This window comes from Tiliqua scincoides, chromosome 16, assembly GCF_035046505.1.
Source record: "Tiliqua scincoides isolate rTilSci1 chromosome 16, rTilSci1.hap2, whole genome shotgun sequence".
Taxonomy (NCBI): Eukaryota; Metazoa; Chordata; class Lepidosauria; order Squamata; family Scincidae; genus Tiliqua; species Tiliqua scincoides.
The window spans coordinates 4,669,107-4,737,457 of NC_089836.1; the positions used below are offsets into that span (position 1 = coordinate 4,669,107).

Below are 68,351 nucleotides of genomic sequence, written 5' to 3' on the forward strand. Positions count from 1 at the left end.
AGACTTCAATGTTAGGGGCTTTTATAGCTTGGAAAAAAGGTGACTAAGGGGCACATGATGGACCTTTATAAAGTGATACATGATGTCCAGGCTGGCCTTAGTAGCCGTGGGGCCCCATTGGAAACATTTTTTGCAGGTTAGGGATGGGGGGGCAGACTCACAGCCAAGGTTTGTAGAATCTTAGGGCGCAATCCTAACCCCTTATGTCAATGCTTTCCAGCACTGACATAAGGGCAATGCAGCTCTGAGGCAAGGAAACAAACATTCCCTTACTCTGAGGAGGCCTCCGTGAGTGACACCCAACTGCAGGATGCAGCACACGTCCCATTGGCCAATGCTGGAAAGCACTGACATAAGGGGTTAGGATTGTGCCCTTAGAGATATAAATACAAGTTATTATAGGCTGTACATATCAATGATGGTATGGAAAGTCATCCAAATGCGCTCTTCCAAAGTGCATGGGAGTTAATGGACCCAATGGATCCAAGCTAGTGATTTGCAATCTTTTTTTGTCTCATGGCACACTGACAAGGTCCTAAAATTGTCAAGGCACCCCATCGGTTTTAGACAATTGACAAGGCACCCATGCCGTTTGTGGGGAGCTCACATCCCCCCAATGTCCCTACTAATAAATGGCCTCCCCCCAAAATCCTGCGGCACACCTGCAGGCCATTCGTGGCTCGTCAGTGTGCTGTGGCCCAGTGGTTGAAAATGGCTGATCTAAGCACATTTCAAATATAAAACAGCACATGTGTAAGCCTACAAGTAAATTAACAAGATGAGTAGATTACTTTTGAAAAACAAAGAGTTGCAAAACCACTTGCTTTCGTGACTGTAAATTATTGATACCGTTGATACAATTTGTGGACATTTATCTCCCACAGAAAACACGAAGCTGCTTCTTCTTCAAGTTTATCAGCCTTTCTTCAATCTCTGGTTTGCTTTCCTCTTCATTATGCAAGAAATTCTCCTGAAACGCCAAGCTAACGTAAGCCTCTGATTTGCTTGCTTGCTCAAAACTGTTTGTTGAGGGTTAAAGCTTAAGGGAACCAAAATAAGGCTAAGGAGCCCTGGATAATGAGAGACTTTTTTCTCTCCTCTGTGGATAATGCCCACAGTCCTGGGGGTCATCATCTCAGGTATACATTCCACATGGGCAGTGAGGGCCATTCTAGGCACAAGGCCAACAGGGGCACTGGCGACTGGCAAGGAAGCCTGTAATACGCCTGTTTTGTTCTGTCTCTGCCCTGGATTTAAACAGGAGAAGGGGAATGGAGTGGACAAGGAAGTGTTGAGGAGCTAAGGGAGTGAGAGGCGAGAGCAGCATTTCTCAAGCTGTGGGTGGGGACCCACTAGGTGGGTCATGAGCCAATTTCAGGCGGGTCCCCGTTCATTTCAAGGTGTATATTTCATATATTCGACTTAATGCTGCCATGGTACGTGACTGCATTTGGGGAAATGGTTCAGATCTGTACTTTTAACAGGCTACTATGTATATACTTTTAACAATGGTAGTCAGGAGGGTCTGTTCCAGGGCAAGTGTTGATAGGTGTGCTGTCTTTGGGAAGTTCGGGGAATTAATTTAAACGGGTCAGAAATTGCTTGGGAGGGTTCTTTTTTTAAAAAAAAAAAAAAGTTTTAAAACTTATGGTAAACTTTTAATTCACTTATTTAATTTATTTGATTTGATTTTGTCATAAGGGGGTGTTGAAAGTTTTCCTGCTTGGGGATGTCACTTCTGGCCATGACATCACTTCCAGTGGGTCCCAACAGATTGTCATTCTAAAAAGTGGGTCCCAGTGTTAAAAAGTTTGAGACGCACTGGGCTAGAGCGCCTTCACCACCGAAGGAAGAGGAGCGGCAGGTAAAGGGGAGAGCATTTTGCACCTCTGGTGCTGGGAGGCCTGAGGCTTTCTATCAACCTTTGGAGACCCCACCAAAAATCAGGTCATGACCCACCAGTGGGTCCCAATCCCCAGTTTGGGAACCACTGGTCAAAAACTTTTACCTTTTGTGGGCTGTAGTCTGTGCCATCGGAGACATAGCACACAGTTTCCTATGAAGGGCTTACAACAGAACGGAGATGGGGTCCAATCCTGAATATGGAGAGTTGCCATTCAGTGGCTACAGGGATACCTGTGCATGTGTATGATCCGACTGCAAGCCCACAGTTCTTTCTCCCTGCAGAGAGGAGGTTTATTAATTCAGGATAACAACCTTGAATCAACAGCCTTTGAAGCTGGCTCTCCAATCCAGAATCATGTCTGCATATTTTCACAATTCCCCTTGCATGGGATTCTCTGCTACTTTCTCTTGAAGTTTCACCTGTGAGAGGTCAACCCGTCTCAGAGAAGACAGTGTCTTGATGTGAGCATCTCTCCCCCTCTCTAATCCAGTCCCACTTTGTGAATTACAATTAATTTTTATTCAGAGTTGGGCACGGATGGTTCTTTCCCCCTCCTGCTGTGCCGAAGACATGTTTATTTAATCTTCCTGGGGGGAAAAATGAGAGAGAGAGAGGGGGGAAAAAAGAAACTTAAATTAGGGTATAGGCTTCAGAAAATAAATGGATGGAAGCAATTAGTCACATTATTTCTCTTTGACTTAATTATCATTAAATTACGCAGGGAAAAAGAAACTGGTGTGCCACAGAGGGAGACGTATTTCCACGTGGGACTTGCTGGTGGGGAAAGAGAGCAGGAAAAAACAAGACCCCCAAGAAAAAAATGCATAAAGGAATATTTTATGCTTTCATTAGCCTTGTTTCCTCTTACAAGGCTCACAGCGTTGAATGATTTATTTAAGTCTGCCTGTTATGTGTTTGAGAGGGTGTAACGCCCATTAAACGGCAGGGAAAGACGGCCTTGTCCAAAACTGACATCTGCCACTCTTGTCTCCGAGCAGTGGCCAGCGGGTCATTCGAAGAGACGCACATGAGACAGCTGCCCCTACTCGCGTGTCCCGAGCACCTTGTATTTTGTGAGGTATTCACCTCCTGAACACGGAAGTTCCATGTATCAATGTGTTTGCCCGTTCGCTCGTGTAACTTTTTTTTCTTTCTGTCCTGCCTTTTGCAGCGCCCCAAGGCAGCTTGCGCAAGGTTTTGTCACACAGATTGTACCAGGAGTACATGCGGTGAACCAACGTAATGAGAATAAAAATGAAAATCAGCGGAAGGTGTTTAAGATGGCTCAAGAGAGAGCAACCACCGCTAGGACTTAAAAAAAACATACCAGCTAGGAAATCACAGCAGTGTTCAAATGAAGCACCCCATCCCCAAAAACCACAGTGAAAGAGGTAAGCATTTTAAAAACCTTATTAAGAGTTGAAAAGAGGGGAGTATTTTCCCCCACCTCCCCTGTACAGCCATCTGTATCTGGGGACAACACAGAGTGGCATTTATGCCCCTAGGCACACATCTCAGTTTGCCTCCTGGTCAGCCTGTCTCCTCAGCTCAGGTCCTTTGTGCCCAAAAGTTTTAACAGCAGCACCCGAGCTATTGACATGGCCACTCCTATTGCAGAAGATGGCCCCATGGCGCTCTGCCTTGCTCTGACCCTTCTCGACTACACCCCTCGGATTAAAATTACAAGAAGGATATAGGAGATCTGGGGTGGAGGGTGGGGGTAATCCTTTCAAAAGCCTTGCCATTTCTCATACTAGCAGTAGAGGGCGCTGGTTGTTGTATCAGTTTCAGGGAGGCAGATTCAAAGAACTGCTGAATTTAAACTTTTTAAAAAGGCAAAGTTATAACATTATTATTATAAATAGTAGGCACCCATTAGCCCTGGGTGCAATCAGAAGTCTGTTTTCCACTCAGCACAATCTAGCCTCAAGTCTGCATAAGATCTTCCTGCATTCCATCTTAAGACTATTACAAGCTGCAGCCTTTGGGGCATTTCGTCCGTGCCCAGCCTTTTCTCTCTCTCTCCCCCCCTCCTTGTTTTGCTCAACATCCGCCTTGACGAAGAGTTCTGAAGAACTCTGAAGCTTCCTTGCCCCCTTGTGACATTGTTTGAATCGGTCCTAATGAAGCAGGTTGTCCTTCTGTTATCGGTCTATCAGTCAAAAGCAGGGTAGGTTGAGCTGAGCATTTTGTCTGTTTGTGTGCTGGAGAGAAAAAAAATGATCTTCAAGCCACAATCGAGAAATCCTTTTATTAGGAACAAACTGAATAACGGGCTTGGGAGTTCCACAGAACACTACGTGAGAAGAGCCCTGCTGAATCAGGCCAATCTGGTCCAGCTTCCTGCATCTCCCAGTGCCCACCAAATGCCCCAGGGAGAACACAAGAGACCTGCATCCTGGTTTCCTCCCTTGCATCTGGCATTCAGACAGCCTACTTCTAGAACCAGGAGGCTGCACATTCATATCATGGCTTGTCACCTGTGATGGACTCCCCCCCCCCCAATCTGTCCAATCCCCTTTTAAAGGCATCTAGGCCATATGCCATCATTATATCCTGGCAAAGAGTTCCACAGATTAATTACACGCTGGGTAAAGAAATATTTTCTTTTTGTCTGTCTAACTCTCCCAACACTCAATTGTAGTGGATGTCCCCTGGTATTCTGGTGTGGTGTGACAGAGAAAAGAACATCCTTCTAAGCACTCTGTCCATTTCATGCATAATTTTTTTCTTCAGGGTGAGCGTTAAGCAAAATGGCAAAGAATGGTTGGCAGCCTTCATTCTCAACTATGGTATAAGCCTACAGCACCCAGTATTCCCATGCGGTCTCCCATCCAAGTACTAACCAGGCCTGACCCTGCTTAGCTTCCAAGATCAGACGAGATCAGCATCTTATACATCCCCATTGGTCCATCTAGATCAGTGTTGTTGGTAGCAGCTCTTCAGGGTTCCTCCCCGGCCTTCCATCTCCAGGAATGAGCCTTCTACATGCACTGAGCCACAGACCCTCCAAGTAAAAAGTGGCCTTCTGCTGAGTCAGACCCTTGGACCTTGCAGCACAGGCTGGCAGCACAGGCTGGCAGCATCTCCCTGTGTTGAGAAAGCCCCAAAGTGTGTAGCTTGCAACAGTCTTGAAGTTGCAGGAGGTGTGCAGGAGGTTTTAGGCAATCTTAATTCAGCTCTGTTAAGGGTGAGACAGATTTCAGTTTGCTCTGGGAAGGCTCCTGGGGCAAAGAAATTAGAATGACCGCTCCCCCACTTCTTTTCCAAAAAGGAACCAAAATGAGGCAATTATTTGAATCTTTCCCCATCACTAAGGCCCAACTCACATTACCCTGTTACCCTGAATGCATGGCATCACCCAGTTTTGTGTGTGTTTATGTGTGTGTTTAAATAGCAGCCAGGATGGGCTACAGAAGCCAGCGAGCGCCATAGCAAATGGGTTGGAGGACCCTAAGAATGGCCCCTGCTGCAGTTCTACTCCTGATCACACTCTTCCCCTCACTTCATGTGCTAATTATAAAGAGGAAAAAAAAAGCATCAGTTGTCTTTCAATGGAAGCCTTGATCAGGAGCAGAGCTGTGCCAGGGGACAAATCCTTTTCAAATCCTGGATGCCGAAGGAGGAGGGACAGCGGAGGTGGGTAAGCATCCCTGCCAATCCACTTGCTTACGGATCTCATCCCAGCGCTTCCTATGCCCAGCATTTTTACTGCTAAATTCCCAACTTGCACAGCTCTCCCCCATCCCGGAGTCAGCCCATCCAGGTCAGCCCTCTGGTGGCCAACCCCTGGGGTCAACCCTAATTATTATAACCAATGTAATTCCATTTCCATGACATTGTAATGCGATGCAATGTATTGTAATGCAAGAGGTCCCTGCCCCAGTAGGTTTACAAGCTAGGCCTTGCCCTGAGATTCCTGCCTTCAGGAGTTTATAATCCAGACCCCTTTGCACAGTGGGATTTACAGTCTGGGTTCCTGCCTTGAAGTCCCTGCCCTGAGGGGTTTACAATCTCTAGACAAAGGAAGCAAGAGAGGAAAGGGAAGGAAAAAGAAGCAGGGCAATGGGGTGAGATGATGAGGAGTAACATTTAGATTGTTGAGACTGCTTTATATACATGAACTCAGTAATCCCTACAAGGTCACTGTTTCTGTTCCCCTATAAGATTTGGGGGTGGGGGTGCTGAAGTTGAGAGGGGGTGTCTTTCCAAAGCCACTAAGCGCATCCATGACTCAGATGAGATTTGAGAATTAAGGACATAACCACACAAAGCACACATTTTGTTTCCCTAAGATATAGAGTCGGCTGCATTATATTTCCTTTCGCTATGTATTTTTGGGGAGTTGGGGGGCATATCTCTAAAGAACACTCCACTGGAGGAGAAAAAAGATACCAACCGTCTGCGAAAGGGTGTCACTGGTGGGGCTTGGCAATTGGGCAACATGAAATTCTCTTCAAGTTTTCGAAGTCTGGGAAGTTTTGATAAGCAAATACTGTCAAGGGCTTTGCTTCCTCATTGGCTGTCCGTTCACCGCCAGATTTTGACACAAATAATCTGATTGAAAAATCAGGGAGGGGAATGGGGGCAAAGAAGGGGGGGGAAAAACAAGAGAAAGACACACACACACACACAAAGAGAGAGAGAGAGAGAGAGAGAGAGAGAGAGAGAGAGAGAGAGAGAGAAATGTGAAGCTAACATCTAACTTCAGCAGGCAGCAAGAGTGACAAGTTTGTCCAGAAAAAAAGCCGAAGGCAGAAGGAAAAAAAACGTGCCAGGGAAATTTCACAATTAGGACAACTCTACTATTGTTCTGCAGTCCTGTAAACAGGTGATTTCTTTTCCTTATCTTTCAAAAGATATATCCATTTAATTGCAAAAGGTGTCTCTTTGATATAGCAAAGGTGCTAGACTTCATGCAGGGGCAAGAAAGGCGGATTGAAAAGAGATCACTTGGGAATCACTTAGTTGGAATGGGATTTTTTTTTCCCCTTCCTTTGGAAGTTTTCAAGAAAAAAAAGGTTCAACAGGCATCCCTCGTGGATGGTTTTGGTCTGAGGATAAGTTGGCATAGGGGGACGCAATGGGGCTCTTCTGGATACCCACAAATTATCATTCTATCAGCCTGGAAAAGTTCGGTTTGATTCTCCCATCCCTGGTGCTACAAACTCAATGAAATGGAACCTGGTCTAGCCAGACAGCGATTTCTAAGGCTGATGGAAACAGTTTTGAGAAAAAGCATCACTCCCTGTGGTGTGTAGACACAGGCTGGGGACAAGATCCTCCCTTTCTGAGAGCCAAAGGTGATTGGGAAGAGGGTCTACAGCTCAAACTGTGTACACTCCACTTTTGCCTCCAGTAGTGCGCTTTGTAAACGTTTCCCAAGGAGCTGGCAAACCTGTTTGACCAGAGGAGATAGTGGGACAAGAAAAATGTGCATGTCCAACACGGAAAGGAAACCTCTCTCAAAACTGGGATGAGCGTTCATGCCTCAAGCAGCAAAGCCCTCCTTCCAATCACCTTCTGCTCTCTGAAAAAGCATCGGTCTCCCAGCTTAAATAAGGTGAAGTCCCATTTGCTTCCATGGGAGAGCTGAACGCATGCTTCAGTCTTTCAAGTCCCTTGAAATCAGTATGGACTTAAAAGTATCCAACTTGGATCATGCCCAGACATGCTGTCTATTCAACTGATCCAGGTATAGAGAAGCTGGCATTTTTGAAGTTGAAATTTGGAGGAAATAACTTGATGCTGAAGTCTCTCTTGCTGAAAAATGCGCTGGGCTTAGGAGAGCCTTGCAGTCTAGGTTTCTGGTTGATCACAACATTTACAATGGCGGTGGCTGTCTAGGCCAAATGTTGCATTTTTAAAAATCAGGTTTTGGCCAAAAGTCATTCTGGAAGGAAGCCAATGAGTGAGTAAACTAGGAGTTGGCAGGCAGCGGGGAGAGCTGTGCAACTAACCGGCAGTTTGAGGCTCCACTGGTCTTTATCATTACTCACAGTGATGGAATCTGCAACTGGGAACCTCTGTGGATTTTGACCTTCATTTTGCAGAAGCGGGAACTGAGGCCCAGATTGGACCACTGGTGGGATGAGTCTTAAAGGACATTCTAAATATTTGAGTGAAATACCCTAATGAAATACCCAGCCATAGCAGTTCCAGTGTCCATTCACTGGTTGCTAGACTTGGTGACCAAAATTCCTTGATCCCTCGACCACAAGCAGGGGCAGAGGAGAGAAGAGAAAGGGAAGGAAATGAATCAGGTAAAGGGAAAGCAATTACAGAACCATATGACTAAGGAATGATGGGGTCCGTATCCATGCCAACTACCGCTCCTCAATCAATATTCTTTTTTATTAACAATAAGTAATAAATAATAATTAGTGAGTGTCAAGCGAGCATTAGAAAAAAATAACTAAATACTTTAACCCAGCAGTAATGTAAAGGTACTGACAGTGTTATTAGATAATTTGCAATTGTATAGGGGAAATGTGCGGCGAACTGGTTGTAGTTTTCAGGGGTAAGGGAAAGACGCTTTTCACATGCTCAAATTGATTTATCAGCACACATGCCCCAAGAATAAAGGTTTGCACTGAAGGCAGAACCAGGGGCTCAGTCATGGTATGCTCTTGGTCTCATTCCTTCCAATTTCTGGTGACCTTCTGGTCTCAGACCTGGAGTATGAATAACCTCAGCTTTGCTTGTTCTGAACTATATCTGAACCATTTTTACAGAGTGGAGAAAAGTTCTGTCAATATATGCTGTAGGCCCGAACAGGCGCAATTAGACCCATCAACTAAGGCTGGGGTTTAATTTGGACCCAGCACCTATTTTCAATACCATGGCTCAACCCTGGGGTAGCCGAAGCGGGGGAGGGAGGGCACAAAATACCACCTCGTCTTGATTATAATATGGCATTCTTTATTCCCCCCACCCCATTTCATCACCATTGTCATCACCACTCCCCACTGCCTTGGACAGTAACACAATCAAGGGAAAATGCTTACACCACTGGGTAATCTGTTGGAAAGCAATCAAGCTGGCCCTTGTTTGCATGATAATTTGAATATGCTCTGTCCATTGTTCCGTGCGGTAACAGTGAAAAGGAATTCCGGTATGTGACCCTGGGAGGTGTGTTGTGGCCCTGACAACATTCACAATTTTGTTTCTCCCTCTGTTTAACTGCAGCGCATGTATTTCAACAGCTTTTGGGTCCGTTCACACAACTTAGCTTTGGCACATGAGCAAAAGGGAGACTTTAGTCTTGGGTGCACCAGAGCTGGTAGAGGGGATTTTTTTTTTTTACCAGAAAAACTTCACTGGGGTGAATGTTAAATGTCTCCTCCCCAGTACTTGTGCACCAGTGATACTGGGAAGCCCCCCCACCATGGCGACATAACACGCCCATGAGAACGGCTCCATTGGAACTCCTTTTTCACATTACATGCTACAGTTCTAGCAACCAGGCATAAAAGTTCTGGGTGTGCTGGTAAAATTCTGGCTGGGTGACATCCGTACCCGAGTGTAAGAAAGACCAGGAACAGAAATTATGTGTGTGTGTGAGAAAAAAATATTATCACAACACTGCATGGGGGAGAGGGTTATCAGTGACAGGCGGTCATTCACTAAACGATAAGCGATGAGATGAGCCTTAAGAACCTCACCCCATTAGATACGAGGCCACAGAACTGACTGAGGTGGTTCTTAGATGGGCATGGGGTGCTCATCTCCATCCATCTGCCCACCTTGTCACTGTTCCTGTTCCTTCTCCTCCTGCTTCCTGGATTTGAAAAGGAAGGAGCAGAAGAGGAACGGTGGAGGGGGGTGGGCTAGAGTGTCTTTGATGCTCAGGGCAATGTGGACTGTCTGGGCTTCTTCCTCCTCTCCTCTCTGTGACTCATGGCCTGTCTTTCTGCCTCTCTGCCCACCAGGTGGATGGAAAATGCCGCGGTCATTCTTGGTGAAAAGTAAAAAGGCCCACTCGTACCACCAGCGCCGGGCTGTGGATGACAGCATCCTTGTGCTGAAATGGGGTCCAGCTCCAGCAGTGCCCTGTTCTGATGGTAGGTCAGTGGGTGTCACGGGGGGGGGGGTGATTGACATCATTGACACTCTCTAGATTTGTGAAGGAAGAGAGGAACAGACCAGAAGAGGAAGTGTGGAGGAGAAGAGAAGGGTGGGTTGGAGTATGTCTCATTTTCCTTCACACTTCCTCTTTACTCCGTTCCCCTCTTCCTTTGTGATTCCGTGGAGTGAGGGAAGAGGTGTGGCAGAGGCAGGGGTTGCCAGGTGTGCTGCCAGGTATGCAGTCAGGAAAGGGGGTGTCATTTGGTGACGTACCTCAGACACCAGAAGGTCTTAGGCTGGCCTGGCTTACGATCTTCCCAGAGGCACCTCATTGGCCATTGCTGCACATTCTTAAGACCAAAGTGATTTCACTGGTCCAAAGTGCGCCCAGTTCTACGTGAGATTATAGCCTTTGACACAGTCAGCCATCATTCTCTCTTGGTCACAGCTATCTACAGCAGCAGCACCCCGGAGGAGAGCAAGTCCTTCACCTCAGACTACGCAGAACGCCCTGCTGCAAAAGAAGATGATGATTCTGGTGGGGTCAAAGAAGAACACATCTTTGCCCAGGGAATGACCAGGACCGTGTTAACCCCAGGTGAGCAACATCTGCTGGACTTGAGTTGGCTCACCTGAATCTGTTTCAGGGCTGGGTGGGCATCAAGAATGTTCTGTGGAGCTGGATGGACACATTTCAGTTGGAAAGGAGCAGACCTATATCACAGCCACGGTGGCCTTTTAAGAACTTGCACCAAGTGATATGAACGCTCAAAGGGCAATCAGAAAGATACAGCATAAGCAGCTTGATTGTCTTGTTTTCTTTATCAGATCCTGCCTCCAAGATGATGCCTGCCCCACCTCTGAAACCCAAAGACTGCAACCTTGGAGTGACGACTGCCACTTTCTCTAAGCCGGGTTTCTCCACATGGGATGCTTTCCGTTCCCCTCCTTATGGCTACCGACCAATGCCTTCTGCCCTTCTGGAGCGATCCATTAGCCTCTACCGGAGCCACCTCCTTCCAGCCTCGGAGCTGCCTCTCGATTACAGCATGCGGTATTCAGCGGACATGGAAACCTATCACTGTGTGATTTGTCACAAAGTGAGTCACTCAGGTTGACCCGGCAATCCGGTGATAATCTGTTTCCCGATTTCCTGGTACCTGTGCTGGGCAAATCACTATGACACTTTCAGGGATTGTGTCCGCTTCCTGGGTTAGAACAATGGAATGGAAGAATAGAATGGAATGAGAAGATAAAGTATGGAGAAGCAGAGAACTGTGGGCCAGGAGCAAAAGAGGACGTGTAAAGGAGAGTAGTAGGCTAGAGTTTCTATGCTTCCCCTTCAAAGAGAGACATTCTAGCCCACTAATCTCCTTCACACATCCTCTTTTTGCTCCTAGCCCGCTCTTCTCTGCTTCTCCACACTTGCTCTTTCATTCTAATTTTCTAATTAAGAGAGCATCAGGTGGAGTGGCAAAAGGCAAAAGGAAAGGATGGAGTGCTTACTCAGATATAAGTCCCACTGTGTTCAGTGGGGCTTACTCTCAGGAAGTGTGTATACGATTGCAGCCTAATATGTCTTTTATATTTATTTGGGATTTTAAAAATCCCATTCTTATACGTTTGTTTTGCATCATTTTCCACTCCTACCAGGAGCTTGAGATGACAAAACTAGGTATTTCAATACAGTACAGTGGGCCCTCAGTAGCTGTGGGGGATCCATTCCTGGACCCCCCCCCCCAATGGATACCAATTTCTGTGGATAATGAAATCCACAGTAAGTCCAAAAAGGACCTCCTGGGTGCGACTGGAAGGCTTCAGGATGCCTTCTGAGGCTGTGTGCTTCCCGTACCTCAGAAGTCCTCCCAGTCAAAAACTGGATGGAAGTGCCTCCTGGATGCCTCTGAGGGCTTCTGAGGACATCAGGCTTCCTGGACACCTCTGGGCTTTCTGAGGCCCAGGGAGGCCAAGCGCAGCCTCCCCATGCCACAAACATCTTCACCTGGAACATCTCTGGGAAAAGTCATCTCTCAGAAGATTCTTCCAGTCGCTCCTGGGAGGTCCTTGAGGCCTTTCAGACGTGGGTTGGACATCTGCGTTGAGTCAGATCCACAGGGGCTGAACCCACAGATGAGTAGGACACACTGCATAAGGCATTGCAAAGTAAGGAATGAGTGGCAGGAGAAGAAAACCCTGTACTGAAGATATTTAAAGTTGTTTGTTCTGTTGCATAGTCTTAGTGGGAAAGGGCTATGGAGCTGGGGTCACTGTGAGTCCCTTTCTGCCAGGACGGACCGTTCCACCACTGCCTTGGACTTTCCAAAGACATCTGGCCAATCGAGCTTCCTTCCAACATCAGGAACTCTGCAGGGGACAAGGAAGGAATGAGCACAAAAGGCTCGAGTAGATGCCCTCATTCCCCGATTATCACTGTTACTTTTCAGATATTTTCCACCTCCCACGGTCTGGAGGTCCACGTCCGGAGATCGCACAGCGGCACGCGGCCTTTCGCTTGCGAGGTCTGCGGCAAAACTTTTGGTCACGCCGTCAGCTTGGAGCAGCACACCAATGTCCACTCTCAGGTGAGAGAGGCAGTGGTGGGCTAGAGCGTCTGGACTAGAGTGTTCTAGTGTACTTCAGTAGCGTCCTCTCCTCCAGGCTCCTGTTCCACGCTTCCTTCCCACTCTAGACAGAGGGGAGAGTGGCGAGGCAGTACTTGGGGCACTGCCAGATAAATGGGGTGGCATTTGGCAGGGCAAGGAATGCCACGCGGGGGTGGGCAGTGTCTGGCACACTGTTGCAGGTGCTGGGAGGTCTTGAACTGGTCCTGTGGCCTCCTCCCTCTGCATCTCAACATTTCCTCTCACTCAGCCCTAGCTGACCAGCATGCTCTCCCGACTTTGCCTCCTCCGCAGGAGAAAAGCTTCGAGTGCAAAATGTGTGGCAAGTCTTTCAAGCGGTCCTCCACCCTTTCGACTCATCTGCTGATCCACTCGGACACGCGGCCGTACCCCTGCCAGTACTGCGGGAAGCGCTTTCACCAAAAGTCAGACATGAAGAAGCACACCTACATCCACACCGGTGAGGGGAAGAGGAGGGGCCCCCTCCTGGGTGACACCCTTGAAGGGTGTCAGATGGAATGGGGTAGGCTGTTCCAGGCCAGATGGGGCAACAGCATACGCTCAGTTTTGAAAGAAGGAGGGAGAGAAAAGGGAAGGGAGGAAGCAATGAGTCAAGGCAGAGAAAATGCCGCAGAAAGAAGAGCAAACAGGTGGGTGGGAAACCAGAGGAGTCCAGTGAAGATTGGAGGCCTTGGAAGGAGTAACCCTTCCAGAGCCAATGATTTGGGTGTGACTCACCCCATCCTGGATACCTAGCCTTGGCTGTTGTTTAAACTGGTGGTTCTCAAACGTTTTAGCACCAGGACCCACTTGCTAAAGTGACACTCTAACGGGACCACCAAGCTTTACGAGGCTTAAAAAAAAAAGTGATCTAGAAAGAAATTTATCTCCCTATATTTATACAAACTTGCAAACTGAAGGAGCTTAGCTCTTTACAGGGCAGTCAGCAGCTGTCTGATTTTTTTATTGGCCTCAGGGCTTGAGGCAATGAATTATCTGATATTTCCATCACCTGTGTTTTTATTGGCTCTGAGGGACCCATCAGAAATTGAGTCCCACCCCCCAAGTGGGTCCCAACCCACAGTTTGAGAAACACTGGTTTAAACCTGGCCTGGGCCTCAAAACAACTTGTTGCTGCCAGCTCTGCCACGACCCACTTCTGTGTCTTGACCCACCTGCTGAAGACCCCCTAACCTAGTAGACCAGTATGGTTACCCAGATTCTCTCCCCATCTCTTCGCCATCCAGGAGAGAAACCGCACAAGTGTCAAGTCTGCGGCAAAGCCTTCAGCCAGAGCTCCAATCTCATCACGCACAGCCGCAAACACACTGGCTTCAAGCCTTTCAGCTGCGACCTCTGTGGGAAAAGCTTCCAGCGTAAGGTGGATCTGCGGCGTCACCGGGAGAGCCAGCACAGTCTCAAGTGAAGGAGGAGAGCAGCCTTTGAGTTTCAGCTGTGGCAAGGCAGAGAGTGGAGTGACCCTGAGAGAGAGAGAGAGACTTATGGGGAGATGGTAGTTTGCCTGAGAGAGATCTATTTTTCTTGGTAGATCAAAAAGTGTGTGGGGGGGAGCAAGATGACAAGCGTGTTCTGTTCTCCACAGTGAGCCCGCTGCCTCACCTCAGTTGTCCCCCTCTTCAAAGTGAGCAAAACACCCTCTTGTTATTATATCAATTGGATTGTATCCAAGCCCTCTCTTGCACAAGCGTTGAAAAGTTGCCGCAACCCACCCACCCCCCCGCCAAAATGAGGCCTTGCAACTCCATTGGGCGCACAATCCACAGGTTGAAGAACACTTGTTTAAAAGAACAGATGGGTTCTTAGGAAGGGACATGTGTGGAACTGTGGGCAGTGGTAGAAATTGGGTCGAAATGCTGGGATGGGGGGGCAGATTAAAAACCACTCTGAAGGTCAGATTTGCTCCACAGACTGTCAGTGGATCACCTGTTTTGCAAGCAACTCTTGTCAGCTACAATTCTCTTGTACCCCTCCTCGGCAAATCCCGTGCTGCTGGCAAGGCTTCTGTTGAAATAAGTGCCGCGGCTCAAAGGAAAATCTGTAAACCTAGGCACAGAGAGCAAATCAGACACCTGGCATCTCTTCTGTCGAGAGACAAAAACCCCTGTGTCCCAGACATTTCCATTGCTATCAGTGACTATTTACATAGGCAGTGGAGGAAGTCCATGATAACCCTGCTTTTGAATCTATGTTTTGAATCTAAGATTTTCCCCCGCTCCCTCTTTACTGTCCAGGCTCACTTGCAGTTCTGTTCATTTTACACCTTATGTGCAAAATTCTGGTTTTGGCTGCGAGTCGGGATCTCTAGGGACTCCCGGCATCTATTTGAGAACATCCATGTATCTAGTGCTCATGGAGGTGCATTTGAAGTGATGGGAGGACTGGAGTCAAACTGGAAGCGATGGAGGCAGTCAGACTGGTTTATTTGCGTGCCTGCCTCGATCCTGTTTAAAGTGTGGGGGGGGGGCGCAGTGAGGAAGCCTTCATTTGGGGACCACAAACATTTTTTTTAAACCACTAATGCTGAATTTTGAACTGCTGAATTCCCCCCCCCAATCTATTCTATTGAAAGATATAGCCAAATAATCAGAAAAAAAGGGACCACAATTGCCTTATGTAACAAAAAGTGGATTTCTTGAACTCCAAAGTGACCAATGAGACTGCTTGTTCCCAGAGCCAATGAGGTATTATTATGACACAGCAGGGTCTGAGTCCCGCACTCATTTCCATGCATCAGAGCTAATACTAGGACTCTGTTTCAGTTGGGTGAGTGTCATGAAGTTGGCCGCTGGTTTTTTGTTGGGTGACTGATTTGTTGGGTGACCAAGACTGTTCTGTATTAAAATAAATGAATGGGTTAACCCCCATACCTATTGATGCCCCTTGCATTTAGGCTTTGCGCATGATATCGTGATTTATTCTGTATGGTCTGGTATGGAAGGAGGTCCCGTCGTGGGGGTGACGCAGTGAGCTCTGCCCACCCTCCTTTTTCAGATCCTGCAAGCGGGAAGAGGTGTGGCAGAGGTGACCGCTGGTGCACTGCTGAGTAAGGGGGGCGGCACTTGGGGTGCCCTTTCAGGCATCAGCCACCCCTACTTTTCACAACCCTGGAACCTGCACAGTACAACCTGCTGTTTAGACTCATAATTAGCCTTGTTGTCTGAACACACACACACACCCTCCAGCTCCTCCTGACTATGTCCTGCGAGGCTCACTTTGCATGGCCCTCATTTGTTAAGCAAAGCAGCCCAAATATCAGGCTCCTTTTTCTCAAACAGAGGGACGGAGGTGTTTGGGGGGGTAGGGCAGAGGCAGACAATTGGCTTCTCTTTTCTCCAGCACAGTTGAGATTTCAGTGTTGGGTTAGCTCTTGATTGAGTGGCAGCCAGGTTGTTCCTGAAGCTGGGGAGGGGGAGGGAAATGGGGGGAAAGTGTTGCCAGTGGGGGGATTAAATTTGCATGTTGGGAAACAGAGGGAGGGAGAGAGACCAGGTGTGCCCCTGTTGCAGAGAAGAGCTGGCTTCAGACATAAAAACATACCAGGAGCCCTGCTGGATCAGAGCAAAGGGTCAGCTAGCCCAGCAGCCTGTTTTTTTCCCCCAGTGTTGACAATCAGACATTTCCAGGAAGGCATAAGGGCACCATCTCTCCCTACCATTGCTTCCCTACAGCAGATCTTTGGAGGCATACGTGGGTTTCATTTGTCCATCTTGTGGCAGTGAGTTGCGCACGTCCCTGGCACATCAGGGCCACGTTCACACATTATACCTGGGTGTGCTTCCTGGCTGATCCTGGACAGTGGGCAGCCTTAAATAGGCCTGTGTGAATTGGCCACAGAACAAGAATGTGAACGAAAATGCAGGATTATAAAAAGTAGTAAGCCACAGACGATTGCAGGAAAAAAAACCAAGAGCTCAGGGTACTTCAGAGCCTTAGTTAGAAAGCCCGGTAAACAGCAAGGCTTTGCATTTTCTTCTTTGAAAAGACTGCAGAGCGAGGAGGAGGAGGAGGGCAAGAGGAGTGAAGTGGGAGCATGGAAATCTGAGGCTTGAGGAGGAGCGGTCTGTGGAGCTCAGCTTTGGGGTGATAAGTTTATCAGACCCTGCCGGCTGCTAACTGTCAGCCTGTGAAACAGGTCTGTTAGGGAGGGGGCCGCATCTCCCAGGGCGAGATAGGTCTACCCTGGCCTTATCGGAGCCCAGCCTTAGAACACAAAGATCCCAAAAGAGCATTTCATACATGCACAACCCCCCCCCCCCGCCAACCACTTTGTTCAAACAACAGACAGATTGGCGTGGGGGGGGTGGCAGGGAGGGAGGGAGGGGGGCATGACACACCGCTCAAGACGCCTGCCAACTTTCTACGCCAATTGGCGTCTCATGCAAACCAGGCGGGATGCAACGGGAAAGTTGCAAATGGGGACGTAAAAAAAATCTCCAGGAAATGCAAACCTCTGGGCATGAAAAAGATTGAATGGGTTTCTTCATGCATACAGTGCATGTTTCATCTGTGCCAAAAGGGTGTGGATGGGGTGCTCATAGGGGGGGGGGGATGAAATGGCCTTTCAAAAAAAAAAAATGACCCCCATTTTTTTAAGGAAGCTGAAGAGAGGGGATGGCATCAGAATGAGGTCTCCTGGTCAACTGTCGAGGGCCCAGGGCCCTAGGAGGCTCACTGTTGGCTCTTGCCCCAAATCCCTGGGGAAGATTGGGCCCAGCTAGAACCAGGCCACTGCTGGTTGGATCCACCTTCCAGGACCAGGGCCTGGTTGGTGGAGGCTCCAGGTCAAAACCCTGCATTCTGTCCTCCCAGTTTACTGCCACGCAGCAGCAGGTGATAATTCCTCCCACCCCATCAGCATATGGGGGCAAATCTTTGACAGTCTCTTGTCCCCAGAGGGCAGGAGCATGAGAACATAAGAGCCCCACTGGATCAGGCTGAAGATCCACCTAGTCCAGCTTCCTGCATCTCACAGTGGCCCACCAGATGGCTCAGGGGGCACACAAGACCACAAGAGACCTGCATTCTGTTGCCACTCCCTTGCACCTGGCATTCAGAGACAGCCCACTTCTAAAACCAGGAGGTCACACATACCCATCACGGCTTGTCACCTGTGATAGGCTTTTCCTCCAAAAATCTGTCCAATCCCCTTTTCAAGGCATCTAGGCCAGGCCAGACACTGTCACATCATCCTGTGGCAAGGAGCTCCAAAGATTAATAACACGCTGGGTAAAGAAACATTTCCTGTAGTCTGTTCTTACTCTCCCGCCACACAGTTTTAGTGGATGTCCCCTGGTTCTGGTGTTGGGTGAGATGGAAAAGAACATCCCTCTAGCCACTCTTCCCATCCCATGCATAATTTTATACGTCCCCGTCATGTCTCTCCTCAGATGCCGTTCTTTCTAGATTGATGAACCCTGAACGCTGTTGCATGTTGGCGTCCTTCAGTCTCGGAAGACTACGGTATTGCGCTCTGAATGGTAGTTCTGGAACAGAGTGTCCCCTCCTGTGTGCAAAGCCTGGGTAGAGTAGATATGGAGGATAGACTGTTAGCCATGCAGCAAATCCCCCCTCTCCACGTCGCTGAAATGGTCCAACGGAAAGGCAGAAGCCAATACGGTTGGTTCCAGCGGTGTCGCAGGAGTTGCCAGAACGTGACTGTGTTCAGCCATGAACTGCCTCATGGACTCCGGCTCCGGATTTTGCCTCGAGGTTGACTCCTGAAGCCTCTTCCATAACTGGATGTAGCCACAAGGCAGTGGAGGTTTGGGGTCAGAGTTTTCCTTCTCTCTGATGAGCTGCCTTCCCAGGCTAACGAGTCCCATCTGCCCGGTGGCTGTTTAGTCACCTCTTACGACAAGTACAGCCAAACTGAGGGCCTATTTGTAGCTCTTCCACAAAAGGGAGGTGCCCCAGCCCAGTCATCACTTTGGTCTCTCTCTTCTGCACCTTATCCCCTTCCACTAGGGCATACTCAGTTTATCTAGGGCAATAGTGAGACCTGGACAACACCATTCATAAACTGTATTTTATGCAGATGTGCCCAGAACCCTTTGCAACTTGGAGTTTGCACACTGGCCCCTGAAGGTAGGAGATGTGAAAAATATAGTGCTACCCACAGCTTCCTATCTGAGAGCCCAAGCCTGTGCATGTCTACACAGAAGTAAGTCCCATCATAGCCAATGGGGCTTACTCCCAGGCAGGTCTGGATAGAATTGTAGCCTGAATCAGAGTTCAGGGTATACATTAGGGGTGTCAAACATAAAGCCAGTGGCCTGGATTCAGCCCCCGGAAGCAGTTTCTCTACCCACCTACCCCTGTTATAATTGGGATCTCCTGGCATTATAAATGAGCTCTCTCATATCTTGAAAATATGAACAAGATTTGCAAGTTTTCTCTTCTGTCATTTGCAGCTGATGAGTTTCTATGTGAGAACAAAGTGCTTATTTGTGGCCATCATCTGTTTGCAGTGATGACACTTCTTGCTTAATGATGTCACTTCTGGCCCTCAGCAGGCACCTAACTTCAGCCCCTCTGTATGAAACGAGTTTTTCACCTCTGGTCTACACCTTCAGAAACCAGTTAATGTACACCATGAACCTGTCAGACTAACAAGTCTTCCATCCTCTGGGGCTGATTGAAAGACCCACATCTCTTCTCAGCCTGTACATTTCAATCAACCTGTTCCTTTTGTGAAACTCTGCTGGCTGACAACGATAACCTTTTCTGTTCCCCCAAATGATTTTTTTTCTGTTCCTTTTCTGGATCATTTCAATATAGGGTGACTTATCATCTCTCCCAAACTGGAGCTTTGCTGATGCTTTTAGCTGTGGCCGAGAAGCCACCACACTCTTCCCCTCTGTTAAGTCTGAGCTATCTCTTGACTCACCACTTGGAAGCAGGAAACTTGAGGGGGGGGGGAAGACAAAATAAAAAGAGAAGGAAAACCACAGTGGAATATATTTATTTTGGGCCTGTCCCATGGCATTCTGGTGACTCAGCTTGTCAATCACCTGCTGCTCTACCAAAGACACTGGCGTCACTCCCTGCCCTGGGGACAGGGGTCCAACTGAGAAATTGTTCCACAAAAACACAGACCTTAGAGACCTCTGGCAATCTGATGCTCTTTTACTTGGGAGTAAGTCCCATTTACATTGATAAATGAAAAGGGCCAGCTTCAAGCCAATTCCTCCCATTTGGGCACGGTGCCTAAGGGGGGGGGAGTGACCATGCTAGGGTACAAATAACAAATAAAATGAATAGTTTGACTAAATCATTTCACAGTCACTGAAACAAGTGGTTTTGTCACTTTGTATTTTTCAAAGGTAATCTGCACCATTTGTTTACTTGTTTGTTCACTCAGTGCTTCTTCAAGTCTTGTTTTAAAATAATATTGATAAAGTTCATTATACTGGGGTGGGCAGCTTACTCCACAGTCAAGGTCTTGTTTTGCTTCCTCCTTCCTCCAAACCATGTCTTTTTTTGAGGGGCCAGGCTCCTACACAGCCCATTTTGCCCACTGATGCACTGTTGTCCCGGCCACCTCTACTTCCAGCAGAACCGAACCTGGCACAGCAGTGCCACGTGGTCACAGTGGCAGTAGGCCAAAGCCCACCAGCCTATGCTCTGAAGTCCCCTGGGTTGAAAAGCACTGCTCGAAAGCGAGGGTTCAGGGTGGTGTCTCTGAGCCCCGATCCCAAGCCCAATCTCCTTGGTTCTTGTCCTTCAGAAATGGAATATCTCCAAAGACCTCAATCCAAAGTCCCATCACGAGCCGAAACCACGAGGCTCGATGCGGCCACAGCTTTATCGCCTCTTACCACCTGCCTCCGTTGTCGTTTGCCTCCCCGTCCCTGGGTGATTCAGCAAAATCTTCTCGGAGGAGAAAAACAAGCCTTGAAAAGGAACAAATCACAATGTCAGATTACCAAGATGAACAGGAAGAAAATTACAACACAGAATGGCAAGAGAAGGCCAGCCGGGGTGCTAATGTTGTCATGTGGCACCATGACTAGCTAGTCTTAATAGGACTGTTCTGTGCTCCTCCTCCAATCCCCAAGTGGTGGGAAGTTCCAGGGTAGCATCTGCCTGCCTGCCCGCCTGCCTGCCTCTCTCTCTCTCTCTCTCTCTCGGACTGTCTATACCCCTACTTCTTTCTATCTCTCTCTCTCTCTCTCTCTCTCATATGTTTATACCACCCTTCCTCCAAGGAACTCAGGGTAGTGAACATAGTTCTTTCTCTCCTCTTCTCCTTACAACAACCCTTTGAGGTAGATGAGGCTGAGAGAGAGTGACCGGCCCAAGGTCACCCAGGCAGCTTCATATCTGAGCAGGGATTTGAACCAGGATCCTCCCGGTTTAACTCTCGTACCACTACACCATCCTGGATCTCTCTAATAAAAAGAGGGTGGGGGGGAGGGGGGTTAAACACATAAAAACACAAAACACCACATGTTGGTGTTTTAAGATATGATCCAGAAATTAAACTTTTCCAGTTAGAAAAAAGTACAGTGGCTGCATCTGCTGAGACTATATCACCTACGTAGTATAGGAGTGCCCTGGTATCAGCGGATAACCGGGGACGCCCCCCGCCTTCCAGATCCAACCAGATGTTTTTCTTAGGTCTGTCAGCAGCCTCTGTGGGCTTCAGATTGGCCTTTAGGGCTGAAAAAACGTGACTTCTGGTTTCCCAACACCTAACCCTCAGCAGGCACCATGAATGCTAACTTTGACCCTCAGTATGAGAAGAGTTTGACACCCTGTTCTAACCAAGTCCAGGGTTCCACAAAACAGTGTGAGAAACTGCTCTTGCATACAACAGTCAAGCGCGCTGCTGTTTCTCCGATATTTGTCAAACGGCATCTCCTAGTGTACATGAAATGCATAACAATTGCATAGATGAGCGTTTGCAAACAAGGGCATCTGGGATGTTAGATGTTGTGCCCTCCACTGGCAGATCTAGGCATTCATTGGTACAGAGAAGAAGAAAATACTTTCTGTTTCTGCATTTGGTTTCATGATGCCTGGAAATGTAAGAGGTTTAATAGGTCTGTGACAGTTCTGTGCAATGTCAAAATTAAATGTATAGAGTACAGTGTTTCTCAAACTGTGGGTTGGGACCCACTAGGTGGGTTGTGAGCCAATTTCAGGTGAGCACCTGGCACAGCCATCATTTAAATACAAAGCTGAAAAGACAGGGTAAGCTGCTGGGCAGGGCAGGCTCCCAGTGGGAGAGAGGCAAGGTGTTTGACCCTAAATAGGTGGGAGGATGTGATGCTGAAAAGGGTGGAGGGCTGTATGGTTGGAGAAGGATCCAAGTCTGCTGTGACTTCCAAGCTGGAATGTTTGAATTCCAAGCCATGCAAAACAACAGCACGAGCGCTCTGTGTATAATGGGATCTTTGGCTGATTGCAGCTGAAGCCTAATCAATGATGTCACTTCAGGCCATGACAGCACTTCTGGGTGAATGACACCGCTTTTGGTGGGTCCTGACAGATCGTCATTCGAAAAAAGTGGGTCCTGGTGCTAAAAGGTTTGAGAAGCTGTGCCATGGGAACTTTGATGGATCCAGCTGAGGTTTGAAGCCTAAATGGATAACATCGCGTCCGGCCATGACATCATGAAGATCCAGGAGGGTGTAGTGTAGTGGTGGCTCGGGAGTTGGACCTGGGCTATGCGCTGCCTACAGGGGCCTGCTCCCAGGGAAAAGGAGGACACTGAAGTTCTTTTTCCGAAGCTGAAAAAAGAGGATGTGATGTGGGAAAAGAAGACCATGTGAGGAGCTCCAGAAGGATCTCTCCAGACTGACAGAATGGGCAGCAAAATGGCAGATGCGCTTCAATGTAAGTAAGTGTAAAGTCATGCACATTGGGGCAAAAAATCAAAACTTTAGATATAGGCTGATGGGTTCTGAGCTGTCTGTGACAGATCAGGAGAGAGATCTTGGGGTGGTGGTGGACAGGTCGATGAAAGTGTCGACCCAATGTGCGGCGGCAGTGAAGAAGGCCAATTCTATACTTGGGATCATTAGGAAGGGTATTGAGAACAAAACGGCTAGTATTATAATGCCGTTGTACAAATCTATGGTAAGGCCACACCTGGAGTATTGTGTCCAATTCTGGTCGCCGCATCTCAAAAAAGACATAGTGGAAATGGAAAAGGTGCAAAAGAGAGCGATTAAGATGATTACGGGGCTGGGGCACCTTCCTTATGAGGAAAGGCTACGGTGTTTGGGCCTCTTCAGCCTAGAAAAGAGACGCCTGAGGGGGGACATGATTAAGACATACAAAATTATGCAGGGGATGGACAGAGTGGATAGGGAGATGCTCTTTACACTCTCACATAATACCAGAACCAGGGGACATCCACTAAAATTGAGTGTTGGGCGGGTTAGGACAGACAAAAGAAAATATTTCTTTACTCAGCGCGTGGTTGGTCTGTGGAACTCCTTGCCACAGGATGTGGTGATGGCGTCTAGCCTATACGCCTTTAAAAGGGGATTGGACAGGTTTCTGGAGGAAAAATCCATTACGGGGTACAAGCCATGATGTGTATGCGCAACCTCCTGATTTTAGAAATGGGTTATGTCAGAATGCCAGATGCAAGGGAGGGCACCAGGATGAGGTCTCTTGTTATCTGGTGTGCTCCCTGGGGCATTTGGTGGGCCGCTGTGAGATCCAGGAAGCTGGACTAGATGGGCCTATGGCCTGATCCAGTGGGGCTGTTCTTATGTTCTTATGACCGCTTGGGACAGTCAGCCTTGCCCACCTCGCGGGGTTGTTGTGCGACCAGAAGGAGGAGGAGAACTATGCACACCAGCCTGAGCCCCTAGAGGTATAAAAGTGTGCAAAATAAGAATAAAATAAATGAAAGGCCCAGGGGAGGGTGGTGGCCAGGCCATGGTTGTGCCCCTCCTCCAGTGAGGATGTCCCACTGCTCTGGTTCCAGGCTCTACTGTAAAGCCTGGCTCCGTAGGAACCTTTCTTCCCCGGAACCTTGGTGCCGCGGAACTAGTTGCCGCGTGGGAGACCGCTTTGAGGGACGGACCGGGGAAGGTTTTTAAGGACGGACCAGCGCTATTCCCCACCCCCGTTTCTAAGCGGGCAAGATGGCGGCCCGCAGGAGCCTTGCTGGTGTCGCCACGCCGGAGCTGAGTCGCGAGCGGCGGCTGGTGTCCGTGGAGTACCCCGGCGTGGTGCGGGACGTGGGGAGGATGCTGCTGACTCTGGGAGGCGAGGAGGGCGTGTCTCGGGTGAGGAGGGGGAGGGAGCGGGCTGCGCTCTGCGCTCTGCACATGCTCAGGGGCACTCTTGTCTCGCCCCCTCCACAGCCTCAGCTGCGGTGGGGGGGGCCCAGCCGCTCCCCCCCGGCCTCAGCTGCGGTGGGGGGGCCCAGCCGCTCCCCCCCGGCCTCAGCTGCGGTGGGGGGGCCCAGCCGCTCCCCCCCGGCCTCAGCTGCGGTGGGGGGGCCCAGCCGCTCCCCCCCCGGCCTCAGCTGCGGTGGGGGGGCCCAGCCGCTCCCCCCCCGGCCTCAGCTGCGGTGGGGGGGCCCAGCCGCTCCCCCCCCGGCCTCAGCTGCGGTGGGGGGGCCCAGCCGCTCCCCCCCCGGCCTCAGCTGCGGTGGGGGGGCCCAGCCGCTCCCCCCCCGGCCTCAGCTGCGGTGGGGGGGCCCAGCCGCTCCCCCCCCGGCCTCAGCTGCGGTGGGGGGGCCCAGCCGCTCCCCCCCGGCCTCAGCTGCGGTGGGGGGGCCCAGCCGCTCCCCCCCGGCCTCAGCTGCGGTGGGGGGGCCCAGCCGCTCCCCCCCGGCCTCAGCTGCGGTGGGGGGGCCCAGCCGCTCCCCCCCCGGCCTCAGCTGCGGTGGGGGGGCCCAGCCGCTCCCCCCCCGGCCTCAGCTGCGGTGGGGGGGCCCAGCCGCTCCCCCCCGGCCTCAGCTGCGGTGGGGGGGGCCCAGCCGCTCCCCCCCGGCCTCAGCTGCGGTGGGGGGGGCCCAGCCGCTCCCCCCCCGGCCTCAGCTGCGGTGGGGGGGCCCAGCCGCTCCCCCCCCGGCCTCAGCTGCGTTGGGGGGGGCCCAGCCGCTCCCCCCCCCGGCCTCAGCTGCGTTGGGGGGGGCCCAGCCGCTCCCCCCCGTCTCAGCTGCGGTGGGGGGGGCCCAGCTGCTCCCCCCCCCAGCCTCAGTTGTGAAGTAGGAAGCAAGTTACTCCTCCACAGCCTTGGCTGCAGTGTAATGGGGGCAAGCTGCTGCTCCCCCGCATTGTAAGGTAGACCTTGCCTCAAGGGACTTGGTCCTCCCCCCCTCCGGTTCCTGAACCTTATGTCAAAAATCTTGGTGCAACTAAAGAGGAGTGGTCTTAATGCGCAGCATGGATAAGCAAAAATCCTAATAGTGAACAGGCTGATAAACAGAGAAGACTGTACTGGCCTATCCACAAGGATGGCATAAGGGAGTGGAAGGTGAAGTAGAGACATTTCAATGGGTCAAGTTTAGCCAGTGGGTTATCCCATGGGTCACGTTTAGCCTCTGTCTCTTTGTGTCTTTTAAATATATATAGAAAAGGATGGTCATGGGGATCGTGCATCTAGAGAGATCTCTTGCAGGAGTTGCGTCAGAGCTAATCATCATTACCTGTGTATGATGTCCATCCTATTTAGATCTACGCGGACCCAAGCAGAAGACTGGAGCTGTACTTCCGCCCCAAAGACCCCTACTGTCACCCGGTATGTGCCAACCGCTTCCCAACATCCTCCATGCTGCTGAAGGTGAAGAGGAGGACTAGAAGGAAGCGTACCGAAGCAGGAGATTGTGATGAAGAGGTCAAGTTTGAAGTGGAGATCCTTGGAATTGTTTCCAGTGTTTATAAGTTTCAAGGTAATTGTTCTGACAGCTAGTATGACTGCCAGCAGCTCTCCAGATGGTGCCTGAGGGTTTGTACCTGAGATTCTTTTACGAAGAAGCCAAGGGTAGAGTCTCTGACCTTTTGTGTCCTCCTAAACCTCCCCGGGGATCAGGCACAGGAGGCCCTTCCTTGTAAATTGTATCAGATTTCATCACTTTGTCTTTAACGAAGTCTCTATCCCAGGGTTTTTCAAACTGTGGGTCAGGACCCACTAGGTGGGTCGCGAGCCAATTTCAGATGGGTCCCCATTCATTTCAATATTTTATTTTAATATAGTAGGCTTGATGCTACCATGGTACGTGACTGCATTTGGGAAAATGTTACACATCTGTACTTTTAACAGGCTACTATGCGTATGCTTTTAACAATGATAATATAATGTAATCTCTTGACTATCGGGGTAGTCTATCAATTTCTCTGTACGCCTTCTTGACATCTGGTCAAAAATGTAAGTACAGGCATGCCCCTGTGTATCGGTGGGGCTTCCATTCCAGAAACCCCCCATGGATAACTGAAACCACAGATGGGGGGCCCCCCGTATCCTCATAATGCCTTTTAGAGGCGTAAAAAGTTACACCTGGTTTTTGTCAAAAAAACCTAGAAGTTACTTTTTTTCCCTTCTGATAGTCTTTCTGAGCCCCGCAGAGGCTGTGGGTGATCGCATGTGGCCTCTGCAGGGCTCAGAAGACCCTCTAGAAGTGAGGGGAGCACAGTGGATCCAATCTACGGTTAATTGAAACTGGGATCCACGTTACGCAGGGCCCCCTGTACCTTGCTGATACTTAACGATCGGCTAGTGTTTATTCAGTTTCAACAAGATATTTGTTTGTCGCATTGGTTTCCTTCAGTTGTGCAGTGAGGGGTAATCTGTGCAGTAAGGGTGGATTCATGTGTCTGTCTCTCTCTTATACTCCACAGGGATGTCTGATTTCCAGTATTTGGCAGTGCATTCTGGGCCCGATGGCAAACAGACGTCCATGTACGACAAGGTCCTGATGCTCAAGCCAGAGAAAGAGGAGTTCTTCATGAATGACCTGCCATTGTATATTCCTCCACCCATTTTTTCACGCCTGGACACGCCTATAGACTATTACTATAGACCGGAGACCCAACATAGGTCAGTGTCTTTCTTTTATGGTGCTAAGTAGCTGTTTGCTAATCATTTAGGATTGATAACAGCTTAGGGTTGGTACTTTTTCTCTACCTGTTTCCATGTGCTCAGTGACTGAAAATAGCTGCTTTGTGAAGTTGTTGGTGGAGGCACTGGTGAACAAGCATTGGACGCTTCTAGCCGCCTGTAGCTGCTATTGGTTCTGGCAGCTACTCCAGGCATCAGTGGGGAGCCCATTTCCAGCCTTTCCTGGCCAACTCTCTGCTTCCACTGCCTAGTGGAGGGGTGTCAAACATAAAAGCAGCCCCCAGAACCAACCGTAGATCTCTAAATTGGGACAGCTGATCGCATCTGGCTGAAATGCCACGGTGTCCACTGAGCTGGCATTGACCAGAGGTGACCCATGTCTCGTAATCTTGGTGCTTGTCAGTTAATAGGGGCTGCACCTGGAATGCCTCCCAGGCTTTTGTTCTTCTTACTGTTGTCCTTCATTGAGACCAAAACCAGGAAGAAAATGTAATCTCAAGACCGGTTTGTTGCTTTTTGACTTCTTTTGGCCTCTTGAGAATTCTTTTTACATTATTATTATTATTATTATTATTATTATTATTATTAACAGTATTTATGTACCGCTTCGAATTAATCTTCGAATTAACCTTTGAATGAACCTTTTCCTCCAAATGGTTTGGGATTTGGAGCTGAACGGCCTCTGAACTTGGAAGTGCCTCGAAGCCATTTGTGGACTTGTTCTCTGTGAATTTGTTTCTCCCTTGAAAGCCAGACAGTGGGCCCTTCTTATCCGTGGGGTTGGTATTCACCGAACAGATCCCCTAAGGACAACGAGGGCCCACTGTGTAAGCCTGTGGCCCACCACTACATCCTGTGGGAGTGAGTTCCCTAGGCTATGTACCTTGTGAAGAAGTCCTTCCTTCTCTTCTCCCACCGATCAGTTTCATTGGGTGTCCCTTTGTTTTAGCATTGTGAGAAAGGAACAAAACCTCCATTGTTATCCACTTAATAATAATTTACATTTGTATAGCACTTTTTGAGTATGCAAAGCACTCTACATGTATAGTTTTGTGTTTATCATTACAATATCCCTGTAGGATAGTTAAGTATAGTAGTATTATCCCAGTATTGCAGTTGGGGAGCTAAGCTTCAGCTGTGCCCCCCTTGCTTTTTTTTCTAAACAGTGCAATCTTGTCCGTATCTACTCCAATTGAGTTCAGTAGATCTTAGTCCCAGCTAAATGGTGTAGGATTACAGCTGAAGAACCCCAAATGTTGTAGCCTTTCCTTGTTAGGAAGGGCCGTGGAGTAGTGTGGGTGTGTTGAATATTTTGCAGAGCACAACTAATAGATTTGCAGCTGATGTTTTCTTTGCTTCTTAGGGAAGGCTACCAGAACCCCACTCTGTCCAGTGAGAACCTGATCGGTCTCAGCAGGGCCCGTCGACCCCACAATGCCATCTTTGTCAACTTTGAGGATGAGGAGATCCCCGTGAAGCCCCTGGACGCAGCCGAGCGAACCTGGAAGAGGGTTTGCAGCAATGCTGTGGATCACAAAGCAGAGGACGAATTGAGAAAGGTAGGTCTGACCGTAACCTTGAAGCTTACGCTTCTGTTTTATTACTACTACTACAGGGGTGTGTCGCTTAGGGCCTTCCGCTTAACGATAGACCGCATATATAACATGGCTGCCTCCTGAATAACTCTTGTTTCCATGCTGAGAACTACAATGTCACAGAGTTCAGCCAATGGTGATCATTTTAAAAAGGAGACTCCCTTCTTGTTAGGGAGCCGCATTTTGTCACGCCTGTTTTAATTTTTTCTCTCTCCTCCTCTCCTTTCTGTTTCTCTTTCAGCTCTTTGAGCGTCGCCCGATCTGGTCTCGCAACGCTGTCAAGGCCAACATCAGCATTCATCCCGACAAGCTTAAGTTTCTTCTGCCATATTTAGCATATTACATGGTGAGCTGATGATGTTTTGCTGCAGTTGTGGTGGGGTAGTAGCTTTATTCATTCTGTACTGCAGTGTGCTGCTAAAATTACCTACAGCAGTGGATCCAGCAGTCAGAGTTTAGTGTTTGGGGGAAGGAAATTACACAACTATGCATTTCACCAGAAATTGCACAGCCAAGAAGAATTGGGAAGAATTAATATATGTGGGATCCTAAAATAGCTTAGAAATTGTCAGTCTTCTATGTAAGGGGCCAACATTATTGCTTCGGGAATGTCCCGTCCCAGGAAGCCTTGAGTTTATTCTTGGGATTGTGTTGCTCTCCCAACTTCTTAAGTTCTCGGCTGCTGTCAGTACATTTTACGATGGATTGATTTACTGCATCTTGCCTTTCTGCCAATGCGCAGGGTGGCTCATAGTTTAAAATAAAGGCTTGCAATTTGGCATGATGGAATAGAAACAGGGTGGAAATTGGGGAAAATAAGCAGCTTCAAGATTTCGTCATCAGTGCTTAAGGCAGTTCTGGGAAGGGAAAAGCCGAATGTTTCCCCTCAGGTTCATGGAGAGGACCTCACCTTTCTCCCTTTGCTTTTTCTTGATGTTTCTTGGGAATGACATAGTATATAAATCCAAAATCACATTTTGGGATATCCCAGGAAAAGCTTTTTGAGCAGTTTAATGGGAAGAAAGTTTTGAAACCAGCTTTGCAATTTTAACAATAACCCTGAGAAATCCAGAGCTTCGGAAGGGGGCAGAAAGACTTGGTAGCACCAAATTTGAGTTTCTTCCCCTCCTGCTTCCCAGGCCAGGAAGCCGAGAGGGCAAGAACACCTGAGGTTTTCTCTTCTTACAGATAAGCCTCTCTAAAGGCAAGAACTCGCAGTGGAAGGGGGAAGTAGGAAGCAGGGCACTGCAACCAGTGTTGAAATGGCAGCTAGGCCCCTGGATTTCTGTGGCTTTGAGCCAATATTTGTAGTTTGAGAATACTCTTTCCCCCTCTTTGCTCATATTAAGAATGTTAAAGCATATCTGTAGAGAAGAGTTGCAAAGAGCTTAAAAATCAGTGCTTCCAACCCTGTGTTGCCCCTGCAGCTAACAGGACCCTGGAGAAGCCTGTGGGTTCGTTTTGGTTACGATCCCAGAAAACACGCAGAAGCAAAAATCTACCAAGTCCTGGATTTCAGAATTCGCTGCGGGATGAAATATGGTAAGAATAGATCCCTGTAGCCATGAAACTGCTGCTGTGTTCCATCCATCTTGAGGCTGACTCAGGCACCCACAGCCAGCCTTCATGCTGCTCCCCTTCCATGGATTTGAGGAGGATGGCATGAAGGAACTCTTCTTGTTGAGGAACCTCTGGGTTCCTGTCATGAATATGTACACGTTAGGCCTAGGTTAGCATGTGGAGCCTGAACCAAACTAAGTCAGTAACGGAGAAGTGGCTCGCAGTTCCTAGCTACAAAAATGTGAGTAAACAAACAAACAGGTTGTTGTCTCTCCTTTGCTGGCCAGAAAGGACAGACTTGCAACCCATTGGACAGACAGACAGAAAAGGCAAGAATTGCAACCCATTGGAATGTAGCACCTTTGCAGACAGAAAGGCGCCCTATCAAGCTGATGAAGTGCAGCTGTGGATCTCCAGTTGGGAGGGGTAAGAACTAGGAGGACTAGCAACCAGACCCACTTAGAGAAGGTTCTGTCCTCAAAAGTTTCTGATTGGACAGTCTAAATAAGTATGAAGTCACCTCAGTGCTATTAGCATAAGAAGTATAATAATGAGTGCCCCAAGGGGTGTGTCCGGTTCTTCTTGGGCAGAGTGTTTGGGTGCAACATCCTGCACGCCGTGAGCTCCATTGTCCACCATGGGCATCTGGCCTCACAGGTAGCCTGGAGCTAAAAAGATCTACAAGAGAAGCTGACCCAGGAGAGAGTTAGGGATTAATAGAGATAGCCAGCTAGCTTTATTATTTTATTGCTGATATGTTTCCTAGATATTTATGCCTCTAGCATTTGCTGCCTTATGTAACCTTATGTACTTAATAAACTAAAATCTCTTTTACCAAGTTGTTGCATTGTTTGTTGGGGACAAAGGTTCAGAATCCTGCCTGGCCGTTCAGCAAGCTACCAAGTGCATTGAGGTCTAGTAACTTGAGGACTGAAGCTTTAATTGGAGAAAGAGCTCAGTGCCTGCAAGGGATAGAGTTAAGCCTAGAGGGTCTCAGTGTCCCTGGACTGAGGCACTGGCACATACAGGGTGGTGGCAGTACTACTGGACGGGGGGCCTTGAGGGCTTTAGGGTTCGAGAACCAAGAACTCTGAGCACCCCAAACCCCCATAAGTTTGCAACAGTTCCCCAAAGCAGAAATTGAAAACTTCCACTGGTGTAATGGCTCCCTCCTTGGGGTGCTTTTGCTTCTTAACGAGTGCCTCTTCCTTTCCGTAGGGTACGCCCCGAACGAGATGCCTGTAAAAGCAAAACGCAGCACTTACAACTACAGCTTGCCCATCACCGTCAAAAAGCCAGGTATGCTATGTAGGTGGGAGGTTGGGGTGTGTGCATGGGGGGCTGCTTTACCTTGTGATCACCATTGTCTGATTGCACCATTCACCATTGTCTGATTGCATTTTGGCCCTCTTTGTTCCCTAGTACAAGGCATGGGTGAGAGAAGCCAATTTCACTGCCTTGATCGTCTGCATGTTGTTGGCCTGTTCCTGCTATATGGAGGCAGAGCCGGCCCAAGGTCTTCTTGTGCCTGGACAGTATGCCAGATGCCACCTTCCCTTATCCAGCAGCCCACCAGCTGCTGCTGCTGCCACCACAGCTTCTCCTCTTTCTCCTACGCTCCACATTTGAAGAGGAAATAAAGGGGTCCTCTGCACTTCCTCCATTCCTGTCTTCAGATCTGGAAAGTGGAAGGGAGCGGAGCATGGGGCAGACAGATGAGTGTGCATCCTGCTTTGTGTGCGCATTGATCTGTGGGTGGCTCGATCCATGTGGATGGTTAAATCCGCGGTTGGACGCCCCGTGGATGTGGAGGGTGTGCTCTCCTTGCTTTTACAAATATGAATTGAAAGGAGGAAATAAGTCGTGTTGTGTTGTGGTGCCCCTCTATGACTTTTCATGTCCTTGTGTAATTTGGGTTTCTCTCTTTGCCCTTTTCAGTCAGTCACTCCGTCGGTATTCAGGACCTGAAGCAAGGGCTGAGCACCTCTGGGGCGCCCAATGCGAAAAAGCCAGCTTTTAGCAAGTACAAGCTCAAAGTAGGTATCGATCTCGCTTTTTTTCTTTTCCTTGCTCTGCAGAAAGGAGATATGATTCTAAGCACTTTGTCTCCTGTTGGGGGAGAGAGGTTTATTTAAAGGCTCTATTTAAAGGTGGTTGGTGCAGTCTTGGCGGGGCGATGGTCTCTTTGCAAAATTCTTAGTCCCAAGATCTCACAAGATCCAAGGTGGCGAGATTTGGGTGCCACCATCCTGGATCTCACGAGATTTCATGCGCTCCAAGATGGCAGTGCACGAGATAGCCAGTAGGAAGGGGCCATGGCGCACAGTTTGGGAACCGCTGTCTTGGGGTAGGAGCAGGACTCGGCTGGGGGTAGCTGATCCTCCAAAGGTATGTAGAGCTGTGGCCAGGTTCAGAGGTGATTCCTGTGAGTGTGCTGAGAAGTGTAGCTGGCTCTGGCAGGGAGCTCAGGGTTGTTGGCTCAGGGCTTAAACTGAGGGAAGTGGATTAAACAGCTCCCAGTTTTCTCCCTCTGCTCAGTTTCCAGTTCTCTACCTGTTCTCCTTGTCTTGGCTGCTTAAATACTTGTGAGAGACTCTACCCTCCTCGCTGAGACTGTAGGGGGCCCAAGACCTTCCACAGCCGCCAACAAGCCACCAGTATAAAACAAAGTTGTATGGCTGTATCTCTGCCTTCAGGTTCATCCTGTTTCTCTCTGTGTGTTTTTTGATTAGGAATCGATCTATATCTTCCACGAAGGGTCCCTGCCTCCCTACCGACAGATGTTCTATCAGCTCTGCGACTTGAACGTGGAATGGTATTTACGCCAGTTCTCAGAAGTTGCTCAGATTACTTAGCCAATTCACAGCCACATTACCTTCTGGGTGTCTTTTCCTGAACGTTATGTGTAGCTTCGTCTCTCCCGTGGTGAAAATGTTGCTGATTTTACTAGGAGAAGGTGTGAGGCTTGTATTTAAACACTTAAGAGTGAAATGCAGGTGTGCGTCACATTTCTATGAAAACAAGAAGTGCAAACTGCAAGATTTTTGTTGTGGAGCCCAACTTTCTCTGAACTCCTTGGTGCTCACTTCATGCTCTAGATCAGTGGTTTTCAACCTTTTATATCTCCCGGCACACTGACAAGGCACTAAAATGGTCAAGGCACACCATGCTGCCACTGGGGACACGCATCTCCCATTGACCATATTAATGACCCCCCCAAATTCCTGTGGCACACCTGTGGACCACTTGTGGCACACCAGTGTGCCATGGCACAGTGGTTGAAAGTGGCTGCTCTAGATCACATTTTTAGCCTTCAAGGGTGGAAGTCTTCTGCCTGAGTCTTCCAGCCTTTATCTTTCAGATTCAAATCTTCCCAGTTTGTTCTCTTTCAGTTATGTCCACATGCACCACAATCTCTCCTCCCCACCTTTCTCTTTCACAGCACTACAGTTCATTCATTTAAACAGAAAGCTCTTTCCCCCTCCTGGCCCTGCCTCCACCCCCCCAGCGCGAAGAGTGTTGCCTCTCTAGGACTCTTCCCTATACTCTCCCCATTTAACCCTTAGAGTTCCTGGGTAGCAAAGCATTTTAAGGCTTTTTTGGCCCTCTTTCCTTGTCTTGCTGCATTTAAGTTTCAAACCTCTGAAGTGCAGCGAGTACTTGGAAGCTTGGATGAGCTTGGTGCGTCGTCCCATTTTGGTTACGATCTATTCGGCACCAGGGTGGGGCCTTTAGTAATAAACAGATAACCTGTCTGTCTAAAAGCCAGGTCCCAGCATTCCAACACACCCAAGTGTGATCAGGAAGTGGTCTGTGGAACTCCTTGCCACAGGATGTGGTGATGGCATCTGGCCTGGACGCCTTTAAAAGGGAATTGGACAAGTTTCTGGAGGAAAAATCCATTACGGGTTACAAACCATGATGTGTATGTGCAACCTCCTGATTTTAGAAATGGGCTGTGTCAGATGCAAGGGAGGGCACCAGCATGCAGGTCTCTTGCTGTCTTGTGTGCTCCCTGGGGCATTTGGTGGGCTGCTGTGAGATACAGGAAGCTGGACTAGATGGGCCTATGGCCTGATCCAGTGGGGCTGTTCTTATGAAGCAGAACCCAGATACAAGCATTCTTGGTGGCTGATGTGATCCTAGAGCAGCATTTCTCAACCAGTGGCACTCATATCACTGGTGCTACTTGAGATGGTGTCCATTGGTACTTGTGGGATTCCCACTGCCTGGCAGCAAAATCAGCAACACAGTGCAACAAGCAGTGTTAGGAGGTTCAGCTCGATGGGTGCAGCTCCAGCGTGCGCTTCTTGCACACTCATAAAAGCACTCCCAGCCACCTGAGCCTCTTACTGGTGTCTGCTGCATCCAGTCTGGCCTCCCAACCTGGAAGTAACTGTTGGTGACATCATTGCCAGTTACTTCCAGTGGTAGTTCAATAGGTGGACCTTGCAAAGCGTTACAATGGGGAAGAAATGTTGTTTGTTTGTTTGTTTGTTTGTTTGAGGGGTTGATACCCCACATAAGGGCCCTCAAGGTGGCTTACAAAATATTTAATACAATAAAAACAATAAAAATGCTGCTCTAGAGAGGTACTTGAGTGCATCCCAACTTGGGATGCACTCCTATATGTTTGCCCTATATTTTGAGTGGCAGCTACTCATCTAGGAAGAGCCAGTCTCTTTCCACACATGGTGCAGATTGAGGGGCTGATACTCTGGGCTTTTCCACTCTGCACTGCCCTCCTTTCCTCCACACTTGCCCTTTCACTCCATTCCCATTTTCCTTTTCAGATCAAGGGGGAAAAGAGTGGCATGGGGGTGGTACCCTGGGAAATATCGGGCCAGCCTTGCTCTGCCTTCACTTTTCTCACCCTGCAGCCGTTCCCCACAATCTCCCTAAAAGCAGGACCAGGAGTTTTTTGTTGTTGTTTTTTTTTTTCAGACCTGCTTCTGGTCTCTTCCAGCTTGCAGAAGATCATCCACCGGAACGACGGCATGGAGGTGGAGTGCACGGAGCGGGACGGCTGGTGCCTCCCCAAGACCAACGATGACCTGAGGGACACCATATCTCTGATGATCAAGCAAATAATCCGATCCAAAAGGCCTGGTAACGATGACTCTTTATGACAGGGAGAGTAAACCAGAGGGGAATGGGTGTGGGCCGGCCAGCCACCTTATATTTAAATTTGGAATGTTCACCTGTTTCCCACTCATGTGCTTTTTCTTAGCTGCCTCGTTTTCACTGAAATGCTCTCCACACACCCCCCAACCCACCATGCGCTGTCCGTCATTTTCTTAATACTAGTTAAGCTTTTGCACAGTACTTTTTCTAAGTGCACAAAGTGCTTCACCTGCATGATCTTTAATGGCCACCTGCTGTTATGGTTGCATGTGCCAAGCACAGGAGTTGGACTAGGTGACCTCGAAGATCGCCTTCCAACTCTAGCATTATACGGCTGTCTTTCAACCACAGGCCTGCAAGCAGGGAGAGGCTGATCCTTCTCGATCTTTGTCAGGTGCCCAACCTGCCTGAATGCGCTTAATAAGAAATATACACGTGCTTTCTTTTGTATCTGTGGGGGATATATTCAAGAAACTGCGGATATGGGGGAACCGAAGCCTAACTGAGTCCCTCACTTCTCCCCCACACCCTTTAATTTTGTTTACATTCTTACTGGTGACACCAAGAAGAATGTTCCTTCCTTTTACTGAATGCTATAAGCCAGTGGTTCTCACACATTTAGCACCGGGACCCACTTTTTAGAATGAGAATGTGTCAGGGCTCACCAGAAGTGATGTCATCAAGCAGGAAAATTTTTCACAATCCTAGGCTGCAATCCTGCCCACACTAACCCAGGAATAAGTCCCATTTGCTGTCATTGTTAAAAGAATATAAATAGTAGCTTGTTAACAGTACAGGTCTGTAACACTTCCCCAAATGCAGTCACATACCATGGCAGCATCAAGTCTAATCTATTAAAAATAAAATACTGAAATGAATGGGGACCCATCTGAAATTGGCTCGCAACCCACCTAGTGGGTCCTGACCCACAGTTTGAGAAACACTGCATAAGCATTCGCGCCTGCACCATGCAGGCTGGCAGCCCAACGGGTGCTTCAAGAGAATAATCAAATGTTAACAGGAATCCATTAACTTCTTGCTTCGGGGGCGTTTGCTGTCCATGCCACAAAAGGAGACCCCCCTTTGCTCCCATATTAAAAAAAAAAAATCTCTTTCCTTGTTTTGCGCAGCTCTGTTCACGAGCACGTCGAATGCCGAGGAAGGCAAAGAGCAACTGACATTCGAGTCCGGGGAGGAAGAGGAGGAGGAGGAGGAAGAAGAAGAATTCAAGCCATCAGATGGGAGTGAAAATGAGATGGAAACGGAGATTCTGGACTACGTGTGATGCTGCAGAGCTGACCCTGTGGAGATATTCCCGGTGAGGACCTTGGATTTCTCCAGGGGAATGGATTGGTAAACCAGGTCAATCTGTGGATCTGATGTGTATATATCCATTTCTCTCACGTCATCCATGGATGTGTTCATTATAAACCACCCAGCGTGATTCTTTTCCTGGTGTTTGTTTACCACAAGGTTACGTGACAGTTGACCCCACATGCGACAATTCCCATGTTCGATCTGTGGATTGCTAGGTGATTCCTCTGGTGCCATTTCTCCTGAATCTCGTGATCATTTCGTGGATTTGGGATGAGGAGGATATGTCTGCCTGGAGTGAGCTTCTCTGCTTCCCCTATTGACTCATAAAGACATTCCCTTTTGGGCTTGGTTCCGATGTCCGTTGTCTGGATCACAAACGCTGGTCAAGGGAAAAGAACACATTGCTCATGTGAGTGTGGGCAGCACTGACCCAACTGCCTTTCCATACTTTGGGAGATGCTTTATTAGGCCTCTGGAATGAACATGAGGACTCTGTTTCATGTGCCAAGTAAGAAACAAACTGTGAGCTCTCTAGAGCCTCCTCTTGTCTTCTTAATAGAATTTGTTTTGTTTTCTGTGATGTTTTGTCTATTCATAGGTTGCTTGTTTTGTTTGTGTTCAAAGAGCTAATGCCCCTAAATTTTTGGGTGTGGTTGGATTAGCCAGAGATTGAAATAGGCAGTTCTAGGCAGCTGAAATAAAGAAAAACTTTACAAGATGTGTCCCTACTCTCCAGCGACTTTCTGGTGCTGAAGTAGCTGTTAGTTTTTGAGTTCTCTCCTCTGTGAAAAGGGGTGTATTGTTCTTTGCTTTCAGAAGTGGAGGTAACATGAGGGAGTGAGGTGCTGGTCTCATTAGTTTCAGGAAAAGTACTCTGCAACTCTTTGAGATGGGTGTGTGTCAAAGAATCATACAGGTGGGACCTCGGTAACCACAGGGGTTCCATTCCTTGAAACCCCACAGATACCAAACCTGCAGATAATAAGATATGTGGGGGGGGGGCTCCCTTTGAGGACTTCTGGACATGCGTTTGAAGGTGTTCCGAGGTTCAGGGAGGCGGCACGCAGCCTCAGAATGCATCCCAGAAGCTTCTCAGAAGGTTTTAAGAAAAACTGGACGTGCATCTCAGAAGCTTCTGATCTCCATGTGCTCAGAGCACCTGTTCTGGACAAGGGAGCAGTTAAAAACAAGCATGTGCTCAGTAGTAATTAAGAACATAAGCAGATCCCTGCTGGATCAGGCTCAAGGCCCATCTAGTCCATCTTCCTCTATCTCACAGCTGCCCACCAGATACCTCTGGGAGTGCACAAGATAAAAAAAATACTTGCATCCTGTTCCCATGCCCTTGCATGTGACGTTCAGAGCTGGCCTGCTTCTCGAACAAGGAGGAAGCGTATGCTGTCATGGTCTGTAATCTGTGATGGACATTTCTTCCAGAAATCTGTCCAATCCCCTTTTCATGGCATCTAGGCCAGACTCCATTACCACATCCTGGGGCAAGAGGTTCCACAGAGTAATCACATGCTAGGTGAAGAAGTATTTGTGTCTGTTCTAACTCCAATGGTCAAAACTCTTAATTGTCAAACTCTGGGCTTAGTTTTGCCTGTAACTTTATCAATAAACAGGTTCCTGCCAAGGAGTGTGAGAGAGCACCAGCTGCTGGATGGGGGTAGAAACCAACCAGCATGACAGGAAGCCAGGGCTTCCTTGGGATTGCATCGTGGAAATCCTTGGAAGCCTTGCCAGGTGGCCCGGCAGTTTCGATAATTACTTGGCGGGGTTTTTGCTGATATACTGTTTTCCTAGCCTGCATGGAGATAACTGGTCTTGTGTTCAGGGTATAAAAGCATCTCTTGACACGGAGGCTGCCCCGTTCATTCAAGGCACGCCATGGGTCATCAGGAAGTTTTGTGTTTCGCCCTTGCCCTCTGCCTGGGGGCAGCGGGGGCTGCAAAGGTATCCCTGGGCGTAACCGCTAAAAACCGGCACCCACTGTAGAAAAAAGAGCTGTTGGATTTAGGACTGACATGTATGTGAATTTTTCCTAAGGCCGTTTCAGGGCCACGTGTTGAAGAAGTGGGCCTCTAGTTTCGTCGGCTCGTGGGGGCTTTAAACTTTGGAGGGGGATCACCCAGCAGCCTCCCTCTCGTGCGAAATGACAGGCTGGTTTTGAAATATGGGTTAGCTGGACGCTGTGCTGGTTGCTCACAGCTGAGCGTTCCAGGACGTGTGGGGGGAGGGGGGGCTGAATCAGTGCACCGATTTAAGATCTACTGTTTTGGCAGCGTACGTGAGAGGAGGTCGTAGCTGATGATGCTCAAGGAAGATGCTACAGGCAGGGGGGTTGGATTAGATGACCTTGCGGGTTCCCTTCCAACTCTAGGATTCTATGATATTGTCACAAGGGAGATAGCAGAAGAGGGAATGAAAGCGGGGGAAATGTGGGGGACTGTGTTTAATGGTTTCTGTTGCATGTACTTAAGCTTGGCTATAGCAGTGAATGAGGGACAAAGGGGCACCCAAAATGTCTTGGAAAAGGTGGCCTAGTAAAAGGGTTTGGAGCACAGAAACACCTGCAGGCATCACAGAAGCAGTTCCAGGCATAAAGGGCAGCAAGAGAGACCTTCAGATAATTGAGTGTTAGAGCTGGAAGACTAAAGGTCAAAGAACATAAGAAGAATCCCGCTGGATCATGCCAAAGGCCCATCTAGTCCAGCTTCCTGTATGTCACAGTGGCCCACCAGATTCCTCAGGGAAAACAAAAGATCTCCTTTGCACCTGGCATTCAGAGACGGCCTACTTCCAAAACCAGGAGGTTGCACGTATTTTTTTTTTTTATTACAGGCAGGAGTGTCATGGAGCAGGAGAGCTGATTGGTTGGGGGGGAAGAGGCTGGTGGGGGCCTTTGAAGGCGCTTATGAGAGCTCAGCGGCCAAGCACCTGGTCAACCTGCAAAAACTCCCTAGTTTGCCCCCTGGTGTATCCAGGGAAGAGGCACTCAAGTGGCTGGGCTAGGAATGAGTGTGAAGAGCTGAAGAGGCAGCACTGACCAAGAAAGACCAGTGGCCTGACTCTGTATCCTGTAGCTGCTCTATCCACGCCAATTTCTGTTTGCAGGTGTAGTCGGGGGAAAGGGGTCTTCGAAGGCCACCCTCTCTGACACAGACATGCTGCTGGTTCAGGTACTGGCAGAGGAGCTGGTCCAGTTTTTGCGCTAATCCTCCACTCTCCTGCACACTTCTGATTACAGTTCACACTCTTCTGATTCTTTCCCTTTTCCAGTCCAGGGATTGGAACGGCAGAGGCTTGAGCTAGCTTTGTTCTCTGACCGGCTGTTTCCTAGATTGTGGGTCGTTTCCTTATCGCCTTTGTGTTAACGGTTTGTGCTCTCCTCCGTGGATGTTTTGTAGAAGCTGCCTGGATAGCCTGTTGCGCTCGTAAGGTGCAATCTACGTTTAAAGCAGATATTCTCTCTCTTTTTTTTGGTGGCGTGCGTTTAGCTGGGCATTGTGATCACAGAAGGTGGCTTTGTAGAAGGGGAGAACAAAAAACTGAGTCTCTTTGGGGATTACATGGATATCTTCAAAGGGATCCCCTTTGCTGCACCGACGAAGACTCTTGAAGATCCCCAACCACACCCTGGCTGGCCAGGTAAGGGTCTTTCCCTGCATTTTTTTTCCTATACGTACTTAGTTTTTGGATTTGCCTTACTTGCAACAATCTGTAACAGATTACAGACTCTGTAATCTGCAGCTGACTCTGAAATGAACAGAGTGGATGGACAGAGGGGATGGACAGAGTGGATAGGGAGATGCTCTTTACACTCTCACATAACACCAGAACCAGGCAACATCCACTAAAATTGAGGGTTGGAAGAGTTAGAACAGACAAAAGAGAATATTGCTTTACTCAGCGTGTGGTTGGTCTGTGGAACTCTTTGCCACAGGATGTGGTGATGGCGACTGGCCTGGATGCCTTTATAAGGGGATTGGACAAGTTCTGGAGGAAAAATCCATTACGGGATGCAAGCCATGATGTGTGTGCGCAACCTCCTGATTTTAGAAATGGGCTATGTCAGAAGGCCAGATGCAGTGGAGGGCACCAGGATGAGGTCTCTTGTTATCTGGTGTGCTCCCTGGGGCATTTGGTGGGCCACTGTGAGATACAGGAAGCTGGACTAGATGGGCCTATGGCCTGATCCAGTGGGGCTATTCTTATGTTCTTATGTTAAATGTGCAAACTCCTTTAACCCCATTTGGGGGGTGGGAAGACTGAGGTGTAGCTTGGTACATATTTCATAGGCGTTAAAACACACATGTGGTCTTCTAATTTGGGAGGTGGCCAAAAGTACCAAGCTTGGATTTGACACTTTTCCCTTGCTAATTCAATAAATACTTCTGTGATTTTCCTTTAAAACACTTTATGAATTTTTTGTTGTTGTTGAAAAGTGGTACATAAGTATTCATCATCATCATCATCATCATCGGTGACTTTATTTTTTAAACCCCAAGAGGTCCTGATCCCACAGGGATACCTCTCTTACCCTTGCTATGGTGGAACTTCTTCCAGGGCAATGTGAAGCCCAAGCCACAAACTCGTCTCTCAAAATGCATGCCCTCTAGAAGATTTAAATTATCATTTATGTATGTGTACGTTAAGTTTTCCCCCCCCTCTCTTGTCACTTAGGTACCCTGCAGGCCAAGGCGTATAAGAATCGGTGCATGCAATCTACGCTCACCCAGACGGACACTCGTGGCTCTGAAGATTGTCTGTATCTGAACATCTGGGTTCCCCAAGGGAAAAAGGAAGGTATAGCTGGCGTCTTATTGTCATGTCTGCTCCCAGAGACATCTGGTGGGCCACTGTGAGATACAGGAAGCTGGACTTACGTAGACCTTGGGCCTGATGCAGCAAAGCTGTTCTGTTGTTCGTATACACTGCACAGCTGCCAACTAATGTGTCCACAGAGCAAGAATTTGGTGTCTCAGCAAGACACCAGTCCTCAGTGAACCCTGGGTAGTGAGAGGTGCTGATGATGTTCAGTTTTGTCCCCATTTCCTTTCCTGCTGGTGCTCCTTTACCCACCCTCTCTTCCTCTCTCTCACCTTCCTTTTCTGCTTCAGTGTCAACCAACTTGCCGGTTATGATCTGGATTTATGGGGGCGCTTTCCTCTGGGGAGGTGGACAAGGGGCCAACTTCCTGAACAACTACCTCTATGATGGAGAGGAGATTGCAGATCGAGGGAAAGTCATTGTGGTCACCTTCAACTACCGCCTCGGACCCCTGGGTTTTCTCAGCACGGGAGATGCCAACCTTCCAGGTAAAGTGCCTCCTGGGTGTTTTCAGGGTGGGCTTTAAGCCAAATTGGACTTATTGCTCTCAATTGGGCCGTGTACCTAAGGGGGTCTGGCGCTCGGGTAAAAATAAAAAATCATTTCACAGTCACTAAGTGGTTTTGGTAACTATTTACGTTTCAAAGGTAATCTGTACATTTTTCTTTTGTTTGTGGGCTTACATGTATGCAATTTTCTATTAAACTGTACTTAGAAGCATTTGGTCCACTAAAGCCCTTTCTGCCCAATGTTACATGTACTCGACAGGGACCAGATGTGTACATCTGTGGGCCGGGCAAAAATGGGTTAAACCACATGCACTTTTTAAGTGTCCATTTTGTTTTATTTCCCTTCTGTTGGAGAGATATAAAGTCTATAATAAATTGTGTTCATATCTCTGAGGTTCTACAGACCTTGACTGTGAACTTGGGGCCCTGCCGAAAATTGTTCCCAGTTGAGCCCCACAGCTCCTATATGTATTAGGGCACAATCCTAACCCCTTATGTCAGTACTTTCCAGCACTGGCATAGCGGTGCCAATGGGACATGTGCTGCATCCTGCAGTTGGGTGTCACTCATGGAGGCCTCCTCAAAGTAAGGGAATGTTTGTTCCCTTACCTCAGAGCTGCATTGCCCTTGTGTCAGTGCTGGAAAGCACTGACATAATGGGTTAGGATTATGCCCTTATTCACCTTCCCCTCTGTGTCCCTTGGGGTAAACTTGGAAGTGCAGCAGTGCCCCCCCCCCCAGTCAGAGTTTATTGCAGAAGCCAAATTCAAACTAGGCAAGGCCTGATTTGCAACTGGATCGCTAAGTCACTGTGCTACTCCAGCTCCCCCTAGTAAAGCTTGATCATGAAGTAGTTCACATGTTGGCAAACATGTTAGGCTCCAGGGGTATGTTTGCAAGTCATTTAATGCCCCTCTCTTGCTGTAGCTGTCCATTTTACTTAGGATGCTGTCAGTGTTGTCAGTTTCAACACACACACTCCCCCCCCCAGCTTGTCAGTTTCAGTCCAGGAGCTTTCAGTTTCACTGGGGAGCCCCTGGGAATGCTTTTGAGAATTGGCTGCAAACCAGAAGTTGGGGAGCTTCTTTATATGGATTTATTTAATGCTAGATTTCTCAAACTGTGGGTCGGGACCCACTTGGTGGATTGTGACCTGATTTCTGATGGGTCCCGTAGAGCCTCCAATAAAAACACAGGGAATGGAAAGATCAGGCAACTCATTGCCTCAAGTCTTGTGGCTATTCAAAAATCAGAGAGCTCCTAATTGCCCTGCAAAGAGCTGAGCTCCTGCCATTTGCAAACTTGTTTCAATATAGGGAGAGGCTCTTTTTCTCGGATGTGTTTTTTTCCCCAAGTTCATCAGTGACAGGTAGTGAGAGGGCAGGTGACGGATGGGTCACACAACCAGGCCCCTCAAGCCCTGAAGCTTGAGGCTGCCTCATTACAAGAAATAGATCAAGTTTTTTTTTTTCAAATAAAAAAAATAAATGAAATTTTGCTTGTAAATAAATACTGTATCTTTCTAGATCACCTCTGTTTTAAGTCTTATAAAGCTAGGTAGGTCCCAATACCTACCGAGTGTCATTTTTAAAAAGTGGTGTCAGCTAAAATGTCTGAGTACTACTGATTTAGTGAATGTGTCCAAAGGCAAATGCTTCACAAGCTGAACATTCTTTAGACTTAACCTGCCTGACAGCTCATCTCTTCTTTGCCCAGGTAACTATGGGCTGAAAGACCAGCACATGGCCATTGCTTGGGTCAAGAGAAACATCAAGAACTTTGGAGGAGACCCTGATAACATCACAATCTTTGGAGAGTCGGCTGGAGCCGTCAGTGTCTCCTTACAGGTGCGTGGGGTCCTTGATGGGCTGCCGTCTGTGGTTGTGTGACCTCTGAGGTGACCGCAGGAGCAGGCTTTGAGTTTTAGTGTGTGTTGTCCCTCTTCCTGCACTGTAGATGCTGACTCCTTACAACAAAGGGCTGATCAAACGGGCCATCAGCCAGAGTGGGGTTGGCCTGTGCTCCTGGGCCATACAGGAGAACCCTCTCTTCTGGGCTACCAAGGTAAAGTGGCATCAAGACAAGGGGGGTAAACTCCTAAGCAGTGTGTGGAAATCGTAATAATTGCCTGTTCGTTGTATCCTGAGCTCTAGTGCTCCTGTGCAACCCACCTCCAGCTGTGATCAGAAATCACCAGGGTGAACTGGGAAGCACTTCTGGTCATGTCCGGGAGGACCTCTGAGGCTATCTAGCCATTGGCTTGGCGTCCGCTGATACTCAAGTCCGTGGATAACAAGCCCACAGATAAAGAGATCCCACAGAATGTGCATGATTGTATTCTGGTTGACCTAATCGTGGGAGAGGGTGCAAAGGCCCCTCTCCCACCCACCCCAGCCACTGGCAATCTTGCTCCCAGCTTTGCTGGGTTCTGAAACGTCGCCCATCTCCACCCATGTGCTTTCAAGCCTGTTATTATGGGGGTTCTTCTTGATTTGAATTCATATCTCCCCCCCCCCCCCGGTAAGGAGCCTTTTGAAAGTAGGTCCAAGGATCATAGAACTCTAAGGCTAAAGAGGCCTTCTTTTCCCCGCTTGCATCTTTGCAGGTGGCACAGAAAGTGGGCTGCCCCACAGACAACACCACCAGGCTGGCCAACTGCCTGCGGGTGACCGACCCCAAAGCTCTGACACTGGCCTACCACCTGGAGGTGCTCAACTTGCCGTGTAAGTCAGTCTTTGAGCAAGCAGTGTGGAGGGGCGGGTGGGATTCTCCAAGCCGTTTGGACTGCGGATTGATGCAGGAGGGCAGGTAAATAAACTGAGAACAAGGAAGTCTGCCCTCTTGTGTGACTGGAAGTGCCAGAGGGTTGGCAAATAAACAGGGACCCTCTGGCACTTCGGACCCTCCGGCACTTCCAGTCACAGCCACATGAGGGCAGACTTCTCTGTTCCCTGTTTTTCTGCCAACCCTTTCGCACTTCCGGGCACAGCCACAGGAGGGCAGACTTCTCTGTCCTCTCAAATCAACAGGGAACAGATAAGTCTGCCCTCTGCTACCTACCTCCTGCTGTCTGTCCAGGTTTTCTTTATAGCTCACAGGCAACTTGAGCTTATTTATTTTTGCACCATCCTGGCTCTCGATCTCTAGATGTTAAAGAGTAGCCAGGTTTGGAAATGGCTTCCTTGTCACACCTGCTTTCCCGGCCCCTCCCAGGGCTGGCTCTACAGGCTTCCAGACCTCCCTATCTAAGATGCTTGCAGTGCTTTGCCCCTCCTGGCCTAAATCAAGAGGCCTCTCTTGTTAGTTCTTCCCCACTCACTACTGCCCAAGCACAGTGATTTACTGTCGATAGAATTAAACCCCTGAAGGCTGGTCCAAAGCCTCCCAGTGCCTGATGTGGGGTGTCAAATGCTCCCTCTCCCCTTGCATGCCCTCCCGCTTACCCAGCCTCCTGTGCCTGTAGACTTAAAAACACCTGCTCATTGTTGCTATGATGGATTCCTCCCTGTCTTCACCCCTACAGATCCTCTTGTCCATTACCTTGCCTTCTCCCCGGTGGTCGATGGGGACTTCCTCCCGGATCGCCCCGAAAACCTTTTTGCCAATGCCGCTGACATTGACTACATTGCTGGGGTGAACAACATGGATGGACACTTCTTTGCTTCCATTGACATGCCCGCGCTCAACCGCCCACTCGTGAAGATCACGGCGTAAGGGGAAGGGGGACAGTGGTGGGGACCATAGGAAGAGAAAGCAACCTTTATGCAGGGTGTAGAAGAGCGGTCTTCAGTTTTAAGAGTTGGGATCCGCTTTCCATCTCGCCCTGCAACATGGGACCATCCTTCAAGGGCTCAGAGGACAAGAGGGGTGGGCAGTGAACTGCCACAGTGTTCCTTGCGTAGCCAGCAGTGGTCCATTGCCACACACTGCCATTGTTATGTGCCTTCGTTCCTTGCAGGCCGAATGGAAGGCCGAGCAAGTGGGAGACTGGAAGTCCTGGTCAGAAGCCAGTGTCTCTGGGTTTTTTCTCCTCACCAGCCCTGTCTACTGTGTAAACCGAGCAGACCCAAGTCTCAAACGAAAGCCGCAACAGCAGTGCTGTTGGTGACTCAGCTTAGATGAGATCACAGCCTACCCCTGGATAGGGTCGTCTCTATAGGTAGTGTATGTGGAACTGACTTTTTGATGTCCCCTCCCCATGATGCCCCTAAAGTAACCACACTTGGAAAAGTGAAAAAGGTAGAGGATACTGGATTTTTTTCCCCATACACCAGTGGTTCCCAAACTTACCTGGGTCACTGCACCCCTGCAGCCTCTTCCTCCTGGCTCAGCCATGCACCACCATCTAGGTTCTCACTGAATCTCATGAGATCCAAGATGGTGGCACCCAAATTTCGTGAGATTTAAGTGCCCTCCTCTTGGATCTCACAAGATTTCAGTAGAACCAAGGTGGTGGTGCCCAGGAGAACATAGGAGGGGCTACTGGAGAATCCCACGGCACCACAACGCCCAAAGGCTTTGTGACCCTAACCTGGGGAGCGCCTACATAGACCGACACCCCCCCAACCTTGCATGCTCCCTGCCAAGAGATGAAACTATATAAGAAACTTTCCATGTCTGGTCTTTTTCCCTCCGTAGTGATGAGGTATACCATATTATGCGGGGGCTGACCATGGTGAAGGGTGTAGATGGAGCGAACGCCACCTTCTCCCTCTACACCAAAGTGTGGAGCGACAACGTGGATCAGGAAGTCATGAAGAGGACGGTGATCGACGTTGAGACCGACTACATATTTCTGGTTCCGACCCAGCAAGCGCTTGATCTGCATTACCGAAATGCCAAGTGAGTAAGAGGGGTAAGCTTGGCTGTTCACGGGTTTGAGGAGTGGGGACTAACCTGGAATTCAGCCCCAGGGCCGAGTCTTGAGGGCAGATGCTGAAGCAACCTTCCTTGAAGCTAAGGTGTTCCTAGTCTAACCAGTGCCTCAGTGGTTGACCTTCTGGGAGCATCCATGACAGGGGTGGCCAACTGTGACTCACGAGTCACATGCAGCTTTCTGATGTATAATGTGTGGCTGATGGAACTATGTTGGCTGAGCTTTTTTTTTTGCACCACAATTAATATCTAAATAAAAAATTTTCATGCTTTACAATTATTTACTGGGTACAAACTGAGAGTCTGCTGGATTAAAACACAAGTTTAATGTTTGTGGTGAGTAAATACATTTAAGAATTTAAATGCTTGAGCATTCACAGTCTGCCCATTGCTCTCCCCCTATCTTTACAGGAGTGCCAAGACATACAGCTACTTGTTCTCCCAGCCCTCCCGAATGCCACTCTACCCCAGCTGGGTAGGGGCTGACCATGCCGATGACCTTCAGTATGTCTTTGGGAAGCCCTTTGCCACCCCTCTGGGCTACTTGCCTAAGCACAGGACTGTCTCCAAGGCCTTGATTGCGTACTGGACCAACTTTGCCAGAACCGGGTAAGGAAACCTGCTTACCTCCCTGCGTTTTCTTCTGACCAGCGACCCTTATAGGCTTCCTCCAACAAACGGACTGTTACCCATTGAGCAATTACTTTAAACCCTAGTGCAGTGCTGCCCAAACTTTTTAGCACTGGGACCCACTTTTAAAAAAGACAATGTATCATGACCCACTAGACAAAGTCTAGAGCTGAGACCCTCTAGCCACAGATTTCATTACCCATGAAATTTGGTATCCACAGGGAGTCCTGGAACAGATCTGCCTGTCTGTTTTACTGGAGACTCTGGTTGTGTTATGTGACTGGAGTCTGGCTAGGCAGGGTTAGCAGGTAGTACTTAAGGGCGCAGTCCCAGTTCTCCAGCACTGACATAGCTGCGCCAGTGTGGTGTGCACTGCATCCTGCAGTGGGGAGGTAGTCAAGGGGGCCACTTCAAGCTAAGGGCATCTTTGTTGCCTTACCTTGGGGGCTGCATTGCGGCTAAGTCAGTGCTGGAAAGTCAGTTAGGATTGCGCCCTCATTCTCTAACATCCCCTAACTTGACTTTAGAAGAGGGCATCTGTTCTGTCGAACTCATCTCTTCTGGGGAGAAATGTGATATTTAAAGCTTGTCCCGTACCACTGAGTGAGCACTTACGTGCTTCTCTCCCTCCCAGTGACCCCAACAAAGGGGAGTCGACTGTGCCCATTGGCTGGGTCCCCTACGATTCTCAGGACGGTCACTACCTGGAGATCAATAGCGACATCAACTACGATTCGGTCAAGCAGGGCTTAAGGTTGCCTTACGTCCAGTTCTGGGAAGTTGCCTACCGTAACCTGCCGGACGTGTAGAAGCTGCATGAATGAAAAGGCAGCTGCTGATTAAAATCCGACTTTACTCTCACGGAGCTCAGGTGTGTGGATTTCTCTCTCATTTATTATTCCATTTTTTAGCTCAACACTCCAGGGATCTCAGGGTGACACAGCTGTCGTTGTCCCCCCAGACTTGATGCTCTCAGTATGCCTGAGAGATAGGAAAATCAGTTCCCTGATTGCAAATTTGATGCTCTGAATATAGTAGGAAGCAGCTTTCCAAATTTATGCTCTATCGAGCTTGGTACTCCTGGGTTTCACGCAGAGGAGTGTCTTTCCCCGTCCTTTCTGGGCAATGCTGCCAAGGATGATCATTGTTAAAAGTTTACACATAGTAGCCTGTTCAAAGTGCAGGTCTGTCATATTTCCTCAAATAGAGTCACATACCATGGGAGCATCATCTAATAGATTAAAAATAAAATATACCTTGAAATGAATGGAGACCCACCTGAAATTGGCTTGCAACCCACCTAGTGAGTTTCAGCCCCCCAGTTTGAGAAACATTGGCCTAGCGGATAGCGAATTTGCAGGTAACAAACCACTGATCCTATGTGATCAATGGGGTTAAGTGGAAGGGGTACCTTATCTCCCATCGGAAGAATCCAGGGGAGACCTTCAGAAAGCTATCAGAGTGCAGCAGAAAGGGCCAATATATCTCTGAATGCTGCAGAGGCCTTCCGGAGGCTATAGGGACCTTCAGAATGGCACCTCTGACTAGTGTGGACCCCTTTAAAGTCTTGTGCTGGTCACGGGCACCATTGTGAAGGTTCCCGCTGCCTTGCAAAGGTCCTTACATAGCAGATAACAAAAACAGAGGCACGGATAACAAGGAGTAGGTAACAATTTTGCCCCTTGCAAATATGCACAGAGTGAATTTGTGTGTAAAGAGAACCAATTGTAACTTTTGTATTTCACTCAGTTATAAAATAACAGTACAATCCTACATGTGTCCGCACAGACCTAAATCCCTTTGTGTTGAAATAACTTACTCCCAGGAATACATGAAGAACGTCACAGCCGTCAGGTAGAGATTTTAGGTTCTTGCCCAAACCACACAGAAACCATATCAAAACAGTGGCATTTTATTGAAAAAGGTTAAATTACATTGCCGTGTACACATCACACAAGGTAGTGTGTTACTTCATGGAAATCATTACAAAACAGTCATTGACTGTGAACCCCAGGCATAGCTACACATGCTCACACAGGCATACAGAGGGGGGAGGATGCAGTGTAGTCTGCCTGCATGCCCTGAGGAAGATCAGGGGCGAGCTTCCAGGGTGTACGTGCTTGCTGTGAAGTGGGACTGAGGAGGAGGACTTGGAAAGGTGAGTGAGAGAGAACCTGAAAGGTGAGTGAGAGAGAGCCAGGCTGGCCTGGCTAGGGCTTGGGAGATGCTACTGACCAGCTGAGCAAGTTCTTGCAGGAAAAGCCACAGACCCCACTAGAAGGTGAAATGGCCTAGTCTACGAAGGAAGGGGCAACCCTAGGCACCCAAATCCCATAAGGTGCACAGATGGGAAGAGAGACTGGAAAATCAAGAGGGAGAAAGAAGAACCCCCCGGCCTCTGTTGTTCAAGGAGACCACAGCTCCCTTCATACACAAAATAAATCTTTCCAGACTCCAGAACATGTTTACCCTATTAATCGGTGACCAGGGCGGGCAGCAGAATACTACCCCCCGCTCTTGGGATCCTGAGAGAAGGCACCACTTCTGAGAATAGGATTGATAAAGGCTATCCTCCTGAGATGTCCAAGACCGGCTACGCCAGCCCTACCCTTCTCTGTGTTTTGTCCCAGTTCCTCAAAATGCTATCCAAATACCCAGACATTTCTCACCCTCCTTCCTCTTGCCGAACCTGCTCCATTGAAGTCTGGCGGTGACTGGAATCTAGCTCGGTAGCTTTCAGGATAGGGCTGGGATGGGAAAGCAGGCAATGGCATAAGACATCAAACCCAGCTTGCCACTGTCTTCTGCCCACCCTGGCCTGAAAGCTTCACAGCCATTCACATGCACAACCAAGGAAGAAGTTGGATTGGGGGAGTAGAGACCAGCCATGTGTGAAAAGATTTACTGCTTCTGGTTAGTGTTTTAGATTTAGTGATTTAAGAACTTGGCTTCCTTTGCCCTGGTCCTTTTAGTGGTAAAGAAATGAGTAGTCCCGTCCCCCCACAACACTCTCAAACTGAGCAAGGAACACCTCCTGACAACTGCCACTCAGCTTGAAAGAGGGGTTTTATTGCCTCCCCCCCCCCCCCCACACACACACAAAATCTCTTGGAAATTTTTTTCAATGCACAAAAAAGTGACCACACTAAGGGACTTTTTTTGTGCCTCCCAACAGTGGTAGTAAAATGTACAAGAACAACAACGCTATTTACAACCAATAAATATTGAAAAAAGAATTGTTTTGTTTCTTTTTGCAAAGCATCTGGTCATCTGTCCCATAGTCTACTGCTCCTTCCTACTGGAACCTTCCTAAGCCCTGTGCCTTCCTAAGGTTCCAGTCTGTTTGCACACAGTGGAAAACAAGAGTGGCTTGTTTTTGCAGGTCAGCCTGCAAATACATCCTTTGCTTTACACACAACCAGGCCTACTCAGAAGTAAGTCCTTATTTTGTTCAATGGGGCTTACTCTCAGGAAAGCGTGGTTAGGACTTCAGCCTCTGGTGCCTGGACAGAGCACTGCCCTCTAGAGTCCTGCAGGCAGCACTGCAGCCAACTTCCAACCATTTCTGACCTGCAAGATTCAGCTTTCTCAAGCTTCTGGTGCATCTGAGGGACTTGGAAGATATTTAGAATTGGCCATGCGTCCAAAATGTCCCAGCCCCACAGCGACACACGTTGGTGCTTCTGTGCCATTCACCTGGGCAGGTGTTGCCTGTGATCCCAGAAGCATCAGGAGGCAGAGCAAGGAGATCAGGGCTCCCTCCATGACCCTCTTCATGGCAGCACAGGGTGTCTCTCCTCTTCCCACTTCAAGCTTTTAAGAGCTGCAAGGAGCTTTTTGGGGAACAGGAATTGCAACACCCCTGCAGGGAACAGGAATTGCAACACCCCTGCAGTTTGCACCAGAGACGGACTTCTCGGTGCCAAGAAGCAAGAGTCAGGCAGGGTTCTGTTTATAAATAGATGAGACGCACCCACATGAGGCTGAATGGAGACCCTGTGCCTTTTCTCCAAGGAAAGAAAAGGATTGGGGGGGGGGAAGACTTCAAAGTCAGAGATGGTGGGATGGAAAAGATCAAAGGCTCTGGTTGGAGCTTCACATCAGGCTGCTTTTTATCTGAAACTATATCAAGTGGAAGGCTCCACAACACATGCAGAAGGTCCTGAGTTTTGCGGCACTTGTTGCAAGAGACTTTTTGGTGCACGTTGCTGCCAGATCTTCTTGTCTCTACAAGAAATAGTTTCAAAGGCTCCAAGTGGAAGAAGAAGGGCTTGCTCCTGGAAGCAAAATCTTGTGGTCCAGAGTGGAACACAGCTTGGCTAAGCAGGGCCGAGAGGAGTGGGGTTCCCTGGGCACCTGGAAGGGCCCCAGGCAGCTGGGGAGAGCTCAAGGGACATAGGAACTGTTGTGGCTATTGCAGAAGATTCTCCCTCCAGGTTTGAGGGACATCGGTTTCCAAAGGGAACTTGCCAATTAAAGAGCTGGGTGGCATCCCTGACATCCACCTGTCACTCCTAGGCATGGCCACAAGAGGGCAGACTACTTTGTTCCCTATTTGCCAGCCCTTTCGCACTTCCAGTAGCAGCCACAGGAGGGCAGACTTCTCTGCTCCCTATTTATTTGCCAGCCCTTTTGTCCCCCCCGTCGCAGCCACAAGAGGGCAGACTTCTCCGCTCCCTGTTTATTAGCCAGCGCTTTTGCACATGCTTGCGATCTGTAGGAGCCCAGCTCCTTGCAAACTGCAGGAGCTGAGCTCTTTGATTTTTGAATAGTCTCTGGACTCTGGGGCAGTGAGTTATCTGATCTTTTCAGGTGGGTCCCCATTCATTTCATTCATTCATGTGCATTTCTATTTTTTACCTTTATTATAATTATGTGCATTTTTATTTTTAGTTAATTAGACTTGATGCTCCCATGGTGTGTGACTGCATTTGTGGGCATGTGACAGATCTGTACTTTTTAAAAGGCTATTGTGTATACAGTATGCTTTTAACCATGATGGTCTTACTCCCAGATAAGCATGAATAGGATTGCAGACTTTGGGATGTCTGGGAATTTTTTTTAAAGATTAGCAACTGCTTGGGGGTGCAGTCCTATGCACACTTGCCTGGGAGCAAGCCCTATTGACTATAATGGGACTTGCTTCTGAGTAGATATGCACAGGATTGGGCTGTAGGGCTCTTTAATTTAAATACATTTTTACACTTATACTTATTAGAAACATTTAATTTACTTAATTGGTTTGATTTGATTGTGTCATATGGTGGGTGTTAACTTTTCCTGCTTGATGATGTCACTGGTGGCTATGACATCACTCCCAGGTTAATGACGTCACTTCCACTTTCCTTAGTTAATGGGTTTGATTTTGTCTTATGGGGAGGTGTTAAAAGGTTTTCCTGCCTGGTGACGTCACTGGCAGCTATGACATCACTCCCAGGACAATGTCGCCACTGCCAACAGATTGTCATCTAAAAAGTGGGTCCTGGTGCTGACCCACTGCTCTAGCCATACCTGCTCTGCCTACTTCTCTGTAGACCTGCACAGGCTGGTGCTGCAAGTGGGAGAGCTCCAGGTGAAGCCCCCAGCCCTGGAGCTCCATCCAGCCCCAGCCCAGTCCTGGAGGCCTGGCAGTCCCAGCCCTGGACAGCCCTGTCCCTCTTCGGCTCCCTTCGGCTATTTCCGGAAACACTCGGCCACACTCGGCTCCTGGTCCCCTTCGGCTCTTCCCGCTGTGGAGGCGAAGAGGGACGAAGCCGGAACGCGGTCATTGGCTGGGCTCGTCCCGCCCGCTTCGGCTCTTTCCGGAACCATTCGGCCGCGCTCGGCTCCTAGTCCCCTTCGGCTTTTTCCGCCCTGGTGGCGAAGAGGGACGAAGCCGGAACGCGGTGATTGGCTGGGCTCTTTCCGTCGCTTTCCGACTCCTGCTGCGGTGACGTCACCCCCGGGTCCGCCACAGTCGGTGCCTGAGGGGGGGAAAGGGGAGGCTGTGAGGGGCGGCGGCGGGGAGTGGGAGGCTGAGGTGGTGGCCCTTCTCCCGGCAGACCCGGTGAGGCTTAGGGTTGGCCTTGTGGGACGAGGCTGTTGTGAAGCGGGGGGGGGGGGGGAGAGGAGAAGAGAAGGGCGCGCGCCCTCCTGTGGCGCCGGCTGGTACTGCAGCCTCAGCCCATTGCTATGAATGAAGTGTCTCTTGCTGGGGCAGGTGGGCGCGTGGGCCGGGCATGGGCTGCAGGGCTTCTGCCTGGCACTGAGCTCTCCCCCCCCCCCCCGGGCTCAGTGGGGCTGAGTCTACCCACTGCTGCCCACCCCCTAGGCGTGTGCACTCCTGATCCCTGTTGGCAGGTGCCACCCAGTCAGTGCCAGGCACCCCAGTCCAATACTCATAGGACCCAGGTGGCAGGCGACGTGCTGGAGGGCGAGCTGGCATCCCACTCCAGAGCTGAGAAGCAGTGGAAGGACGTCCCACCCGCTGTAGAAGGCAAGGACAGTACGGCGCCTGCCCGTGGTGTGCGAGCTCCTGTGCCGTGCCAGGCTCAGCCTCCTGGCCCAGGAGAACTTCCCTGCCAAGATCTATCATGTCTATACCTTGGCCATGAGATGAGAAGCCCCCCCACTCGCTCTCTCCCCCGAGTGCAGAGATGCGTCCAGAAGACCTTCAGGGCTGAGAGTCTGAGATGGATCAAACTAAAGAGACGGTTTTTAAAAAGTGGGGAAGTGTCATGACTGTTGTTGTTGGGACTGTTTTTGGGGTGGGGTGGGGAGGGGCGAAGAGTTGACTTGGACTTTGTCGTCTTCCAAGCTGCTGTTTGGGTTTTGTTAGAAGAAAAATCTGCTAAATACATTCACAGCATTGCAGGGTTCTTTTTGTTCTTTGAACTGTGCTTAGTTGTAGGGGTGAGTGGATTCTTCCCCTTAACTGTTCTGAGCCTTTGGGGCTCAGAACCCATCCACATGGGTCGCATACACAAAGGAGACTGAACTCTAGTTCTGTGCCTCCAGGAAATAGCAATGTATGTACCACCTAAGCCAGATGACATAGATTGCTGGGCCTGTCTTCTGGAATCCATCTTGGGGAAGGGTCTTGTTGTCTTCAACCCATCCATGCTGGTTCCAGGGACACTGAGCCTCTGGGGTGTGTTTACACAGGATTAGCTAAGACTGGAAATTGCTTCCCTGGGGTACATCTGCAGCCCTAAGAGTCACTGGGGCTAGTGGGAAAGTACTGGAGCCCTCTTTTAAGAGGGGGTACCCAGATTAATGGGCTAAGTCCTCCAAGGGTGTTTGGTGTGAACCTCTAGCTGGTGGGGTGCTGTATCCAGGGCCAGAGGTGTGGAGCTCTGGTAGCTGTCCAGAGACCTAGTGGTTGTGGGTGCCAGTTCCCAAATGGGCTGTTTGTCCTCTCCTATGCCCAGAGGCTGCATGAGGCTCAAGTGTAAGTTCTGAGAAGGTTTCCCCCATCAGGCCTGTCATGGTATTTCATGTGGGTTTTTATTTTCTCTTGCATTGGTACCAGAGCAGATGGGGCTCCTTGGGTGTAAAAGATTCAGGTGCAAATGGTTGGTTCATTAGGGAAGAGGCTTGCAACACTTAGAGAACTGTTGTGGAAGAGATCTAAGGGAGAGGCAGCCTTCCTTCCTTTGGTGCTGTGAGTAACTGAGAGAAGCTAAACTAATTCTGCTAGTGAGAAAAAGTGTATTAGGGTTTGATCTCTTGTTTGGAGTTGTTTTTGGGAAGCTCCCAAAAGGGTTTCTGCCTGGGGGGGTGGGGAGTCCTGCAGGTCTGGCAGCCTCCTCTAATGTGGGAGCTTTTAGCCAGCTGCCTGCCTGGAGTGTGTAGAAGCCCTTTTTGCTCTTGATTCCTGGTGGAGGCATCAGAATAAAGTGTGTGTTTCTTATTCCTTTGTCTTTGGGTCTGACTGATGCATCTGGGAACCTTAAAGGGGAATACGAGAGAGAAAGTCCAGAGAAGCTGCTCAATAGCTTCTTGTGCAGGGAAGGGGAATCTGGCCCAGGGAACCCCTCCAAGGGTGCTCCTTGTTGGGCTGGTGGCAGTGGGGAAGCTTAAAGGGCCCTACTAACTGGATCAGAGGCACTTTTTCCATTGGGTTCTCTTCTTTCATTCAGCAGGGGGAGACTGAGTGACTGACTGGCCCACCCGCCCCCAGAGCCTTTTCTATTGGCTGCCTGCTGGTGCTCTTTTGCATATTTTAAAATAGCCCTTTTGGGATTGGGATTCTGTAAACCACTTTTTGAGCTTTCTGCTGAAAAGCTATCTGTAAATACTGTTAATAAAAATAAAAATTAAAAAAATAATAAAAAATAAATAAAGTAAAAGAGAGAAATTGAAGCTGCTCAATGGTTTGTGTTGCAAGGAAGGGGGATTGAGCCCAGGGAGCCCCTCCAGCAATGCTAGTTGTGGGGCTGGTGTCAGTGGGGTAGTTACCTAGGGGCTTATTCTCCCCCCCCCCGAACCCTGAGAAGGCAGTAGAGCACAGAGGGGGAAAAGGCAGACTGTGGTTAACATCTATTTTTTATTATTTTTATTTTTTTTAATTTATAATTTTTAAAATTTTTTAATTTTTATTTTAATTTTATTCCCCATCACTTTTTATGTCCTTTTCTGTGTTTTTCCTGAGAAGAGCCACTTGCTGTGGCTCTTACTTTTTTTTTTAATTCCTCCCCAGCCACTTAGAAGACAAAACTCCGAGGAGCCCTGCATCGCTCGTCCGGCGCCGTGGCTCAGTGAAGTTGGCGATCACTGATTTTGTAGCCTGCGTGAGGCAACAGAACCGGGTTCGATCCCAGCCGAGGGCTCGGCCGAGTGACAAGTGCTGGTTGTTACTGGATTATGGGTCCTGCCACCTGTACAGCCTTGGGCAAGTTGTACAGCCTCAATTGGCCCACTTGGCAGGACCCCAATTGGGGCTAAACAACTTAGAACCAAGAGAACAGGTAGGGGCCCATAAGTCCAGAAACATCCGGCCTTTTTTGGCACTGCCGGCAAGGGGGGGGGGCAGCAAAAAAAAAAAATCTCTTTTTGGCTTCGGAGGGATTCGAACCTCCGACCTCACGCTCCATAGCCCTGCGCTCTCTCCATTAGGCTATAGAAGCACTTGTGCTCAAGCTGCTCGGAACTAATATATAAGGTCTTGAGCCCAGCTGGTGGCCATCAGCGCCTCAAGTATTAGTTCCGAATGCTTGGAGCTTCAGAGCTGCTATGGCTCAATTGGTAAAGCGCTAGTCTGCGGAGCCAAAGGTTGGGCGTTCGAATCCCTATGGAGGATAGTTTTTTTTTTTTTTTTTTTGGTGGGGAGGTGCTCCATGTCTGCAAAATATAAAGATTAGCTGCCAGTTGCCAAAAGGGGGGTCTGTTGAGGCTGCAAAACTCCTCAAAGTTCAGTCCCAGGCAGGCTTTTTTTTTTGCCTTTTATTTTTTCAAACTCTCAGGCAGGTGTTGAACCCACAGCCTCCAGTAGGGGGCTCACTCCTGGAGCTACAGCAGCAGTTCCCAGCCATGGAAGGTGTTCTGAACCCTCCTCCCTGAAGAGTCCTGTAGGAGATACATGCACATAAGCATCAAAGACTATGGGAGGAACCTATTTGGAGCCCTCCCTCTGAGCACAAGAGGGCAGGACAGTGAGAACCTGGCTCTGCTTCCCCCCCCCCCCACTGAGATGTCCAAGGCAGAGACACCCAATGGGGGTGTCCTCTTCCCTGCAACCGACTTTGGAACCCCTTTCAGTTTCCAGTCCCAGCCATACAGGAGCTAACACTGGAGGGAGGGGTGGGTGGGTGTGTCCTACCTGCCTCTTTCCATGAAGAATTCCTATGCTGCGACTTCATCCCAGAGCAGGGAGGTGATGGGGCCAGATGGCAGCTCCCTGTCTAATAGCATCATCACCATAGCAATACTTGGGACTACCCCCCCCCCCCAAGACTCAGTACTCTCAACCCATCCACTGCCTGGTCTGGTTCCACAGTCAGTTAAGCCCCCATAAGTCTTAATGTGAGCCTGGCAATGATGTACTGGGGGGGGCAGCTAAGGGGACAAGACCTACAAAAAGCCTCGCTGGGTCAGGACAAAAGCCCACCCAGTCCAGCTTCCTGCATCTCACACTGGCCACTAGCTGGCTCAAGAAGCACACAGGACACCCTTGCATCTGGCTTTCAGAGAGAGCCCAAGCCTTGTAACCTGTGATGGGCTTTTCCTCCAATCCCCTTTCAAGGCATCTAAGCCTTCAGGTGCCATCACATCCTGGGGCAAGGAGTGTCACAGACTAATTTTAATTTACATTCTGAATGCCATAAGAACATAAGAAACACCCTGCTGGATAAGGACTACAGAAAGATACATACAAATCACAGCATTCACTGGTGCCAACATATAACTTTAATAATGGCCTCGGGAGGCCTGCGGTAGGTTATCTGTTTGCCGGAAACTCAGAATATCAGGAAGGCTTGTTGTATACAGTCCTCCAGCTCTATGTCGGCTGGGCAGGGCACCAGACACTCTCCCTCTCTGACCAACCTTCCAACGATACACAGTTCTGTTCCAGAGCCTGAGCTGTCAAAGAAGTGGAAGCTCTTCAGGTAGAGGTGGGCGAGGGATTTGTAGGAGGGTCACTTGCTGAGTTCAGCACCATGGGCCATCAGCAAGCGGGTGACCTGCAAGCAGAGGCGGTTGATCATCTTGGCCTCTTCCTTGTCTCCCCCCACCGTCTCTCCAAGCAGGAAGATGACAAAGGCGAAGACGCTGTCTCCATCTTTCGTCGTGGCTCCTGGAGGGATGGAAAGGAAAGGGTTAATGAGCTTTTATTTCTTGCAAACCATTGACAATTACATCCCTCCCCCCTGAATTTTTAAACCATAGTCAAGGGAATGAGATGGGAAACCCAGACAGAGTGGGCTCTCAGAAGTTCCAGCCCATCCAAGTCATGCCCAGGACTTTGTCCGGATTACAATTCTGTAAGATGCATCTTTCTGGGTGGTACAAATAAAGGTATTTGCATACAGTGACTTGCAGTGATCTCTCTTTCCGTTTCCTCCGAAGCAGGTCTATGTCATCAGCCTTTATCTTCTGAACATGCTCCTGGCCCAATCTTAGCCAACTTTCCAGCACTGGTGCAGCTGCAATGCAGCCCCGAGACCTCCCTGACTGCCCTCTCTCTGTAGGATGCCAATCAGTGCTGGAAAGCTGAATGGAGTTGAACCCTACACAGTTGCCACAAAGCTTCCTATGCAGGCAGATCAAGAAAGACACTGTTAAGATTCAGACATGCTGGGCTTGTGATCCCTTCATTCATTGAGGGTTGGGGGCTGAACAGGCGAGCATCACAAATCTGGCTGCAGCCTTCCTAATTGGGGGGGGAAGGAAGAGGGAATCACTGTAGTTACCCAAGAATGGCACAGTCTCTAATTTCTTTAAAACACAGTAAAAGATCCTAAGATTCATTTTTTTTCCTTCACATTTCCTTCTCTTAGTGCCTGCTGTGCTAAGCCCAGGGCTCTATACACAACACACAACTTATGACACATCACTGGCACAGCAAGGAGAAATGACTATGTTTGTTTCAGATGGGAATGAGGCCAACATCCTGAGGTATGAAGATGGCCCTCTTCTCAGGACTGGAAGTACTAGCAAAATTTCTCCTTTTTTCTCCCCCCCCCCAAATCCTGCTTCTCAGCCCGCCCCACCCCACCCAGTTCACCAGACAGCTGCTAAGCTTCTACTCTATTGACAAGTGTCTAAGTCCACCCAGGTTTTCAGGGTCCATTTTAAGGTATACACTTTTCAACTTATAGGTAAGTGTATACACAGTCAGTTTCCTTCCAAGACAAAACAATAGGTGGGGGGGGGGGAGGTTGACACAAGAGGAGATATTCCTCTAGAATACTCTAGATCAGGGGTGTCAAACACAAGCCCTCCCTCTGGAATAACTGGGCTCACAAAGTACCAAATGAAATGAGGTGGACACTTTTTTGCCTCTACCCCTGGCTAGATTTGTACCCTCTTTGGTGCTGGGGGGGGGCTTGATTTGTGTCCCTCTTCAGTCCTGGGGGGGCTTGATTTGCACCCTCTTCAGTTCGGGGGGGGGGTTGGGGTTAGGGCACTGTGACTGCCACAGATGTACTGGGGAAGCTCTTCCTGCATCTCCCCCCAGTAGCTTCCGAGGACGATCCCCTCCCCGGGTCTGGTGCTGAGAAAGGGAGCAGCACTTCCCCCCCAATCACGTGCAGTTCAGAGGCCTCCACAGTCCCCCCCCCGCCCCTTCCCTGGACTGGAACAACCCCAGACCTGTTGCCTGTCCTCATCTGGAGGCTCCACCCGGCCCTGCAGCGACCCAGCCAGGCGTTCCCACGTGCTACAGCCACCCGTGTCCAGCCCCCCCGGCTCACCTCCAAACGCTCTGGACGCTCCGCGCCGCTGATTGGACGAAGCGCGCAGGAGCAGAACGCCGCATTGTGACGTCACGTGAGAAAAAAAGTTGCAAGCAAAGGGAGTGAGCCCTTCTGCACCTCCAGCCGCGGCCACAGGAGGGCGGACTTAAGTCCCTGTTAATTTTCCAGTCCTTTAAATATATAGAGGATGAACAAAACAAAAACAAAAAAGCACTTTTCTCAGTTGATCTTGGAAGCTAAGTAGGGTCAGGCCTGGTTAGTACTTGGATGGGAGACCACCTGGTAATACTGGGTGCTGTGGGCTTATACCATAGTCTTTCGAGACTGAAGGTTGCCAACCATTTGCCAGCCCCTCTGCAATTCCAGTCGTGTCCACAGGAGGGCAGACTTTTTAAGTCCCTGCTTATTTGCCAGTCATTTAAATATATACAGGATGAACAAAAAAATAATAATAAAAGAGCACTTTTAAAAATCCCTTTTTTAATGTCTATTTGCCAGCCCTTCTGCACTTCCAGTTGTGGCCACAGGAGGGCAGAATTTGTAAGTCCCTGTTTATTTGCCAGTCATTTAAATATATACAGGATGAACAAAAAAAAAAATAAAAGAGCAATTTTAAAAATTTCTTTTTTAATGCCTGTTTTATTTGCCAGCCCTTTTGCACTTCCAATAGTGGCCACAGGAGGGCAGACTTTTTAAGTCCCTGTTTATTTGCCTGTCCTTTAAATATGTATAGGATGAACAAAAATAAAAGAGCATTTGTTAAAATCCCTTTTTTAATGCCTGTATAAATAAATATAAAAATATAATCTGTTTATTTTAAAAAAAGAGCCTGCGCCATAGAGGCCAGCCTGAAACTTAAAAGAAAAAAGAAAAAAAGAACCTGCCCCATAAAGGCCAGCCTGAGAACAGAAAAGTCCGCCCTCCTGTGGCTGCGACTGGAAGTGCAGAAGGGCTCGTATATTAAGGCCATAGAGGCCAGCCTGAGACTTTAAAAAAAACAATCAAAAAAGCTTGCCCCATAAAGGCCAGCCTGAGAAGAGAAAGTCCGCCCTCCTGTGGCTGCGACTGGAAGTGCAGAAGGGCTCGTATATTAAGGCCATAGAGGCCAGCCTGAGACTTAAAAAAAAAAACAATCAAAAAAGCTTGCCCCATAAAGGCGAGCCTGAGAAGAGAAAGTCCGCCCTCCTGTGGCTGCGACTGGAAGTGCAGAAGAGCTCGTATATTAAGGCCATAGAGGCCAGCCTGTTCCGAGATACAGATAGCAGCTGACACGGGCAACATCAAGGGGATGTATGACGGTATCAAGCAGGCCCTAGGTCCAACACAGAGGAAAATTGCCCCTCTGAAGTCTGCCACAGGCGAGGTCATCCAGGATCGGGCGCAGCAGATGGAACGCTGGGTGCAGCACTACTCTGAGCTATATTCCAGAGAAAATGTAGTCACCGAAGAAGCACTGAACAACATTGAGTGCCTGCCTGTGCTGGAAGAGCTTGACAGTGAACCAACCCTAGAAGAACTTCACGTGGCCCTGGACTCCCTTGCCTTTGGCAAGGCACCTGGAAAAGACAGCATCCCTGCTGAAGTCCTAAAATGCTGCAAAGAGATCATCGTCACTGAGCTGCATGAAATCCTCTGTCTCTGCTGGAGAGAAGGTGGAGTACCTCAAGACATGAGGGATGCAAACATCATCACGCTGTACAAGAACAAAGGTGACAGGGGTGACTGCAACAACTACCGCGGCATCTCTCTCCTTAGCGTTGTAGGAAAGCTGTTTGCCCGAGTTGTACTAAAGAGGCTCCAGGTACTTGCAGAGAGCGTCTATCCAGAATCGCAGTGTGGATTCCGAGCCAACAGGTCCACCACTGATATGGTATTCTCCCTTAGACAACTGCAGGAGAAATGCAGGGAACAACGACAGCCACTCTTTATAGCCTTCATAGATCTCACAAAGGCTTTCGACCTGGTCAGCAGAGACGGCCTCTTCAAGATTCTCCCCAAGATCGGATGTCCACCCAGGCTCCTCAGCATCATCAGATCTTTCCACAAGGACATGAAGGGCACTGTTGTCTTCGATGGCTCCACATCAGACCCTTTTGACATCCGAAGCGGAGTGAAGCAGGGCTGTGTTCTTGCACCAACCTTGTTTGGGATTTTCTTCGCTGTCCTGCTGAAGCAGGCCTTTGGAACTGCAACAGAAGGCATCTATCTCCGGACCAGATCAGACGGAAAGCTCTTCAACCTCTCCAGACTGAGAGCAAAATCCAAAGTCCAGCTGAAATGTCTGCGTGACTTCCTCTTTGCCGACGATGCAGCTGTCACTACCCACTCTGCCAAAGATCTCCAGCAGCTCATGGATCGTTTTAGCAAGGCCTGCCAAGATTTTGGACTGACAATCAGCCTGAAGAAAACACAGGTCATGGTTCAGGATGTGGACTCACCTCCCTGCATTACAATCTCTGAGCATGAACTGGAGGTTGTCCATGACTTTGTGTACCTTGGCTCAACGATCTCCGACACTCTTTCTCTCGATACCGAGCTAAACAAGCGCATCGGTAAAGCAGCTACCACGTTTTCCAGACTCACAAAGAGAGTCTGGTCCAACAAGAAGCTGACGGAACATACCAAGATCCAGGTCTACAGAGCTTGCGTCCTGAGTACACTTCTGTACTGCAGCGAGTCATGGACTCTTCGCTCACAACAGGAGAGGAAACTGAGCGCTTTCCACATGCGCTGCCTCCGACGCTTCCTCGGCATCACCTGGCAGGACAAAGTTCCAAACAACACAGTCCTGGAACGTGCTGGAATCCCTAGCATGTATGCACTGCTGAAACAGAGACGCCTGCATTGGCTTGGTCATGTCGTGAGAATGGATGATGGCCGGATCCCAAAGGATCTCCTCTATGGAGAACTCGTGCAAGGAAAGCGCCCTACAGGTAGACCAGAGCTGCGATACAAGGACATCTGCAAGAGGGATCTGAAGGCCTTAGGGATGGACCTCAACAAGTGGGAAACCCTGGCCTCTGAGCGGCCCGCTTGGAGGCAGGCTGTGCAGCATGGCCTTTCCCAGTTTGAAGAGACACTTTGCCAACAGTCTGAGGCTAAGAGGCAAAGAAGGAAGGCCCATAGCCAGGGAGACAGACCAGGGACAGACTGCACTTGCTCCCGGTGTGAAAGGGATTGTCACTCCCGGATTGGCCTTTTCAGCCACACTAGACGCTGTGCCAGAACCACCTTTCAGAGCGCGATACCAGAGTCTTTCGAGACTGAAGGTTGCCAATACAAAGAGGCCAGCCTGAGACTTAAAAAAAAAACAATCAAAAAAGCTTGCCCCATAAAGGCGAGCCTGAGAACAGAAAAGTCCGCCCTCCTGTGGCTGCGACTGGAAGTGCAGAGGGGCTCGTATATTAAGGCCATAGAGGCCAGCCTGAGACTTAAAAAAAAAAACAATCAAAAAAGCTTGCCCCATAAAGGCGAACCTGAGAAGAGAAAGTCCGCCCTCCTGTGGCTGCGACTGGAAGTGCAGAGGGGCTCGTATATTAAGGCCATAGAGGCCAGCCTGAGACTTAAAAAAAAAAACAATCAAAAAAGCTTGCCCCATAAAGGCGAACCTGAGAAGAGAAAGTCCGCCCTCCTGTGGCTGCGACTGGAAGTGCAGAGGGGCTCGTATATTAAGGCCATAGAGGCCAGCCTGAGACTTAAAAAAAAAACAATCAAAAAAGCTTGCCCCATAAAGGCCAGCCTGAGAACAGAAAAGTCCGCCCTCCTGTGGCTGCGACTGGAAGTGCAGAGGGGCTCGTATATTAAGGCCATAGAGGCCAGCCTGAGACTTAAAAAAAAAACAATCAAAAAAGCTTGCCCCATAAAGGCCAGCCTGAGAACAGAAAAGTCCGCCCTCCTGTGGCTGCGACTGGAAGTGCAGAAGGGCTCGTATATTAAGGCCATAGAGGCCAGCCTGAGACTTAAAAAAAAAACAATCAAAAAAGCTTGCCCCATAAAGGCCTGCCTGAGAAGAGAAAGTCCGCCCTCCTGTGGCTGCGACTGGAAGTGCAGAAGGGCAGATTAACAGGGAACAGAAAAGTCTGCCCTTCCTTCAAGGAGCTCAGGGTGGTATAAATAGCTTCTCCTCTCCTTTTGTCCTCACAACAACCCTGTGCGGTAGGCAAGGCTGACTGCAACTGGCCCTGGGTAACCCCGTAAGCTTCAATGGCTGAGCGGCGATTTGAACCTGGATCTTCCCAGTCAAACCCCAACTCCCAAGTCACTGCAGCATCCTGGCACATCCTAGGAGTAGCCAGGTTTGAAGTGGCTTCTTTGTCACACCTACTTTCCCCCCCCCAGGCCTCTCTGTCCTTCCAGGGCTGGCTCTACAGGTTTCCAGACTGCCCCCCCATCTAAGATGTTTGCAGTGCTTTGCCCCTCCTGGCCTAAATCAAGAGGCCTCTCTTGTTAGTTCTTCCCCACTGCCCAAGCGCAGTGATTTATTGTGGACAGAATTAACCCCCCCCCCAGGCTCATCCAAAGCCTCCCAGTGCCTGATGTGGGGTGTCAAACGCTCCCTCCTCTTGCATGTTCACTTCTTTGCTTTGATTGACATGCCCGCACTCAACCGCCCACTCGTGAAGATCACGGCGTAAGGGGAAGGGGGACAGTGGTGGGGACCATAGGAAGAGAAAGCAACCTTTATGCAGGGTGTAGAAGAGCGGTCTTCAGTTTTAAGAGTTGGGATCCGCTTTCCATCTCGCCCTGCAACATGGGACCATCCTTCAAGGGCTCAGAGGACAAGAGGGGTGGGCAGTGAACTGCCACAGTGTTCCTTGCATAGCCAGCAGTGGTCCATTGCCACACACTGCCATTGTTATGTGCCTTCGTTCCTTGCAGGCTGAGTGGAAGGCAGAGCAAGTGGGAGACTGGAAGGCCTGGTCCGAAGCCAGTGTCTCTGGGTTTTTTCTCCTCACCAGCCCTGTCTACTGTGTAAACCGAGCAGACCCAAGTCTCAAACGAAAGCAGCAACAGCAGCACTGTTGGTGACCCAGCTTAGATGAGATCACAGCCTACCCCTGGATAGGGTCATCTCTATAGGTAGTGTCTGTGGAACTGACTCTTTGACGTCCCCTCCCCATGATGCCCCTAAAGTAGCCATGCTTGGAAAAGCAGAAAAGGTAGAGGATACTGGATTTTTCCCCATACACCAGTGGTTCCCAAACTTACCTGGGTGTCTGTGCCCCTGCAGTGTCGTCTTCCCAGCTCAGCCATGTGCCACCATTTAGGCTCTCACTGAACCTCATGAAGGGTGTAGATGGAGTGAGCACCAGCTTCTCCGTCTACATTGAAGTGTGGAGTGACAACATGGATCAGGAAGTCATGAAGGGGACGGTGACCGATGTTGAGATCAACTACCTATTTCTGGTTCCCACCCAGCAAACACTTGATCTCCATTACCAAAATGCCAAGTGAGTGGAGGGGTGAGGTTAGCTGCTTACAGGTGTTCACGGGTTTTGAGGAGGGGGGACTAACCTGGAGTTCAGCCCCAAACCCCCAGGGACAAGTCTTGAGGGGACATGCTGAAGCAACCTTCCTTGAAGCTAAGGTGTTCCGAGTCTAACCAGTGCCTCAGTGGTTGACCGTCTGGGAACATCAATGACAGGGGTGGCCAACCGTGACTCACGAGTCGCATGCAGTTTTTGGATGTATAATGCGTGATTGATGGAACTATATGTGACTATGCTGGTGACCATTCTGAAGGTCCCCGCTGTCTTGCAAAGGTCTCTGCATAGCAGATAAGGAAAACAGAGTCACGGATAACGAGGGGTAGGTAACAATTTTGCCCTTCGTGGCTACATAAATTTGCAGATAGTGAATTTGTGTATCAAGGGAACCAACTGTAATTTTGGTATGTCACTCAGTTATAAAATGTGTGTGTCTGCACAGACCTAAATCCCATTGCGTTTAGATAACTTACTCCCAGGAATACATGAAGAACGTCACAGCCGTCAGGTAGAGATTTTAGGTTCTTGCCCAAACCACACAGAAACCATATCAAAACAGTGGCATTTTATTGAAAAAAGGTTAAATTACAGTGCTGTATACACATCACACAAGGTAGTGTGTTACTTCATGGAAATCATTACAAAACATACCTCACGTACAGTCATCGACGTGAATCCCAGGCATAGCTACACACCCATTCAGCGGGGGGGGGGGGGAGATGCGGTGGAGTTTACCTGCATGCCCTGAGGAAGATCAGGGGCGAGCTTCCAGGGTGTACGTGCTTGCTGTGAAGTGGGACAGAGGAGGAGGATGTGGAAAGGTGAGTGAGAGAGAACCTCAGTCTGAAAGGAAGGCTGGCCTGGCTAGGGCTTGGGAGATGCTACTGACCAGCTGAGCAAGTTCTTGCAGGAAAAGCCACAGACCCCACTAGAAGGTGAGATGACCTAGTCTAACGAAAGAAGGGGCAACCGCAGGCACACAAATCCCGCAAGGCACAGATGGGAAGAGAGGCTGGAAGATCAAGGGGGAGAAAGAGAAGAACCCCCCTGCCTCTGTCATTCAAGGAGACCACAGCTCCCTTCATATACAGAAGAAATCTTTCCAGACTCCAGAGCATCCTTACCCTATAAATCAGTGACCAGGGCGGGCAGCAGAATACTACCCCCCGCTCTTAGGATCCTGAGAGAGAAGGCACCACTTCTGAGAATAGGTTTGGTAAAGGCTGCCCTCCTGAGATGTCCAAGACCGGCTACGCCAGCCCTACCCTTCTCTGTGTTTTGTCCCAGTTCCTCAAAATGCTATCCAGATACCCAGACAATTCTCAGCCTCGCTGAACCTGCTCCATCGAAGTCTGGCGGTGACTGGAATCTAGCTCGGTACCTTTCAGGATAAGGCTGGGACCGGAGAGCGGGCAATGGCGTAAGACATCAAACCCAGCTTGCCACTGCCATCTGCCCACCCTGGCCTGAAAGCTCCACAGCTATTCATGTGAACACCCAAGGAAGAAGCTGGATTGGGGGAGTAGAGACCAGCCATGTGTTAAGAGTGAGGGAGGAACCCCCAGATTTACTGCTTCTGGTTAGTGTTTTAGATTTAGTGACTTAAGAACTTGGATTCCTTTGCCCTGGTCCTTTTAGTGGTAAAGAAATGAGAAGTAGCCCCCCCCCTTTGTACAACACTCTCAAACTGAGCAAGGAACACCTCCTGAAAACTGCCACCCAGCTTGAAAGAGGGGTTTCCTTGCCTTCCCATTCACACACACACACACACACACACACAGACACACACACACACACAAATCTTTTGGAAGTTTTTTTTCAACGCACAAAAAAAGTGACCGCACTAATGGACTTTTTTTTTCTCCCCCAATAGTGTTAGTAAAATGTACAAATCCAACAAGGCTATTTACAACCAATAAATACTGAAAAAAAAATTGCTCTTTTTTTTTTTTTTACAAAGCATCTGGTCATCAGTCCCACAGCCTACTTCGGAGTCCAAGGTCCCGGTCAGTTTGCGCACAGACGAAAACTGAGGGAGTGGCTTGTTTTTCCAGAGGCCAGAGAAACTGGGAGGTGGGAAGGGGAGGTGTTGATCCCTCAGAGCTACCGCCCCTTACCTCCTTCAAGCAAAAAGTCCTTATTTACAACAGATTTATACAGAAACTGGCTCCTTTTGCTTCCGCCCACATTCCCCGCAAGGAGGGGGGGGTTGTCTACAAAGCAACTTTGCCATTTGATCTTTGGTGTAGGGTCTTTTTAAAAAAAACAACAAAATGGTCCAAGGGTGAAGAGTCCAAGTGGAATGACCTGCTCTGGGTGCAGAGAAGTCACCTCCAGGGCTCTTGGTAGACAATGTGGCAATGCTGAAGAGGGTGCAGGGAGGGGGGCACCTCCCCTCCAGGCAAAGTGCGTTTCAGTGACAATGCCAGCCGACCCCAGAAGGGGGGCACTCAGTGCCAAGGCAGACAAGCTAGCCCCTTCCTCTCTCCAAATAAATGCCATGATCTACTATCTCTCCAATCGCTGCTCTGCTGTGTCGATGGAGAGAAGACCATCAATTCCCTTAGCAGCCCCAGTCTGGTTGGCGTAGACAGAAGGCACCAAAGGCAGAGAGGCGGATCTGGGCTCTAGGCAGGGCACGTCCCTGGTGCTCGCACCTTGGAAGCTTGGTTTAAAAGTGTAAAATCCTCCATGTTGGGAAAAAAAAGGAGACACTGACTGATTCAAGGCAAATTATAGTGCCTGTTGCCCACGGGGGGAGCAGACGTGGGACTGAGTAGCAGGTGTTGCTGAGATATCACCCTCTGGTTGATGATTTCACAGCTGGAAGTTTTGTATTCCCAACTGCTTGCCCCCCTCGGGGGGGGGGCTGGAGAAAGGCAAAGGCTCCCCCCAGCTGCCACTTGGCAGGAGACAAATTGACGTTAAGACAGCCGAGCAACAGTCCTGCGTCCCCCAGGCCTCACAGGCAAAGGAAGAAGAGGCCCGGAGGTGCAATCCAGGGGTCAGAAGATGCCTTTGGCGATCTTGAGGCCCTTCTGCTTCATCCTGGGCAGGGTGGAACTGGAGCCGTGCTTGATCTTGACCGCCTTGGAAAAGCCCCGCTTTTTGAGGACAAAGTCATAGTTGGCACCTGAGTTCATGGCGTAGAAGACGTTGGCGTTGTCCGGGATTTTCAGCTCTGGGAGGAAAAGGAAGAGTGGAAAGTAAGGGGGAAGGTCAGTGCGCGAGGGCAGGCCGTGCTTTTAAAGAGAGGCCACACAACAAAGTAGCACCAAGAAAACTAAGCATGCCGCCTAAGAACATCAGAAGAGCCCCGCTGGATCAGGCCAAAGGCCCATCTAATCCAGCTTCCTGTATCTCACAGTGGCCCGCCAGGTCTAG

General features: G+C 49.2%; 4 protein-coding genes and 1 long non-coding RNA gene across 11 annotated transcripts in view; 3 read left to right on the forward strand and 2 right to left on the reverse strand.

Moving 5' to 3' along the window:
- Window positions 1–3,230: 3,230 nt before the first annotated feature.
- GFI1B (growth factor independent 1B transcriptional repressor) lies at window positions 3,231–15,500 on the forward strand. 2 transcript variants are annotated; one of them, XM_066610724.1, is made up of 7 exons: window positions 3,231–3,297; window positions 9,838–9,969; window positions 10,422–10,571; window positions 10,802–11,073; window positions 12,418–12,555; window positions 12,889–13,054; window positions 13,842–15,500. In XM_066610724.1, exons 1-7 carry the CDS (start codon window positions 3,261–3,263, stop codon window positions 14,018–14,020), a joined length of 1,074 nt encoding a protein of 357 aa, XP_066466821.1. In that variant the 5' UTR covers window positions 3,231–3,260; the 3' UTR covers window positions 14,021–15,500. The 2 variants fall into 2 exon arrangements, with proteins under 2 accessions (XP_066466821.1, XP_066466822.1); XM_066610725.1 differs by lacking the exon at window positions 3,231–3,297 and adding an exon at window positions 6,574–6,737.
- Window positions 15,501–23,715: 8,215 nt separating this feature from the next.
- On the forward strand, window positions 23,716–39,822 carry GTF3C5 (general transcription factor IIIC subunit 5). 4 transcript variants are annotated; one of them, XM_066610551.1, is made up of 12 exons: window positions 23,716–23,864; window positions 25,261–25,477; window positions 26,424–26,622; window positions 28,007–28,202; window positions 28,480–28,584; window positions 29,666–29,780; window positions 31,017–31,097; window positions 31,737–31,834; window positions 32,531–32,613; window positions 34,765–34,907; window positions 36,053–36,240; window positions 39,740–39,822. In XM_066610551.1, exons 1-11 carry the CDS (start codon window positions 23,721–23,723, stop codon window positions 36,205–36,207), a joined length of 1,536 nt encoding a protein of 511 aa, XP_066466648.1. In that variant the 5' UTR covers window positions 23,716–23,720; the 3' UTR covers window positions 36,208–36,240; window positions 39,740–39,822. The 4 variants fall into 4 exon arrangements, with proteins under 4 accessions (XP_066466648.1, XP_066466647.1, XP_066466646.1 ...); XM_066610550.1 differs by lacking the exon at window positions 39,740–39,822 and adding an exon at window positions 36,396–36,925; XM_066610549.1 differs by lacking the exon at window positions 39,740–39,822 and having other exon boundaries at window positions 36,053–36,925.
- CEL (carboxyl ester lipase) lies at window positions 36,675–47,943 on the forward strand. The gene is made up of 11 exons (XM_066610548.1): window positions 36,675–36,747; window positions 39,740–39,890; window positions 40,926–41,048; window positions 41,363–41,560; window positions 43,298–43,428; window positions 43,538–43,645; window positions 44,187–44,304; window positions 45,105–45,291; window positions 46,220–46,423; window positions 46,868–47,065; window positions 47,721–47,943. The coding sequence occupies exons 1-11, from the start codon at window positions 36,739–36,741 to the stop codon at window positions 47,893–47,895; spliced, it is 1,602 nt and encodes a 533-aa protein (XP_066466645.1). The 5' UTR covers window positions 36,675–36,738; the 3' UTR covers window positions 47,896–47,943.
- Window positions 47,944–57,454: 9,511 nt separating this feature from the next.
- Window positions 57,455–59,466, reverse strand: LOC136635664 (uncharacterized). The gene is made up of 2 exons (XR_010793407.1): window positions 59,378–59,466; window positions 57,455–57,860 (listed from the first exon to the last, which is right to left on the reverse strand). It is a non-coding gene; the product is annotated as an uncharacterized lncRNA (long non-coding RNA).
- Window positions 59,467–65,515: 6,049 nt separating this feature from the next.
- Window positions 65,516–68,351, reverse strand: part of RALGDS (ral guanine nucleotide dissociation stimulator) — a 71,121-nt gene continuing 68,285 nt past the window's right edge. For all 3 annotated transcript variants that reach the window (XM_066610693.1, XM_066610691.1, XM_066610690.1), the window contains exon 18: window positions 65,516–68,148. In XM_066610693.1, the coding sequence (XP_066466790.1) occupies window positions 67,973–68,148 (176 nt within the window). In that variant the 3' untranslated portion in view covers window positions 65,516–67,972. The remainder of the gene's footprint in view (window positions 68,149–68,351) is intronic.

Coding starts and splice junctions, on each gene's coding strand:
- GFI1B (XM_066610724.1), top strand. CDS start 3,261: ATGAAGCACCCCATCCCCAAAAACCACAGTGAAAGAG. Junction 11,074..12,417: donor ACTGTGTGATTTGTCACAAA/GTGAGTCACTCA, acceptor GTTACTTTTCAG/ATATTTTCCACCTCCCACGG. Junction 13,055..13,841: donor GCACACCTACATCCACACCG/GTGAGGGGAAGA, acceptor TTCGCCATCCAG/GAGAGAAACCGCACAAGTGT.
- GTF3C5 (XM_066610551.1), top strand. CDS start 23,721: ATGGCGGCCCGCAGGAGCCTTGCTGGTGTCGCCACGCCGGAGCTGAGT. Junction 23,865..25,260: donor GCGAGGAGGGCGTGTCTCGG/GTGAGGAGGGGG, acceptor CATCCTATTTAG/ATCTACGCGGACCCAAGCAG. Junction 29,781..31,016: donor TCGCTGCGGGATGAAATATG/GTAAGAATAGAT, acceptor TCCTTTCCGTAG/GGTACGCCCCGAACGAGATG.
- CEL (XM_066610548.1), top strand. Junction 41,561..43,297: donor GGGAGATGCCAACCTTCCAG/GTAAAGTGCCTC, acceptor TTCTTTGCCCAG/GTAACTATGGGCTGAAAGAC. Junction 43,429..43,537: donor CCGTCAGTGTCTCCTTACAG/GTGCGTGGGGTC, acceptor CCTGCACTGTAG/ATGCTGACTCCTTACAACAA.